Source organism: Polyodon spathula, chromosome 13 (genome assembly GCF_017654505.1).
Source record: "Polyodon spathula isolate WHYD16114869_AA chromosome 13, ASM1765450v1, whole genome shotgun sequence".
Taxonomy (NCBI): domain Eukaryota; kingdom Metazoa; phylum Chordata; class Actinopteri; order Acipenseriformes; family Polyodontidae; genus Polyodon; species Polyodon spathula.
The window spans coordinates 27,172,257-27,244,345 of NC_054546.1; the positions used below are offsets into that span (position 1 = coordinate 27,172,257).

General features: G+C 40.5%; 3 protein-coding genes across 4 annotated transcripts in view; all 3 read right to left on the reverse strand.

The window, feature by feature from the left end:
* Positions 1-5,203, reverse strand: part of LOC121325290 (acrosin-binding protein-like) — a 15,475-nt gene extending 10,272 nt beyond the window's left edge. Inside the window, exons 1-6 of the mRNA XM_041267726.1 lie at positions 4,791-5,203; positions 3,400-3,494; positions 2,692-2,797; positions 2,346-2,573; positions 2,078-2,240; positions 392-530 (exon numbers count right to left, since the gene is read on the reverse strand). Of these exons, the coding sequence (XP_041123660.1) occupies positions 392-530; positions 2,078-2,240; positions 2,346-2,573; positions 2,692-2,797; positions 3,400-3,494; positions 4,791-5,088 (1,029 nt within the window). The 5' untranslated portion in view covers positions 5,089-5,203. The remainder of the gene's footprint in view (positions 1-391; positions 531-2,077; positions 2,241-2,345; positions 2,574-2,691; positions 2,798-3,399; positions 3,495-4,790) is intronic.
* A 7,537-nt stretch (positions 5,204-12,740) lies between these two features.
* LOC121325679 (tumor necrosis factor receptor superfamily member 1A-like) lies at positions 12,741-29,675 on the reverse strand. Its single transcript, XM_041268532.1, has 10 exons — positions 29,210-29,675; positions 21,083-21,188; positions 20,553-20,681; positions 19,602-19,751; positions 18,363-18,444; positions 18,131-18,183; positions 17,779-17,901; positions 17,507-17,541; positions 16,956-17,073; positions 12,741-13,484 (listed from the first exon to the last, which is right to left on the reverse strand). Exons 1-10 carry the CDS (start codon positions 29,273-29,275, stop codon positions 13,219-13,221), a joined length of 1,128 nt encoding a protein of 375 aa, XP_041124466.1. The 5' UTR covers positions 29,276-29,675; the 3' UTR covers positions 12,741-13,218.
* A 1,029-nt stretch (positions 29,676-30,704) lies between these two features.
* LOC121326069 (prothymosin alpha-like) lies at positions 30,705-40,338 on the reverse strand. Of its 2 annotated transcripts, none has more exons than XM_041269220.1 (5): positions 39,858-40,338; positions 33,931-34,002; positions 32,800-32,887; positions 32,319-32,431; positions 30,705-31,785 (listed from the first exon to the last, which is right to left on the reverse strand). In XM_041269220.1, exons 1-5 carry the CDS (start codon positions 39,900-39,902, stop codon positions 31,738-31,740), a joined length of 366 nt encoding a protein of 121 aa, XP_041125154.1. In that variant the 5' UTR covers positions 39,903-40,338; the 3' UTR covers positions 30,705-31,737. The 2 variants fall into 2 exon arrangements, with proteins under 2 accessions (XP_041125154.1, XP_041125153.1); XM_041269219.1 differs by lacking the exon at positions 39,858-40,338 and adding an exon at positions 38,743-39,301.
* Between the last annotated feature and the right edge of the window lie 31,751 nt (positions 40,339-72,089).

Below are 72,089 nucleotides of genomic sequence, written 5' to 3' on the forward strand. Positions count from 1 at the left end.
TTAATGACTGACATTCTTTTTATCGGTAAGATGTTTTGACCCCTAATGACCTAGGAAGTGCAAGTGTGACATATTGTCCCGGAAATCAAGGCAAGCAAACTAAGAACTTTCTTTGACCTAGTGTGGTACTAAAATACATGTTCAGGGTTGGTAATAAGACTCCTATTGCACAGCAGTTTCACCCATTCTGTGTTTTACTATGAGCTTAATTAGCCAGTGTGTACAGGTAACAAGCTCAGGTGTGTCTTATTAAACTTATCGTAGAAATGAGGAATGGATCAAACTGCTATCGCGGATGTTTCTTTGTAAACTGCACATTTGAGATGGCGAACTGAAGTGCAGGTCAGATAGGATCTGTGTTAGTATGTTAGCTTTGAGCACTCTGCAGTACCAGCTCTCCGAAGCTCTGCTTGTGGTCCTCGTGCTCCATCCACACCCGTGCCATGGTGGACTGCAGGCAGCTCCCGAACAGCAGCTCTGCACACAGGATGTGCAGCATCTCGGCAGCGCTCATCCCCCACAGCCTGCCCCTGAGGAGTTTCAACAGCAGCTCAAATAATAACGCTTCATATCCGAGATGCTTTTAGACTGACTCATTGCTGACTGACATCTGTGCATGCCAAGTTGCTGCTGAGTTTTATGCTTTCTGATTATGTGTTTTTTTACTGCTTATTTCTTGTGTTTTATGTTGTTTGATGCGGTGCTGTGAGCCTCTTGCCAGGTTGTCATTGCAGATCAGGATTTGTTCTCAATTGACACATCTGGATAAAAAAAGGTTTTGATTGTTGACTGATTGATTAATTGATTGATTGAAAAACAAAGGGACACAAAACGATTGCTTCCTGCCTTGCAGATTGGATTTCTCATACTTCTCTTAATTTTGCTCTCTTGATTATCTGCTTTTCTGCTTTTATACAGCAAGTGTTGTGACATCTAGCATCGGATAACTATTTTTGATGGTCCAAAGTATAAAAAACATTTTCCCAGATATAATGTTAGAATATCGCCCTGTGCAAGGGTGTGGGTATTCACTAACATGAGCACTGGAAAGCTGGCATTGGAAAACACTGCACAGGTGCCCAGTTTTATTTGTTTATTTTTAAAATTTATTTTAGCCCACAGAGGGCGCTGTGTTGGTCAGCACCACAGGGTTACCAACACAGGTATACTCAGGTGCGTTCTCAGCCAGCGTCTCTGGGTATTCCCAATCACGGCCACCTGAATGCATAACTAAGCGCAGTACTTATAGACTGAGCAATCCCCCAAGGCCCGCCTCTCAGCCACTCAGAGAGAGGGAAAACCCATACACCTTTTTCCCCACCTCTCTGTGTCATCGCCATGACTGACAGGCGGTTCTTACGAGGCTGCTGCCCTCTTCTGGAAGAACCATGCATGCGCTAAACAGTCCGCACAGATCTCCCGTTACACGCCCTCAACCTAATCCGATGACAGAATAAGCGGGCGAACCACGCTGTTGCAAATCACACTGCTTTCACAAAGATGTGGAACTGCAAACTTAGTTGTTTAATTTTAGATTTAAACATACATTATTTTCCATAAATATCCTTGTTATAGAAACAGAATACTCTGTGAATGTTCAGAGTGCTGTGGTTATTTAGTCAACCCTGATGGGGCTCGTCGTATACTATGAGTGTGGGAGCTCCAAAATATATTTATCTAGTTTTAATGTTTCAATAAGACATCACACTAGCCACTTCGCCATGGTTTCAATTCAGAGCTTCCCACAGCAATGTTTTGACCGTAAAACAAAACAGGCTTGCCCTATAGGGTATAACTGCCTATAGAAAAGCATCTGATCACACATTCAGAGCAAAAAGATAAATATATACCTGATTAAACAGCACACTCCGCTGAGAGTTTCGAACCCTGATTACCTGAAGTGAGGTTTCATTTTAGAACAAAAAATGATAATACAATATGTGTTTTTGGGCAAGCCCCTATACATGTATTGTGAATTTGAATATACAGGCTGAGAGGTTTGGTTTAAATCTGACAGCCTAGACTTGCTCTGGCGGCTTTGGTTTCCAGTGTTTTTAATTATTATTGTGTTACTTACTTTAGAGTGTCTTCTTTTCCGTCCGGAAGCATTGAACCCTCCTGAAGAAAGTATCGAGGAGGCGGTGGGGGGTAGTGGGGCGATGCTGGTAAAGGGGTGATTTCTGTGGGTCCAGGATCTTGATCTTTGAGGTCCTCTGAAGGGTGTTGCGCATGATGCTCCTCTGAGAAGGAGGTGGGAGAGCGATTTAGATGAAGCATTGCCTTTTTTTTGTTTGTTTTTTTCGCATGGCCTGGGAACCAGGGCCCGAGTGAAAGGGGGCGCTGACTTCCTTCGGGAGGCCTCGTCATCTGGGGCTCCAGCCGTTTCTGAGAGACTCCTGAAGGGGGGTTCGGGGGAGGGGCAAGATTTGGGTACTGGGGCTCCCATGAACGGGGGTTCTGAGGTTCTGCTAAAAGGGGGGTTTGGGGAGGTCCAGAGTATTGGGGTTCCAGTGAGCGGATGTTCTGAGGGGGTTCAGGATAGACAGGTCCAGACTCTGGATAGATGGGCCTGTCTAAAAAAAAGGAGACAAAAGCAGTTCGAGTAGATTGAAAGAAAGAAAGAAAGAAAGAAAGAAAGAAAGAAAGAAAGAAAGAAAGAAAGAAAGAAAGAAAGAAAGAAGAATTTGAAACCTTGTACTCTGGGGTTCATGTTGCTCTCCACCTGCTTCACTGTGTCCTGCATGACAGACTCCGCGGGATAGTAGGGTGGCTGGGTATCACTGTAGCAGTCCACTCTCTTCAGCACAGAGACACAGAGAGGGAGGACAGGGGTTACTTTAAAAACTTTATTAGGTGAAATGTACTTATTCAAATGTATTTATTTTTTTATTTTAGAATGCCCTATTATTTTACCCCTGATTTTCTCCACAATTTATAATGGCCAATAATTTTTTTCCCCCCTCACCGCCAGGCATTGCTGGGGATTCCAGAGGGAGCGTTGCATTGGCTCTGGCGCTCCTGCAGGTTAGGAAGCCAAAATTGGCATCACGCTACAACGGACCCTACTGGCCAGGCGCCCAATGAGCTCTGAGTGGACATCTACAGGACTGGCCATTGTACTCCAGAGGTCAGTAGCTCGTTCTTGAGTTCCTGGGTGTAGAAGAGGAAGCTGGCTCAAGTTGTGGGATCAGAGGACGCCCACTGAATCTTCACTTTTCCTGAGCAGCTGTATGGGAAATACAGACATACTTGGCTATTCCAAATTGGGTAGAAAATCAGGGGTAAAATAATTATGCACTCTAAATTTAAAAAAAAAAAAACAACAATACATAAATGACTCAAATGAATGGAGCTCTAGAGCAGCCTGTGCTGTGGATGAGAGGAGCAGTCGGTCCTCACCATGGCGTAGTAGAGGTGGTTCGAGCAGCGGAACTGGGCAAACTGGCAGAAGCTGCTGAATCTGGGAGACCCTGGAAGGTCAGTGCAGATCGGCCCTGGAACGAAAAACACAACATAGGTGCAAGACTAGCAGACTTTACTAACAGTCCAGTGTGTGCCAGGGCTCAGGTCAATCCCAATTCCAATTCCTTTTAAAATCCATTCCCAATTCCAGTTCCCATTCCCTTGTAATTGTAATTCCAACACATCATTGATCAAAATTGCAAATAACAGTATTCTGGGTCACGCTTTATTTTAAGGGCCGTTTTTTAGTTTATTAGCCATTAACAAACATTATTAATTTTAAGTTAAGGGTTAGGGTTAGGGTTAATAAAAACCTGATTTAATTTGCTTAACATTAATACAGTAACAATTTGAACCGATTTCAGGCACATGATCGACTAGGTAATCCACAGGGATCTGGTGTTTGATTGATCATCCACAGGGCTCTGGTCTTTGCAGTTTTAGCTGGCTTATAATATATTATTAATGAACAGTTAACAGAAAATAAATAATATACATTAACAGTTAATAAACAAAAAGAAACAGCCCTTAAAATAAAGCGTCACCGTATTCTGTTAATTTTAGCTTCTCACAGTGGCAACAAATTACTGACATTTTAAGTCATTGTTATTCAATTAGATTGGCTTCAAATGAAAGCAGCTGAACAGTTACAACAATTAATATTAATGTCTCTAAAATATGAATTTCCAATTCCAATTCCTTCAAAGGATTTTAAAAAGGAATTGGAATTGAAAATCAGGAATTAACCCTGACCACAGGGAATGCTGCCCTGCTAGAATGCCTGTTTATTCAGGGCTGAAAGTAAGGGTGCATATTCCATATTCCACATGTGAGTATAATATTATAGCAAACACATGAAGCACCTTAAGCATAAAGAAAGAGTACAAGTGATAATATTGCTAATAACAAGGATAGAAAATCAATAGTGCTTGGACAAATATCTGAACAATCAAATATTAATAGTGCTAGGACAAATATATGAATATACAATCAAATAGTAATAGTACTCTGACAAATATCTAAATATACAATCAAATATGAATAGTGCTGGGCCAGATATCCAAAGATGCAGACAAATATTAATAGTACTCGGACAGATACACAAACACATTTTATTTTTTTACATGTACTCAAAGAAAGACTGTTGACAGAAATCAGAAATAAGTCTCCAAATGTGTTTAGCACCTTGCCAGAATGTGTGCAATTAGCAAGAGGATAATAGCTCAGTCTGTGTGGGATTGCAATACATATAACAAACAGAAGAAACCCTGTATCAGCAGGGTTGAGAAGCTGCAGCCTGTAGGAAAGGAAGCCCCTCCCTGCAGTACCTTTGGGCAGGACGCCGTGGTTCTCAAACTGGTCCAGCCGCAGAAGCTGGGGGTCATTGCAGCCGTGGGACCTCCTGATCTGGCAGGTCACACTGGCTTTCCAGGAGGGGCGTAGGGCTGAGAAGAAGGTGCTGTACTCGCTGGAGGACAGCACGGTCCCAGGCCGGCGGTTCTCAAAGTCCTGTCCTTCCACACTCCTCCACATTACCAGTGCTGCTGGGAACACAAACACAAGCAAGGCACACAGCCGGATAGTACAGAGCCCCCTGCATATTATACCATTCCACAACTCACTCATTTGGCTAATAATGTTGTTACTGACAGTAAATTGTGCAAGTCCTGTATTTTCGTGTAAAAAGCAGGGGTGGAAATAACTCCCAATGCATAGCAGTTTGATCCATTCCAGGTTTTGCTACGAGTTTAATAATACACATCTGAGCTTGTTACCTAGACACTGGGGCTAATGAAGCTTGTATTAAAATGTGTAATGGATGAAACTGCTATGCCCCAAATACTGCTTTAGAAATGTAACATACTAACAGTATACACCAAACACAGCTGTTTTAAAATAAAAGTAATACATTTGGAAGAAGTGTGACTAAATATAAGGTTAACTAAATATTTAACCAAAACTTGAAAATGATCAAAGAAAATCTTACAGCAATGTATTTCGAATTGCATCAAAATGATGCCAACATGTTTTTTTTTTTTTTTTTTTTTTACTTAGATATATCTAAAAAAATAAAATAAAAAAAAAATAAAAAAAATCCGTTAAATTCAAGTGCTAATTATTGTATTGCTGCTACTAGCCAATCTATATAAACTATAAATCAGATTAAAAGGAAAGCACTCCTAAATGCTCTCCAGATTGCTACAGAAACAATTCACGTTATGGAATCGTTTATTAATCTGTGCGATGTCGTTAAATATCTACGATACAAAAGGTAGGGGCTAACTCATACAAGCACAATCAGGCTTAGTGAATAAGCTTGTTTCCAGATTCACACTATCACAAATACAAACCACATGAATGATGCTCAATATCAAATACGGAAAAATAAATTACCCTGTAAAATAAGGAGTGAAGTTCGCTTTTTATTTTCCATACCACTCAGCATCTGCATAAACCTTCCGTGGATTTCCACTTTTATGTTACTTTATTATTATTATTATTATTATTATTATTATTATTATTATTATTATTATTATTACTACTACTACTACTATTATTACTATTATTATTATTATTATTATTTAGCACAAACGGTTTTGGTAATGTCGAACTCTAGGTTTATTTTAAATAAAACGAAGGATGGCGTCATACAAAATGTGGTAACTAGGGCGCGACGTATGAAAATAAACTTCAGGTAGTTGAAATTTACTTTGAATCTATTAATTTGAATGGCAAAGGATAATATTCATAAATCAAAATTCTGAAGAAAAAAATATCCGAAATGTTTTTGTTTTATGGAGGAATGTCACATTTATATATGGAATCCCAAGTTATTTATTATGTTGTTCACTAAATAACCACAGTATAGTTAGTATTGTGTGTTCTGTATTTTTGTTGTCGTGTTAACTGTATTTGAATTATTTTTGTTAATTGTAATTTGTTAATTTTGCCATTGCCTGATTTGATTGTATTATTACTGAGTTGTTCAATGAATAACAATAACACTAAACAACTTTCTCTCGGTTGCCAAGGAAACCAGAAGCTAGAACCCAAATATTTTGTGTGTACACGATAGCGCTGCTTTCGTGAAATTGACAAAAAGGTGTTAAAAACAGGACAACGTATACGTGACGTGTCAATTTTGCTGTCCGATGATAATTATGTTAATGAAATAAATGAATATAAAAATCTACTATATATAAAATAAATGTAAAATATTTTATTTATAAAGCAACTAGTATATTTATCTTGAGTTATTATCATACCTATGGTTTTTGAGCTTTCAAAGTGTAAAAGTGCCCTTCCATGTTACTGTCCGAAAGCTTATGAATTTTCAAAAACTTTAAAAAAACAAAAAAAAAAAAAAAAAAAACGATAAAACTCAGAATAAAACGATTAATGAAATACACCGGGATGATTATTTGAGGGGCTTTTGTTATAAGTAGATAGCTGCCTGATTATTTAAATTTACAAATAGCTTTTTACGAGAAATACTTTTGCCCGGTGTACCCACCATTGAAAAGCCATTTTAGACCATACTGCCTGAAGATACCACGAGACCTATGACCTCAGTATACGAGGAAGTCAGAAAGGGATCCAGCACATGTAGGGCAAGGTCAGTTTGTCTCTCATAAATGTTAAAAAAAAGCATATTCATGGCTCCTTATAGGATGTGGAAATAATCACATGTCCTTCAGTGCAACTCATAGAATAAGGTGATAACAAAGAAATATTTTAAAATCAACATCTCTCTAGATATTTCATTGTTATAGAATTTCTTCAATGTCATTGCTTTACATAGGTGGCCTAATAATTGCCTGTTACATTAGCATTAGATGGAACATGTCCTCTGGTATAACCAGAATTAGGGTACACCAGAATTAGGTTACACCAAAATGTCCTGCTGGTTACACCGTATGACTTTAGGCATGATCTCTCAATTTAACAATTTTACTGATTACTTATTATGACGAGCCAATAAACTTTTAAATTTTTTTTTAATTAATAGCCAAGTTTAAAATGACACACTTATACACATTTTTTCTAATTTTTCTTCATTTTCAGATGCCCTTGTCAAGCAGGGAAAAGGTGGCTCAATATAGTGTTAATGAAGACCCTATAGCAAGAGCAACCTACCTTTCCAAAAGGTGATGAAGGTGCTTTTTCATGTTTTTCACTTCATAATACAGAATCTGATATGATACAGAATCTAACGACATTATAGTCCAGATAATAAGCACAACAAATAGGCAAGACTGCACATTTTTCAAATGTGAAACTTTGCAAGTGTAGCGTGCACAGGGGAAGGCAGAAGTAGGGCTGGTAGGTGACGTAATCACATACAAAGACATAAGCCCGATATACGCTCCTTGCAAAGGAGCCCGCTCTTTTGTACAGCATTATCGGTGCTATGCTTTAGTGCGAGAGGTCCAGGGTTCCCTCCCGTCCTCAGCCGGTGCGTGGATTGCCTCACCCTGTGTAATGCGCCTGCCTGTAGGAATCAGGATCGCTACACATGCAACTTGAGGCTCTGAACACTTTCTGCTATCATGGCAATTGATCAATGCCCCCTAGACCCCACCTGTAGTTGCCATCTTGTGGACAGCATAAGAAAGCAATTTACCAGCTGAAGGTTTTTGACCAAAGATTAATAGAAGGTCAGTTAAAGCTCAGAATGTTTAGATGAATGGAAGGATTATCATACAGCAATCTGTAAAGCAGCTCTTGAATTGACAAGGGAAGCAGTCACAAAAATGCATAACTGCTTTCTGCATTTTCAATGTTAGTGCACTAGCTTTCTGTATTGTACTCTACAATTGCATTGATACATGGTATAAAATTATAAAGTATATACATTTTGACAAAAACATTACCCCAACCCCTTTCTTAGGAACGTCAAAAAAAATGACATTTCCCTGCAGCTCAAAAGTCCCTGTCCTTGATAAGATACTAGCAGGCAAGTTTGTTTGTTTGTGATGTACGATTAATTACCATACGTTAGGCAAGTTGTTAAGGAGGTAGAAAGAGAAGTTGAAGTAAACTGCACGAGTCGTTTAAAAGATAAGAATTCAGTTATCTGGCCTAGAGTTTCTGATGTAATTTTTTATTACAAGTCAGATATTGTTGCAATAATTATTGAGCCAGAGCCCTCCACTTCCAGATGTTCCAAACTGTGCAGCGCCGACTGGATGAAATTTACAAAAGCCTGGTAGCTGTTGACTTTCCAGTATCAGCAGTATGATACTTTCAAAGTGCCTAATGCAAAATGTTATTGTTGTTTTTGTCATGTTATGTTAAATTTCTGTTTTATTCCTGTGTTCACCAATGTTGATTAGTAGTAATTACAAAAAAAAAAAAAAAAAATGCAAATGACCAATAAAGTTAAACAATTATTCACTACTAATATGTTTGTTTTCCTTTAAGATTATAAATACATAATTTAGGTCTGTATTTAATTAAATAGGCCTTGGTTTGAGTATAACGGGGTAATCTGCTTTGGTCCCATGGTGTAATCGATATGTTAATTGTGTTAAAGTGCAGATATTTGTGTGAAACGTGTTGTACAGTGCCTTGCAAAAGTATTGACCCCCCTTGGCGTTTTTCCTATTTTGTTGCTTTACAACCTGGAATTCAAATAGATTTTTTGGGGGTTTGTATCATTTGATTTACACAACATGCCTACCACTTTGAAGATGCAAAATATTTTTTATTGTGAAACAAACAAGAAATAAGACAAAAAAAAAAAAAACAGAAAACTTGAGCGTGCATAACTATCCCCCCCCCCCCCCCCCCCCCCCCCCAGTTCAATACTCTGTAGAGACACCTTTTGCAGCAATTACAGCTGCAAGTCTCTTAGGGTAAGTATCTATAAGCTTGGCACATCTAGCCACTGGGATTTTTGCCCATTCTTCAATGCAAAGTATGCTTGGGGTCATTGTCCTGCTGGAAGGTGAACCTCCGTCCCAGTCTCAAATCTCTGGAAGACTGAAACAGGTTTCCCTCAAGAATTTCCCTGTATTTAGCACCATCCATCATTCCTTCAATTCTGACCAGTTTCCCAGTCCCTGCCGATGAAAAACATCCCCACAGCATGATGCTGCCACCACCATGCTTCACTGTGGGGATGGTGTTCTCGGGGTGATGAGAGGTGTTGGGTTTGCGCCAGACATAGCGTTTTCCTTGATGACCAAAAAGCTCAATTTTAGTCTCATCTGACCAGAGTACTTTGTTCCATATGTTTGGGGAGTCTCCCACATGCCTTTTGGCAAACACCAAATGTGTTTGCTAATTTTTTTCTTTAAGCAATGGCTTTTTTCTGGCCACTCTTCCGTAAAGCCCAGCTCTGTGGAGTGTACGGCTTAAAGTGGCCCTCCCTGACCTGTTTGGAGAGCTCCTTGGTCTTCATGGTGCCCCTTGCTTAGTGGTGTTGCAGACTCTGGGGACTTTCAGAACAGGTGTATATATACTGAGATCATGTGACAGATCATGTGACACTTATATTGCACACAGGTGGACTTTATTTAACTAATTATGTGACTTCTGAAGGTAATTGGTTGCACCAGATCTTATTTAGAGGCTTAATATCAAAGGGGGTGAATACATATGCACGTACCACTTTTCCGTTAATTTTTAGAATTTTTTTAAACAAGTAATTTTTTTCATTTCACTTCACCAATTTGGACTATTTTGTGTATGTCCATTACATGAAAAACAAATAAAAATCCATTTAAATTCCAGGTTGTAAGGCAACAAAATAGGAAAAACGCCAAGGGGGGGGTCAATACTTTTGCAAGGCACTGTACCTATACAAACACATAGAATATATCAATTAAATGTGGTAAAAAGATTATTTATCTTTTCTAGCCTTTTTTATTATTATTTATAGGTATTATTGTGAGCTCATACTAAAAATAGAATTGGCAGAAAGAAAATGCAGAAAAAAGCAGAAAATAAATTATGGTGTGACACTATATATATACATTTTTCATTTGAACGCTTTCCATTGGCTCAGATTAAACAATCCTCCTTTCCTCCAGTCGGACTTCGAGTATTTGTCGTTTCAAAGTTTGATTGGCGTTTGGAATTAGAGCTCACGTTTTCCTCAGATAGGTTCAAAGTGAGTTTTCTTCAGTTTCAGAGTTGCCAGGTGAGCGGTTTTCCCACGGAATCGGGCTACTTCAAAAACACAGCCGCGGGAAACATTAAGGAGTGGCGGGTTGAGAATGTAATTAGATCAGTGGTATAACTTTAAAAGATAGAACTGTTTATGTTTGCAATATTATTTGGGATACAGTACCAACATTAGTATTTCAATAAAGGGATCACAATTCCGTTGCTGGTCTGGTACGAATGCTGATTTGTTGAATGTTGATAGGGAGAATATATAGTGCGTTCTTATTTGTTCTTGTACCGCCAACCCCTTTCCATGTCTCTTATACAAGATTATTGTCTGTCTCCTCATCAATAAAGTAATAGAAGTGAATCTGTCCAGTCGATCCTCACGCCAATTAATGAAATACAAATGCAACGTTGTTGTTTTTTTTAATGTTTTTATTTAAAAAGTGAATGTGTTAGGGTAACAAACAGTAGCCTACGATAATACCATGAAGTTAAAATCAAGTGAAATAACACTTGACAAGTCTCTCTCTCTCTCTCTCTCTCTCAAAGACAGGTTTGTGAATTTAACCTGTCTGTGCTACTTAGCATCCTATAAAAAAAGCAGGTTTTAAATAACGTTTGAATTTACCAAGACCTCTTTTTGATTCCAACTTCCTTATTTACTTTTCTGTGTTCAGGGACTTGTAAAATCAAAAAGAAAACTAAAAACTAAAATAAAAACATGATTACAAAAATATCTATTATTTACACAACAGGCTGCTTTCATGAAACCATTTATCTTTTTTTAAATTTAAAATCTATGTATTAGCTACAGATACCATCCATATATATATATTTGATTACCTGTAATGAATTTTCTCTTAAGCTCAATCTAACCAACATTAACTATGTGCCCTTCAGAAAAACTGCCAACACCCTGAAGGGGCTCGGGAATACCTTCATGCAAACATTCCTCACGATACTCGCTGCAGCCGGCACCTGAAACTTGGCTTAACATGTAACCCCTGGGGGGTGGGGGGTGGGGGGGGCACGACAGCCTGGTTTAAACATTGGGGTCCAGGAGGGGAAACGGCCTGGCTTTAACATTGGGGTCTAAGGAGGAAACAGCCTGGCACTGAGCCAAGATTTAAAGATGTCCTTCTGTATGAATCACACTAATACATTATTTAATGTTAGAACAGGACAAATTCAAATTTTAAAAAGTACTGACGCTCATCCTCAAGTGAAGCTGAGAGTATTAAACACATGTGCCCCATTGCAAACACAAGCTTAATGCCCACTGGGCAAAACAGACAAGACCATCATTGTGTCAAATGCCTCCGAGCATCACACTGCCAAGGAGCGCATCAGCCGAAATGTTTGTCTGCTACTTGAAGATTAGTAAAGTCAATGAGAAATGTTTCAACTGGAAGACTCTGAGAAAGACTTGACTTTATCAAGCTTCTGTTAGTATTGAGCTCTATTGAGTGTTTAACTCCCTGTACAACATTGCAAGATCCGCTCGGCAAACACGAGCAGAAACAGATGCTTACCGTCACATTCAGAAAGAGCACTAGAGTGCTAGTGCTCACTCAAGTGTGGCAAGCTACTGGGGGTTCTACATTCAGAAAGCACACTTAGGAGTGCGATTCTTCTTAAATCCGTTATGCTGACACTGGCATTTATCACAAATTTGACAAATATTTGAACTTATTTTTTCACCTCACAAGTTAAGTGTTAAGCAATAGCTAGAACTGTAGTGATTTAAAAAACAAAAAAGCACCTTATGAAAAGTAGAAGATTAATTGGGGTTCTGTTGATATGCTTGTGTTATTAGGATTGCGATGGCTAACTCCCTGTACTCGGATGCCAAGTGGTAATTTGCAGTTCTGTCTCTTCCTGTAAATGTCCTGATGAATAAAATGATCATTGTGAAGTCCTGGATGGAATGTTAATGGATCAAACAGATGCGCAACACAATAGGATAGAAAAAAGACAAACAAGGTGAAGAGCCAGGTCTGAACTCAAATCCCACTTTGATTGTCTGGCTCCCAGTCCCACCATATTAACCATTAGGCTTTAATGCTGTTAAATATCAAGGAAACTTGACTTATAAAGTTGAAATTAATAAGCACCTTTTTATCAAAAAACTGTTCTTTTGAGTTTTCTTTTTTTTTCAATGAGAAAAGATAATAACAATAATAATAACAATGTGATCAAAGCAAAGGTATTCTTACTGCTACTGTGAATCAGGGTGTATTTGTTTTATAGCACAACATTCTCCCATGCTATGATATCTGCTACTAGTTTAGGTTAAAGAAATGTCTCAGTTTCCATGCCTTACTCTCAGGAAATCTGTTGGAGCAGCACTTACTGGGTCACTTCACCTCAGCAGTGTCTTCGGGCTCAAAGCAGGTTACTGGTGGAAAGCATGTCAATCAACAGGGGAAGCAGCTGCTAGTTTAGTTTAGTTTAGTGAATGTCTGGAAGCATGGGTTGCAAACAGATATTTCTTTAACCTGGTGTAGTACCAGCTAGCAAATTTAAAGAAAAAGTAAAAATGTCTGGAATTATTTGGTCAGCTACAACCCTGTAAAGTGTGATGAAGCTTAGCGGTGGTCTCTCTGTGGTGCATGTGCTCTGTGTCTTGCTCTGGCTCTAAGCCTGCCACTTGAGTTCAGCACTAAGCTCCTCAGCACAGCCCTCCAGCCCCATGCCCCTCAGCACCCCCATGATCACACTCTGCTGAGGGGCCCTCTTCTTATTCCTCCACAGCTTCATCATCTCGTACTGGGCCTCCTGGAAGCAGCGCTGGTCTCGCTCCACGCACTCCATCTCCCGGTCGCTGAGGCCGAGTCTGCGCACAAACTCCTTCCAGCGGTTCACCGGCACGGCACTGACCACCGCGTACAGGAACTCCGGGCCTGCGGGGAGCAGAGCAGGGCAGGGTTAAGCTCAGCTAGACCGGAACCCACATCCGGAACCTTCTGTCTGACAGGCCGGATTTAAACAGTTTGCAATGATGAACCGTGTAACTTTTTAAAATATTTGTTGCCAATCTATAGAACACATACAATAAAAAAAATGCTTTTCTGTTCCAGGAACTGAATGACAAAAGTGAACTGTAATAATATATTTTATATACAGTAAGAAAATTACTAGTTTTATTAAACCCCAAAATGGTAAAAAGCAAAAAAAATAAAAAAAATAAAAATTGCGCTGTTAACAACAGCGTTGTTGAAAGTGAAAATTAAGTTAAGAGAAAAGTTAAGTGAAAATTATGTTAAGACACGGCTGGGAAAAGGTTGGCACGCAGCTACCGACACCAACAATAAGGCACAAATCCTGATCCACAAGCAAATGAGAACTTGAAGCATAAATAGGAGCTGCTGTAAATCTAGTTCAGTTCATTAGATCTAGAAACAAAGGGGCAGGTCCCCTTTTCAAACTGAGATTTCTGTATAGTGACGTGTTGAGACAGCAATTATCCTGTTTTGCTGTGGAATTGGAAATATAGAAAAGTACTAGGCTCTGCATAGATGACAATAGTGCTCACAATAAAATCTGATTTTTTTGATTTAAAAATAGATTTTTGGGATTTTTTTCAAATTATGAAAAAGTGAACAGTACCGTAGTTATAGTTCTACCTCCAGATACTATAAATGTAACGTTCTTAGGATGTTGCAAATGGTGGTTTGTGAATAGTCACATACCAAACCAAATTAGTAATAACACCAATCAATCAAGATATATTTTATATTGCACCTTTCATAGTGGAACACCATCACAAAGCGCTTTACAAGATGCAATGAACACAAGAAAATCCATAATAACATCTTAAATGAATACATAATAAAGCAAATTATTTAATCATTGTGGCATCCTAAATGTGAACTACAATATGTTTTGCCTTCTAAAAAGACTCTGGAGTTTCATCACAGCCATTATTATTACATCATTATTGCATCACGCATTGTCACGTTAACAACATTTTAATGTGCGTAAGAGTGAAAATCCCCTGTCACACTTAACTAGGGTTACTGCATCAGCACAGCCTTGTCTTTACAATCCCAATGATGCAATGATACATCCTTTATGTTTATACTTGTTTTTCCTTTAATGGAGATTTCTGTAAACAATTCAAAGACAGACAAGTTCTGCAAGTTTCACAAGAATACTGGTTGCAGTTTTTTTTTTTTTTTTTTGCTCCGTTTACCAAGGAAGTGCTTGACTGCTTGTAAACCACCATTTCTTTGAATAGTTTTTCCTTTAACAACTTTTATAGATGTGCGCTTAAGAACTAAAATGTGGCCTTTTTATAGAATGGATTGAAAATAAACTTTTTCAAGAGTATAGAGGAAATACACCTCTCACATATCTTTAAATTGATCACATATTCAGCATATGAATTAACACTAATGAAGAATTAAATGGTTTCATTCATTTTATTTTATACATGGAACATGTCTAAAAAATATAATTTTTAGACATCACCATCACTACTAATTCTATCAAACACCACTATTTTCTACAAAGAAACTGACTCTTAATCATACCTGAGATACGACTCTTCACATCGTAAAGCTTGGCATGACTCCATTCCACACTCCCAGTTATTAAGACTGAGACGCATTTGTAGTGATGGTAGGGATTTTTCAAACAACTCTAATGAAATTAGTGCTTTTTTCAGAAACTGGTTTTCCAGACACAACCATTAGAGTTGCTCAGTTACGTGTATCTACAGTACCAGTCAAAGAAGTTTGAGTACACATGCTTGAAACCAGGTATTCCATGATTATCTATGCTTTTAACTATATAAACTTGTCTATAAACACTTAATATTTCATTATATGATACGTGTACTTATATAAGCTGATAATCATAAGTAAATTGCATTCAAAATTTTAATTTTTAAATGAAAATGTAAATCTTGTCAATTTCAATGAAATGGTCACCCAAAGCAAGGGGATTTCAGTCTGAAGCCCAAGTCAGTTAAAAGTCTGAAATGTGTATAACACGGTGTTAGAACACTGGCCTAAGTATAAAAGTGTATTTGTTAGATGTTCTCTGAGTTAAGTAGCATGTAACCTAATAAAACTTTTGTCACCAATTATTGTTAACAGGTGAGGGTCCATGATTACTATAAATATAGGTAGCATAGGCACAAGTTTGTCATTCCTGAATGTAAGGGAGCAGAAAATGGCAAAATACACTCAGTTCAACAAAGAAAAAAGTAATTACTTTAAAAAATGAAGGTCAATCCTTATGACAAATCGCCAGAACTTCTGTAATGTAATGTCTGTAACTGCTGTGGCCAAGACCATCAAACGATGTGAAGAAACTGGCACTCATGAGGACCGAACAAGGTCAGGCAGGCCAAGGGTGACCTCAGAATCAGAGAACAAGTTAATTCGAGTCACAAGTCTGTGAAACCGACAATTAACTACCCCTGAAATACAAGCTCAGCTAAATGCTACTAGAAGTACAGATGTTTCAACATCAACTGTTCAGAGAAGATTGCGTGAAGCTGGCCTAACTAGAAGAATTGTTGCAAAGAAACAATTGTTAAGAGTGCAGAATAAGAGGAAGAGACTTGCCTGGGCCAAAAAACACAGAAACTGGACGTTTGAGGAGTGGAAGTCGGTCTTATGGACCGATGAGTCAAAATTTGAAAATTCTAAAATAACATTTTAGACTGTCAGATATCACTTAAAAACGGGGAGACACAGATTCAAAACTTGTAATTACAAAATGAGATTCCCTGCTTTTACATTGTATTTAAGCCCTTTTTAGAAACATCTCTTCAGACAGGTACAACCAATTTCAGACATAATAATAATAATAATATAATAATAATAATAATAATAATAATAATAATAGACAGCATGTTCTTAATGTATGCAAAGCTACCTGGATATCTCGGGTCATATTGGCCTGAGGCATCATGTTTGTTTACAAAATAATTTCTAAAACAACTAAACATGAAAGAGTTTATTTCAAGTTTATAAGCAAATGGGTTCCAGAAAGATTCTTAGCAGACTGGGGTAATATACAGAACTGGAAAATATGAATTCACAATTACTTGATAACAGAACTACAAGAATTACAATTTAGATCATAGACAGGAAAAGTTTAAGATATTTGTGTGTTAGTAAAAGTGTTTTAAAACATACTTTTCATGTATGTTCCTTGACAAACTATATAAAACAGTTAGTGAAAGAAAAATAATCAAGTGATTTAAATCCTGACTTAAAATCGACTTAAATCACCCAACCCTGACTCAAACACCTTCCCCCCTATCAACCACAGGCATGAACCGAGACACCTCCATCAACCACAGGCAAGCACCGAGACACCTCCATCAACCACAGGCAATCACTGAAACAACCACTCACTGTTTGTTATCTGTGGGACACAATCTGGCAGCTGTGCTGGCGCACTGTCTGGCATGGAGAGGCAGGTTCGTTCATGCACAGGGGAGGGTAGATCAGTTTGTTGCACGCTGGGAACTAACTGCATGAAAAAGAAAAAGGCAGAAATACAGTCAGCTCTTAAGAGATCCTCTCCCAAACAAAACTAGCACAGCGTACATAACTACATCCTTTTAGATTACACCGTGTAACAATTTTTTTTTTTTTTTTTTTTGGTTCCTGGGTAGTAAGTGTTATTTCCTAATTGCTTATGCCTCAAAAGTATAGAAAATGGCTATTATTCCCCACAAACTTTGCTTTTGTGACCAGGACAGTGATATTTCAAAATATCACTATTTCCAATGGGAAAACGGGCAAGCATGTGTCTTTTTGTTCACAGTCAGAAAAAAACAACATATGAATCCAAATTAACATGTATTTATACTAAAGTAATACAAAAATGACTACAAAAGATTTAGAAGTGAGTAGTTTTTCGAGATTTACGATTATACTGTAAATTTACAGTGTATTTTTACCTCAGAAGTTGAGAATATGTTCTGCTCCATATTTACTGCAGGATACAAAAAAAGAAACACATTTAAAATACACAGATACAGTTCAGTAGGAATGTACCCCAGCTGGGCTGTAAGGTATTCTATGGGTCTCTGAAATTAGATATAACTCTAACGAGTGAGTTCGATGCTACAGATCTCAATGCTTGTCATGTAATATCACATTCAACCCCAGCAGTCACTATATACACCCTTCAATATTATTGTATAGCCCCACAGAAAACCCTTGCTCATACCACTGGCATATGGTTTTTTACACCGTTGTAAGATTTTCTTGCTGTTTTTTGCAGCTTCATAAACAAAGCAACCAGCTAACAGGCAGCTCATCACAACAGCGATGATCATCCAGGGTTTGTGGTCTGAAAATGAAATACAGAACAAGGTTAATGTACAGTTTGCAGTGTAATTCTAGTGCAGTCTAGAACAACGATCTCAAACTGCAGTTCCAATATAATTCTAGTGCAGTCTAATTTAGTGGTCTCAAACTGCAGTTCCAATGCAATTCTAGTGCAGTCTAGTGGTCTCAAACTGCAGTTAAAATGCAATTCATACAGAAGACAAACAGGTGTTGTTTTTATTTTTTTTTACCAGGCTGGTTTGGTTTGGGACAATGCACAGTGCAGTTAAACCCCCCGTCACACCTGCAAAAACAAGAGAAAATGTGGTTTATACTAGTGGACAGATTAGATTAGTTTATATTAGTGAGGAGACAGACAGTAGTCTTGTATAAGAGACAGGGAAAGGGGGTCGACGGGACAGGTTCACTTCTATTTGTTTATATAAAATTAGAAGACAGTGAAAGGTGATATTCTGAACTCACTCTGAACACGGGTGACAGTCTCCCTTTCCATCTCTGAAGTAGGTTTCTGAACACTTACAAACAGTGTTACTGTATTCTAAACCTGGAAAACATAACACATAAATAAATCTATCAATTCTATCTGCATAGGAAACTGGGCTTGAAGATTACTGGACAGACTGGTCTCTGCATACAGCTTCACCTGAATACTAACCAGGCAGGTCCCGTCATTGATATTGTGAAGGTGTTAATGAACGGGGGATGTAAAAACATCAAAGAATTCTGGGGGATGTAGTCCTGCAGCAAAACCCCTGTGGTCAATTGCAGCGTATCAGTGACTTACTCCACAAGAAGTAGACTAAAATGCAGTCTAGCAAATCCTACAGGTCTGTACTAAATTAGTCCTGATTGCAGCGTACCAAACAGCTAATCCTGACAGTGTGTGCACTCACTGGGTGTGTGTGACAGTGTGTGCACTCACTGGGTGTGTGTGACAGTGTGTGCACTCACTGGGTGTGTGTGACAGTGTGTGCACTCACTGGGTGTGTGTGACAGTGTGTGCACTCACTGGGTGTGTGTGACAGTGTGTGCACTCACTGGGTGTGTGACAGTGTGTGCACTCACTGGGTGTGTGTGACAGTGTGTGCACTCACTGGGTGTGTGTGACAGTGTGTGCACTCACTGGGTGTGTGACAGTGTGTGCACTCACTGGGTGTGTGTGACAGTGTGTGCACTCACTGGGTGTGTGTGACAGTGTGTGCACTCACTGGGTGTGTGTGACAGTGTGTGCACTCACTGGGTGTGTGTGACAGTGTGACAGTGTGTGCACTCACTGGGTGTGTGTGACAGTGTGACAGTGTGTGCACTCACTGGGTGTGTGTGACAGTGTGACAGTGTGTGCACTCACTGGGTGTGTGACAGTGTGTGCACTCACTGGGTGTGTGTGACAGTGTGTGCACTCACTGGGTGTGTGTGACAGTGTGTGCACTCACTGGGTGTGTGTGACAGTGTGTGCACTCACTGGGTGTGTGTGACAGTGTGTGCACTCACTGGGTGTGTGTGACAGTGTGACAGTGTGTGCACTCACAGGGTGTGTGTGACAGTGTGACAGTGTGTGCACTCACAGGGTGTGTGTGACAGTGTGACAGTGTGTGCACTCACAGGGTGTGTGTGACAGTGTGACAGTGTGTACTCACAGGGTGTGTGTGACAGTGTGACTGTTTGTGTAATTACAGGGTGTGTGACAGTGTGTGTACTCACATGGCTTTGCGATGACCGATCCTCTGCTACAGGTCTGGCACCTCACACAATTAAATGAATCCCTCTGTCGCACTTTGTAATGCCAGTCAGGGCAGCCGCACACACGGTCCATGTCACCCTTGCAGGGAGCCACCTCCACCTGATTCAGCACTGCAGGGAGCACAACACAACAGAGCAAAATTACACACAATCACATAGCACAGCACCAATACACACACTCGCAAAACACAGCATTACACAAAATCACACAGCAGTATTACATACAATCACACAACACAATGCCATTACACACAATCACAATGCACTACAATGACAATGCATTGGGTTTGTAATATTCTGAGGGGCAATACATAGAGCAATGGGATGAGGATGCCATTGGAAGAATAGGATCAAAGTGTGCTAACTATACCCTTCCCAAATGAACTTCAGTGGCTCTGTAATATACCGAGTGGCAATGGTAGCACAAGTCAGTTACAATGGGATGAGGCTGGTAGAATGGGATCACAGTTTACTAACTATACCCTAAATGAGCTTTAATGGCAGACACACAGACAGTGACACCACAACAGTAGTGTATACTACTGAGGTCAGTGGTAGCAGCTGCAATGGGGTGAGGCTGCTATTGGTAGAATGGAAGCACAGTGAGAGGGTTTCCATTTTGTGACGCCCATTGGGATCCATACTCACTGGTAACACAGAGAGATTTTGAAATCTCTCAGTGCGATCCCATTCCAGTCCCACTGTGTTACCCATTAGAAGCATATCCCAGTGTGATCCCATTCCAGTCCCACCCACTGTGCCACCCATTAGAAACACATCCCAGTGTAATCCCATTCCAATCCCACTGTGCCACCCATTAGAAAACCAAGTGATTAGCAGACCACAGCAACACAAGCAATGGCAACTTTACAAGTTGTGTGTCTGTTGTGTTTGTTTCTGGGGGGCTCTTACGTTTGTCGCACTTCCTGCAGCGGAAGCAGTTTCTGTTGTAGTTGCTGATAGCGAGGAAGGTTTTTTCAGCGCATGGCATGCAGGTCGTGGTCATATTGGGACCGGGACAGGGGCTGGACATCTTGTATCCTGAACAAAATATAAAATCAGAGAACACAATGAAACACAGCAAACACACACTTACACAGTCTCACACACACACACACACACACACACAAACACAAACACTCAAACACCCATACAGGACAGAGGCACATGTCTAGACACACATACGTACACTCACACACAAACAAACAGACAGACAGACACACACACACAGACAGCTTGATCGACAGACACACAAACAGACACTGACACACGCACATAGCTCTCTCAGTGAGTGTAGAGGAGTCTCTGAAGCACACAGGGAGGGGGTGCACAGCTCTCTCAGTGAGTGTAGAGGAGTCTCTGAAGCACACAGGGAGGGGGTGCACAGCTCTCTCAGTGAGTGTAGAGGAGTCTCTGCAGCACAGGGAGGGGTAATCACTCACCAGGGAGGCACCTGTTGCAGCAGTATCCCTCATGCTCATACTCGTGAGACTTACAGTCTGCAGACTGGGGAGCGGACTCTGACACAACCACGCCTGAACACAGCAGCTGAGAGAGGGGGGGAGAGAGAGAGTTACACTGAATATCTGAGCAAAGTGGTGGTATACAATTATATCCCAATAATATTATACATTCCTGTTTTTAATACAGTGAAAGTCACACAAGTGCCAGTGTCCTCCCAGTCAAAATTAAAATGGACAGTGTGCAGTGGAAATAAAAAACAGGAAGTTTCCACATCCTCCACTTCCTATGATTGTTTCACTGCAGATACTCACACAGTCCAAGAAGAGAAGGAGAAAGGAGAAGTACTGACCAGGCCTGGCCTTGTAACTGAGAACTGATTAGCTCACAGATTCCAAGACGCAGAAAAACAAGAAGAAGATTAGATCTTTCTGAGGAAGGCTTGCCAACATCCATCAAGCAGAATAAATGGCCACTGGCCACTGCCCCTTGTGCCAACTATAGGTAATTATTTCTAAAAAGTTTAGAAAGCCATTTTACACTAACAACACCATCTGTGTGTGAGTGTGTGTAGTATGTTCATGTTTTTCTTCACTGTGTGTGTAGGGAGGGGAGATAGATAGATAGAGAGAGATAGAAATGCTGATGATCGGTAGCTGTTGTCTCGCGTAGGTTTAACTGGGCAGGTACACATACTCCTGTAAGCTATATATAGACAGCACAATAAGAACTATACACATCCCAGTACCAGCACTGTGCTTCACTGTCGCAACAAATCGCACATTAAATCTTTTCACCGGAAACTGTCAAGGCAGTAAAGAAAGCACTCCACTGTGAGAGGAAGCAGCACTGAGCACTTACAATTACAGCAGAATGCTTTGCTGAAATTACAATTACTATGCAATTCAATTACAATTAAGCTGCAGTAATTGTGAACACAATTACACTAAAAGTAACAAACAACTACACATAATGACATGTTTACTTTATTCTAAATAACCGAGCAATAATAACACAGGTACCACTAACACACCCCCCCCCCCCCCCCCCCCCCCCCGCCAACTTTGACTATGGGGGGTTTAAAGTATATATTTTGCCCCTCCACTTTTTGTCAGTTATCATATACATGTAGAGCTTCAAGTTTTTGGTTTTAACCAATAATAACCAAATAACCAAAAACTAAAAAAACACAACACCCCGAAGATCTATTTACATGATTTGGTTTTTATTTCTTTAAACCGATAAACATGGGTTTTAGCAGTATATTTTAAATAATGTCAATCATTCTCTAGCACTACTTTGTTTTCTCATGTAACGGAAATCATGAAGATCTGGATACATCCAGTGACTGCTGTGAATAGTGTAGCTAGCAACAAGGGAAAGACCTCGTGATAGCATGGAGAGACAGCTGACAGAAGGAAAGAGACCCCATTGGGGCTGGCAAGGGTTAGCTACCCTTGTCGGCAGTATCCAGCTCAATGTTTTCAAAGTTAAACAGGATGCTGGAGACACCCACCCAAGGCTTCTAAGACATTAAAGAGAAAAATACCCCTAGAGTCTGTGAGAGTGGGGAGGAATATCACTAAACGCTGGATAACAGAGTTAATGACTAAGGAACGAAAATGGATATGAGAATGGAGAGTACTTGTGACAGAAATATGAGTTCTGGTGATAAATCTTCCTCCCGACCTGCGAGGGCGCTAAAGAACAAGAGGAGAAGTATCTGGAAGGGCTGGCCTGACAGTTCGTTTCGGGACCGAGAAGTGGGTCAGCCTTGGAAAGAAGCGAGACTCTGTTGTAAGACCGTATTGATTTGAAAAGTAAACGAGACACAGCTGCAAGTAATAAGGCAGCTGCAACCATTTACCTAGATATCATGCAGGATTACATATAGGGGCCAGCGTAACGCTGATCTTCCCCTTCGTTTGGGTTAAACGATCAGAGAGAGAGAGAAGGATTGATAGAGGAGCTCTCAGTGTGTGTAAAATAATTTGTGTTGTGTGTTATTGTGCTTGTCCTGTTAATTGTCTGTTCTTCACTTCTAGATAGTTAAAGCACACCTCCGGAGCTGTCAGCTAGGGTCAGCACTGTCCGGAGCACCACCGCACTATCGTCACGAAGTACCGTTGTTTTCACTCAGCACCAGCACGACTGCACTCACCCAGGACTGGTGACCGTGTGTTTGTTTTTGTTCAGGACTGTGCCCTGTTATTGCTATCCCCGCGCTTTACACATTGTTGTGTATAGCCGGGGATTTATTATTTTACGATCACCAGACCTGGATTCCAAATAAAAGCACTTTTTCACTGGATATCGTTGTCTGCCTGTCACTCCTGCATTGCATCACTGCTACACCGGTCCCCCTTCACCAGCCACTTTGCCACAGTACTTCACAAAAGACTACTTCAAGATCTGCAGTTAGTAAAGACATGGAACCCCAGGTTTGTGTCTGTGGCTGGAGCAAGGTGACAACGGTCAGGGGTTTGAAGATTCATCAAGGGAGAATGAAATGCTTGAAGAAAGGACAAGGGCCTCGCATTGATCAGTACTTCTTACAAAGTCAGTCAAGTCAGTCTAATGAAATCCAGCGACAGGAAGCAAACCACAGTTCGCAGGATATCAGCACCCCTGTTATAGACGTGAGGAGGACTTGCATGGATACAACTAGCGATGAACCTAATGATCCTTACGAAACTGGTCAGACAAACCAGCATAAGAGAAAAAAGCCTGGCGTTAACTCGCCAAGAACTTGCGAGAAAACTGTGTGGGACACAGTAAACACGTATCTCTGTTTTACTTTGGAAAGGTAAGTGGAACAGTTGAAAAGAAGCTGGATAAATTTGGTGACATCATCTACGCATATAGAAGCAAGAGGTTTGGAGTTTAAAAAAAGGAAGGAAAAAGTACAAACTATTCCTGGAAAGTCTAGACGGCAGCAGAAGATTGAATGCTTAGTTACAGAAAGGAGGCAGCTGAGGAAGCAATGGAGAAGAGCAGAACAAAGTCAGAAGAAGGGACTCAATCGGACACAAAAGGTCATAAAAGATAAGCTTGTAACACTGTGCAGAGCTGAGCGCCTAAGAAAACGCAACAAAAAGGAGCATGCGAGAACTAACTTTTATAAAGATCCATTCAAATTTGTAAAGAAGATATTCACCAGTGAGAAAAATGGCATACTAAAAGCATTGAGCTGGAGAGATATTTGGAGGAAACACATACAGATTAAAAAAGGCAGGAGCCTATGTCAATTCCTTCAGACATCCCACCTATCATGTGCCTAGAAGTTGGAATAATGGCAGGATGTACCATTTCTCCACTGGCTTTTACCATGGCAATGTAAGTAATTATTAGGGCATCAAAATAGGTACTGGGAGGAGAACGCTTGGCTTCTGGAATGCGACAACCACCAATTTGAGCATACATGGATGACATGACAACAATGACTACAACAGTAACCTGCATTAATCGGTTATTAGGCAAATTAACCAATAACCTCGAATGGGCACAAATGCAATTTTAGCCCTCTAATTAAAAGGTAAAGAAGTAGATAAAAGGTTCTACATTAATGGTGAGGCAATACCAAAAGTGTCTGAGAAGCTAGTGAAAAGTCTAGGGAGATGGTACAACGGGGATCTAAAGGACACAGTCCATGTGGGAGAAGTTAGACAACAAGCAGTGGAAAGGTTGAAGAGCATAGACAGCAGTGCTTTACTGGCCAAACTGAAACACTGGTGTTTTCAGTTTGGTCTACTGCCAAGACTGCTGTGTCCACTGACTCTGTACGAGGTTTCCTTAACAACAATTGAGAAGATGCAAGCTTTAATCAGTTCATATGTCAGGAAATGGTTGGGAGCCCCATGCTGCCTCAGTAGAGTGGGAATTTATGGTAAAGGAATACTGCAGCTACCAGTCTGCTCTAACCAAGGAGTTTAAGTGCTCCAAAGTCTGACTGGAAATGACATTAGTAGATTCACGCAACAAATGCGTAAGGGAGGCAACACCTGTGTTAAAAACTGAAAGAAAATGGGCAGCAAAGGAAGCTAAGGAATATGCTAAGGCTGCCCTTCAAATCACTGATATTATGGGGCAAGTTCAGCATAGAAGAGGGGGTCTTGGTCTCAGTTCAGCTCCTCCTACATGGCGAGAGTCGAGAGTCTGAGTTTACCCAGTGGAGGTGGGTTGTCGAGGATTTGTGGCACACTCTACAATCCGGTGTCTCCGAGATGTCAGGTTCAGTGGCCAAGAGTTGCGTCGCACAGTGAAGAACTTATCTGATGCAGCAAAAAGGAAGAGCAACTAGCTGTTATTGAGACGGAAAGATTCTGGATGGGGATCTCAAGCATAATAGAAAGAAAGCAATGCTGATGTACAGGTAAGTAAGCTAGGCTGAGTTGAGTGGGGGACAGAAGGGGGTGATGCTGGGATGCCAGAGTCACTGTTGAGCCCTCTTGAGGTGTTGTGGGCTAGTCAACGAAACACAGAGGAAAGAAGGTGCCCCAATTGATGACCCCAGAGATGCACCCCTCGTTGTTCAATCCAGAAGGTTGTCCTGCTGATTCGCTGGGGAGACCACACTGTGGTTGATCCCCGGAGCAAGCATCACAGCTGTTGTGTGTGCTGATGTGCTGGAGACAAAATAAGCTGATCCCTGGAGCCAGCATTTCACTTCAGCCATCAACACCAGGCAGAAAGATATCTATATCAACAGATGGAAAGAAACGCAAATGGATGCAGATGGATCACATTAGTTTACTGTAAAGCTACGTCTTAGTTGGTGCTTATCTTGGCAAGAGCCGAGTTCAAATCAGCATGACGTTTTTAACATTTACTCTCATATAATGGAAATCTGCATAAAGTAAACTGCTTTCATAAGGCGGGCAGTATGCAAAGACACTGCACTGACCAATCATCAACTTTGTGTATCACGTAATAAGCATCATTTGCGTCAAGGCGTCATTTGTTTAGCAATGGGCTTAACGAGCACGAACCCAACCAAACCAGCAACATGGCATCAGCAGTTATTTTTTATGCCGTTACGGTTTTATTCAGTAATTAACTGAAACATGTATTCTAAATATAAAACTGCTGTCCAGTTATACAACTAATGCATATTGAAGTAGTTTTTTCTTGAGTGCGACTGCCTAATTATTATCAGGCTTCCAAACCAAAGGCTGGGAAGCTTGTTGTTATTGTTAAAGTTTTTTTTTGTTTTTGTTTCTTTTCTTCCCAAAACTTTAAACTGTTGCTTTTTCGAAGCTGTGTGACTGATCAGGTTCTGACTTGGCAGGTAACCAGCTGCATACATTGCCTGTCAGATACTGAAAAAATGTTGCCACTGCGTCCCTGTAATTGGCGCAGTGACGCATTTTTCGATAAAACCTTTAGAAATCTTCTTGGGAATCGGTGAAACGATTGATCTGAAATTTGGCATAAATCATCAACATCCAAACCCGCATCAAATTTGCAGCAGAAGTTGCAGTGATAAATTTTAATGTCAAAATGGCTGCCTCAAATCTTATCGAAACGCGCCCCTAACAACAAACTGCTGCTTTTTGAACACTGTTTAACCAACAAACTCCAAACTTGGTAGTTATTGTCCCAGTAACAATGGAATACAAATATGTCAAAATGGTTGTTTTATAAAACAAGATGGCCGCCAGGTGTATGTTTAGGTCTGAAATTTAAAACTGCCTCAGTTGACAAATGATTTACTTGACTAACTCGAAACTTCACAAGCATCATCCTTGACACTGTAGCAATACAATTTAAGAAACTCGCGTTAAACAAGATGGCTGCCTGGCTCAGTTTTGAAAAAAAAAAAAAAAAAAAAAAACTTTCAAAATCTTCTTCTGTGGAACAGTTGAAGTTGCTGATTTTAAATTGGCACATTGAGACGGGTACTAGGGCTTGGGAGCCCTAAAACTGCCTGGCAGTTCTAATTATTATTATTATTATTATTATTATTATTATTATTATTATTATTTATTATTATTGCTACATAAATATCAAACCTTAATCATAGTACCATGACGAATGCTTAATCCTACGAAAAATGTGAATAACTTATTGTATGCTGAGATGAAGTACTATAGTATACTATAGGGGTGGGCAGAAAAAAAAAAAAAAATGGACGGTGACAATGGGCTTAAAATTAAATGTGTTACTTCTCACAATTCTCGGATCTAAAATGTATCCAGAGTTCTACATTACCGGACTCGTAGTGTGGACATCCTCACTTCAACACAGTAAGTTAACCTTTGTATAGACTGTATCTGTATTATAGAAACGGAACATTTATGTGTTTGAGAGGTATTTATTTTTAATAACCGAAAATAACCGATTTTTGTCAAATAATAATAAAGGTAGGTCTATATTGTGTCCCTAAATGGCTGTAAACAAAATCTAGAAATAAATGCCGAATGAAAAAAAGCGCGACTCCGTCTTCAATATGTACTAATGGAGACGATGATATCCTGAAATATCTTTTGGAGGAATTGCAGAGCACCTGCCAAATACCATTGGATTTGGTCTGGGGCGTGTACAAGTCACACACTATCCCGCCCCAGTGGCGCATTTAGTGTTTCAACCAGTAAACATTAAGCATTACCCTGCTATAGAAAGCGTTTACTTCCCGAAAGCCAGCTGAGGACGGGTGCTTATTATTTCAACCCACGAGCACTAAGCAATATCCTGCTATAGTTTACTTCCCGAAAGTCAGTTGGTCTCGCAGTAATAACTGAACTCAATAATGAGGACAAAACGTGAAAAACATTCTCTAACATCCAGCACTACATTTAAAACAAAACAGCAAGGAATATTTAACTGTTAGCATACATGTGTCAATATATCTATCAATAAACAAGCCATATTATAACATTTTGTAGATTGTGTATTGTTTGTTTCGCACTCCCCTTTAATAAACTGCATGTTGGAATTATAGGTGCCGTACATCATTGTGGAGATGTGGCACTGGAACTGGTTCTGCCATTTAATGCTACTTGTGTTTCTACTTGATAAATGCTCAGTTAGTAAATATTCTACATACTATGGTGAAACACCTGCCTAATATTGCGGGTTTACTATTGCAAAAACAGTAACTTGTAAACACAGTAACTTGAACAGTAAACACAGACACACACGTACGTTTGCGTTTCTATATTTGTGAGGACTTCTCATTGACTCTTCTATTAACTCCAGTCAGACAAAACTCCACAAAGGGTGAAAGTCGACAACAAAATATTTTGCCACTTTTTTTGAAGCTATATTTGGGTCTTTTTTTTTAAAAAAAAAAAGTGTTTTACAAGGTTGGGACGTCCTCCACAGACATACACTTAAGCAAAGTTAGACCATGTCAGAGATTATAAAAAATAGTGCATGGGTAGTGTGTGACAAATGAGAACACTACCTCGTGCATTATTCTATGTAATCGATCAATTATAATGTCAGAATTACAATTACGCAGGTGTGCCAAGGCTCAGCTACAATGGCATCGTAATTATAATTAATTGCGAATTGCACAGTTCCAATTGGAATTGCCCCTTGTGTGTACCTGCCTGACTCGGAGAAGACGCGGTTCTGTGAAGAGCTCATTACGGTAGCGAGTTGCACAATAAAGAACGGCTTCAATTCTTAGATTAATTTTTCACAAGCTTTACTGGAACAAAAGCGCACGCCCCCACCGCCACTGCTGTCAATCACAACCAGAGCAAACTTTGCGATTAAAAAAATTGACGGCTGTGACGTGTACCAACAGAATGCGCGGAACAGTGTAGAATAAGAAATAACTATGCATAGTTTGGATAAGTGGTATTTAGGACGTTACTAGGTAAAATTGCTGATTTACAGTACGTGGAATAACATGGTGTTCTCAGGTAGAAATGTAAGATTGACATACAAACAGACTGACACCCCCCGATATCGTCTGAATTTAGAGTTTACCTAAACTTTGTTAAAACTCCAATTGCAAGTTTACAGAATGTGAAACGGGCGGTTATACTCGTAATTTGTTTTGTGTAGCTGCTGCGAGCAGCCAAATTAGCCGCTTTAGTGCCGGTAATAATGCACACGTTTTATACATACAGTGAACCCCGAGCCCTGCTCCCACTTACCCCCACTGTCACCAGGATCCAAAACGCTCCGGAATGGCGAGCGTGCGTCGACCCGAAACAGACCATTGTTTAAATACCCTTGGAGACGACTGTCCCGAGATGGCAGCGGAGCATTTCAGCGGCAGTCGAGTCTTGGTAATAAAATTACAACTTTGAAAAGCAGCGAGCCAGCATATTGTGAATCTAAAAAATAAAAAAATTAACTGGCTACAACATCAGGAGGAAGGAACTAGGGTGTTCCATAATCCAAATCCAGTCAGACTGTAGCTTCCTGCTGTGATGCAAAATGCCAATGCTCGGACATACATGCAAGCAAGAGCGAAAGATAAACACAAAACAAAACAAAAAAACGAAAAGAAAAGATTTTGATAAAGATTGCCAAACTTAGTTACAAAACGCTTTGAAAGATTATTAATCGTTATTCGATTAGAGATCGTTGCCCTCAGTGTTTGGTTAATTGACGTCACAAAAATGTAGTTACATATCAGGAAGTGCAATTGAGATTGAGCGAACTTTTTTCTTTTTACGCATCACTGTGTGGGTTGCGCGGACACATTTTCGATTCAAAGGTTTAAACCACGCCGGTCTTGGGTTGTGCGGGTGATACAATGTGCCAACAGATCGTTTACATTGTCAGGGGCGTAGCTAGGAATAGATTACACCGTGTAACAATTATTATTTATTTATTTTTGTTCCTGGGTAGTAAGTGTTATTTCCTAATTGCTTATGCCTCAAAAGTATAGAAAATGGCTATTATTCCCCACAAACTTTGCTTTTGTGACCAGGACAGTGATATTTTAAAATATCACTATTACCAATGGGAAAACGGGCAAATGTGTGTCTTTTCGTTCACATAAAGTCAGAAAAAAACGACATATGAATCCAAATTAACATGTATTTATACTAAAGTAACACAAAAATGACTACAAAAGATTTAGAAGTGAGTAGTTTTCGAGATTTACGATTATACTGTATTTACAGTATTTACAAAAGCAAAGTTTGTGGGGAATAATAGCCATTTTCTATACTTTTGAGGCATAAGCAATTAGGAAATAACACTTACTACCAAGGAACAAAAATTGTGTTACATAGTGTTATTACAGAGCCAAAAATCACATTTTTATCTATAAACCGCCCCCTGCATATCATGTCAAATTTATATATGCAGCCCAAGATCACAATAATGTTACTAAGAAATGGCAAATAAAAAATAACAGTATGACATGCCGATTACATTCCAGTCTTAAAAATGTAAGTGGGCACACACACACACACACACACACACACACACATATATATGATTTTTGCCGACGTTACCGCCCCCACCCCAGTGTACATATTACTAAGGCGAATGTGTCGATACTGTCAACTGCTAACATGTTAAATGTAGCACTGTTGCATATTCAGTTTTGACCATGTCATGTGATTTCTCTTGAGTAGGCTGTAAACCATCAAGATTTTTTTTTTTTTTAAGCAAAAAACTGAAACTTTAAAATGTATACAAATTTATTTAATGGAATGTACATAGTGCTTCGTCGATTTTACACAACACACACAAACAAATTAAATTAACAGTAAATTTAAACAAAACGACACCCACACTATCATTTTAAAAGGGGAAAAAAATACTGTTACCAAACTCCAAATCAAAACAAGCTGCAGTTACAGTATTCAGCCACAAGTACTGGTGGCACTGTGCACTATGCAAAATCACAACAGTAAAGTAAACCTGAATAAAATCATTGTTAAAGATAACAAACCTTGTATCCACTATTAGGTATATGTATTGTATAGAAGCTGTGTGCATCATCACGCGTCCACTGTAAACTAGGTTTGGAGAAAATAAATCATTATGCCCGCCCCCCCACCACACACACCAAGATGAATCCCTCACAGTTTCAAGCTCTATTTCAAACTAAGCAGACATTATTCTGATTCCCAACCTCATTTGTTTGAAAAAATTAGTTACACAGTAGGTGTCTGTATTTGTACCTGTGATTACTGCTTGCAAGAAAAAAATAAATAAATAAATAGAGTATGTGTGGAGCTGTTTATGTTACTGTAGTGTAATTACAATTGCAATTACTGTAGCATATCTGTAACTAATTGTAACTGTAATTGTAACTATAATTGAATTGTAATTCTAACTAACTGAAACTGTAATTTAATTATAACTGTAATTGAATTGTAACTGTAATTGAAAGTGTAATTGTAGCTAACTGTAACTAATTGAATTGTAAATGTAATTGAATTGTAACTGTAACTGTAATTGTAGCTAATTAAAACTGTAACTGTAACAGAATTATACTTGGCCCCCAGCCTGATGTACCTCCCAGTTCAGTGTTCACTCAGCTCTCTATGACATCACCCACCAGTATTTGTTTAGTTTCCGTTCTTAATTAATTAGTTATTTATTCATTCATTTATTTTTAAATGACAGTACAACACACTCTCTCTATGTTAAGGGTAAGGAGGCTGTTGGATTCCTATGTTGGTTTATTTGATTTCTGTGTTTTGAGTCAGGCATCCTACGAGACACCGCTGGCTGTCTTCTGCCGTTTCTTTCCAACAGTCTCCTAAGTAAGAGGGAAAGACAGACAGATTGCAGGGTTCACATGTCACAAAGCCAGCTACTCAAAATATCCTACAGCAGGATGTTTAGTTCAGACAGAGCTTGAATCTATAGCATTGTCAGTCTCAGGCACTGAATTCATTAGACAGAGAGACACAGCAGACATGCAGACAGACAGAAATACATCCACCGTACACACAGACGCTCCAGAACTCGGGTCAATTAACTCTCCACTGGGGGAAAGCATTTCAGGAAAATATGCATTTGTGTTTTAAATGTGGAGTGATTTTTTAACACAACATCAACGTCGAAGCGAAAAACTAAATTGACCCAAAATGTGCCGTTTATGACACAGAGACAGCTATGTACAGACAAAACACATGCATTCACCCTCTCACACACACTCTCAGGACAGACAAGACAAGCACACAACACACACACACAAGACAGGTACACATGCATACAGAGATAAAAAAATTCAGACAGATACACTCACAGACACAGAACAAACAGGTATACACACACAGTCAGTCAGACCTGCTCATTGCCTCGTCTCTTCGCAGGGTGTGCTGCTGCTGGTAGCGGCTGCTCTTCTTCGTCTTCATCATCATCATCTTCATCTTCCTCGACCTCTTCAACCTCGTCCTCGTCTGAGAGGGACACACAGACAGAGGGACAGTCAGTTCAGCACATTCTACGAGGGTTGTTATAAACAACAGCGGAAAAGACCGGGGAGGGGGGAACAGTAGATTTATTATGTGTCCAAAACACATCAGTTATTTTCAATATTTCATGCATGAAAGGGTTGAAATGTTTTGACTGTGCCCTGCACACTTCTGTTACCAGTTCCTTCCTCAGCCTGCGTCTGGTGTCTTGTTACCACCGTTTCATTTTTTTATTTTAACTGCAATCCCCTACTTGTCCACCAGATGTCAGTTATGCTCCACTGAAAGACAATCCCCTTCCCCCTGTGAGCAGGTTGGTTTACTCAGTTTCATTTCTCCACTCAGTCTCTCACCTTCCTTCTCTCCATCAAGACCCTCGTCACCTTCCTCTTCTTCCCCATCCTTCACCTCCCTGGGGTATTCTTCATCACTCCCTCCATTCTAAACACAAAACAGCACAATTACAAGTACAAATATAGTCAAAAGTAACAAACAACTCCATATTAACATGCTTAATTTATTTATTATAAATAACCCAAAAGTAATTCCTATATAATTGATTTTTTCAAACAACTGGGGGTCACCAAAAGTGTTTGCAAATATAATGATCAAATGACAAATCAATGCGTAATTGAACTGTCATCGGTCAATTCTGTGGTATAATTACACTTACACAGGTGTGCTGAGATTGAACTGCAGTCACCACTACATTGTACAGATTGCACCTGGTCTGCTGCTGGCTTTGTCATGTTCAAATATGTTTTCAAACGTTAAACACATATTCAAATGTTATTACATGTTGAATTAGCTGCAAAACAAAAAGTATAACTAGGGAGTAAAGTAACCCTGAGGCTCCCCTATTGAAACATTAAAGAACGGTGAGAAACGCTCTCCTCTACAGTGGGTATTTATTTCAGACCTCGCTGATGCAGTGGTTTCTTTTGCATGATATCTTTTTGATGCAGTCCTTTATGAATAAATAGGTATTTCGAGCAGTGTTTGTTTGAATATTTCTCCCAGTTTTATTACTACTGCCTCTCTTCACAGGCAAATCCACTAGCCTTTCTCTGGAAGCCTGGGTCACCATAGGTGAAGACACATTCACACAGACAGGTAGCAGACTTGTTCACTAGCCTCTCATTCACACACACACACACACACACACACAGATACACATATAGACACACAGACAGGTAGTAGACTCGTTAACTAGCCTCTCACTCTCACTCTCACACACACACACACACAGACAGACAGGTAGCAGACTCTTTCACTAGCCTCTCATTCACACACACACACAAACAGAGACAGACAGTGGACTTGTTCATTCGCTTCTCATACACACACACACACACACACACACAGAGGTTGCAGACTCGTTCACTTGCCTCTCATTCACACACACACACACAACAGGCAGCGGACTCGTTCACTAGCCTCTCATTCATGTCTTTCACTCTGTCAGAAGACATAAAATGACTAACTTCTCCATTTTCATCTGCAAGCTTTTTTCCATTTTCTTTGTCGTCTTTTGTCTCTTTTTTGTCTTTTAAGTCCTGAAAAACAAATAACATCAACATTGGCAACGCATTTCATGCTAAACCCTGTGTCCTCCAGCTAGTATTGAGACAGAGCAGTGCATGCACAATGAGTGTCCCCTCTACTCTGACCTCTAGTATATATATATATGCAGTGCCGTGAAAAAGTATTAGCCCAGTCTGATTTTCTGCATTTTTGCACATTTTTCACATTGAATTTGGTCAGATCTTTTTGTGAGTTGTAGTAGTATATAGAGGGAGTCTGAGAAAAAAAAATGAAAAAAATTAAAGTTTGGTGCTTCTTTCATTTGTTTCGTGTGCAAGGTAATCAAACATACAATCTTCAGGTGCGAAAAAGTTATTGCCCCCCCCCCCCCTAGTTAACTTAACCCAATTAAAGGGATAATTAGGGACAGCTGTTTGAATACTTTGGTTAACAATCAGGCCTGATTTGGGCCAGCCCTGCCCAATATAAATCTGACTAATTTTGGCCCTTACCATCAGAGTGAAGTTGTCAGCACACAGGTTCTAGAGCAGGGCTTCTCAAACTCGGTCCTGGGGACCCCCTGTGGCTGCTCGTTTTCGTTCCAACCGAGCTCTCAATTACTTAACTATACCCTTAATTGAATTGATAATTTGCTTAATTAGACATTTTTACTTGTTTTCAGCTCTTGGACAATTGCAAATTTCAAGTTAGCTATAACATTTGATAAGTAACTTGAACTTTGCAACTGTTTAAGAGCTGAAAACAAGTAAAAATGTCTAATTAAGCAAATTATCAGTTCAATTAAGGGTCTAGTTAAGTAATTGAGAGCTCGGCTGGAACGAAAACCAGCAGCCACAGGGGGTCCCCAGGACCGAGTTTGAGAAGCCCTGTTCTAGAGGCACATCATGCCACGATCAAAAGAAATTCCTGAAGACCTCTGAAAAAAAGTTGTTGATGCCTATCAGTATAGAAAGGGTTACAAAGCCATTTCTAAGGCTCTGGGGCTCCACCAGACCACAGTCAGAGCAATATTGTCCAAATGGAGAAACTTTGGCACCTTAGTGAATCTTCCCAGGAGTGGCCGTCCTGCCAAAATCTCTCCGAAAGCAAAGCGTAAAATCGTCCAGGAAGTCATAAAGAACCCTAGAACAACATCCAGGGATCTGCAGGTCTCTCTCGCCTCGGCTAAGGTCAGTGTTCATGACTCCACCATCAGAAAGACACTGGGAAAAAATGGGATTCATGGCAGAGTAGCAAGGCGGAAACCACTGCTCACTAAGAAGGACATGAATGCTCATCTCAAGTTTGCCAAAAAGCACCTGGATGATCCTCAAGAGTTCTGGAACAATGTTCTATAGACAGATGAGTCAAAAGTGGAACTTTTTGGCCAACGTGGGCTCCATTATGTCTGGCGAAAACCAAACACTGCATTCCATAGTAAGAACCTCATACCAACAGTCAAGCATGGTGGGGGTAGTGTCATGATTTGGGGATGCTTTGCTGCATCAGGACTTGGATGACTTTCCATTATTGAAGGAACCATGAATTCTGCTCTGTATCAGAGAATTCTACAGGAGAATGTCAGGCCATCCGTCTGTGAGCTGAAGCTGAAGCGCAGCTGGGTCATGCAGCAAGACAATGATCCGTAACACACAAGCAAGTCTACATCAGAATGGTTGAGGAACAAGAAATTTAAAGTTTTGGAATGGCCTAGTCAAAGGTCAGACCTAAACCCCATTGAGATGTTGTGGCACGACCTAAAACGAGCAGTTTATGCTCAAACCCACAAATGTCACTGAGTTGAAGCAGTTCTGCATGAAAGAGCGTGCCAAAATTCGTCCACGGCGCTGTAAAAGACTGATCAGTAACTACAGGAAGCGTTTGGTTGCAGTTGTTGCTGCTAAAGGTGGTGTAACCAGTTATTGGGTCTAAGGGGGCGATTACTTTTTCACACGTAGGCATTGGGTGTTGCATAACTTTCTTAAATAAATAAGTTTCAAAATTTGGTGTTATTTGTTCACTCAGGGTCCCTTTTATCAATATTAGATTTTGGTTGAAGATCCAATAACATTCCATGTCAGAAATATGCAAGAATGCAGAAAATCAGACTGGGGGCAAATGCTTTTTCACATCACTGTAGAATACTGTGTGATACAAGGTAATTTGCACCCACTCATGGTCAGAGCGGCAAGTAACCCCTTCGTGGCAATGCCCCTCTAGTGCATATTAGCTTGCATTGTACAGCCCCTGAATGACAGAGATAGCTAATTATATAGATGGGCAAAGACAGATAGTTATATAGATGGACAGAGATAGTTATAAGGATGGACTGAAGGAGGAGGCTTTGCCTTTAAGCTGGCTAGTCTGATCTGCAGTAAAGCACTGTCTTGAAATAGCCTTCAGACTGGCTTGTTCATAACGGATTAGCAGGATCAGCGGCAGACAGGGAGTACAGGGTGACCTCTGTATGATAGTGGGAGGAGTGAGAGGTGGTGGAGAGTGATACAGGGAGGGGACAGGTAGAAAGACTTAACTGATAAATCCGATTTTGTTAGGGAAATATTTTAATGCGAAGTGAGAACATAAATGGGACAGCATACTTGATAATTTTTTTTTTTTTTTTTTTTTTTAATTAAAAAATCAGCTAGAACTAAACTGAACTCCGAAGTTCCTAACTATTATTAAAGGATTTGCCTTTAAGTGATTTGATCTACGACGAGACACAAAACAACGGGCGCCATGTTGTTTGTTTTGGTTTGTAACTGTGTGTCGGTGCATAAAGCAGTGATGTGCAGACTGTGCATGCGATAAAATTACTGTACCAAGTGAAATGGGTGGCAAACTGCCTGTCAATATGAACTCCGTTATCATTGACTTAAATCTCACGTGGTTGTATTTTAATAAGGACGGCGGCACCGGACTATAAAACAACATTCTTTGTATCTCTCTCTGCGTACTGTTAGTGTTAGTGCAGAAACCTTCTGCTCGCTGCCGAGATTGAGCATTTCAGTGATGTCTGCAATTCTTTGAAGACTCGTGAGACTGTTGTAAGGGACCTCCCGCTGGCGTTTACCATTTGTACTATGGAGGCACCAGAGAGGCGGGCGCCTACAATCCCCCCTTTGTCAAACCTCAGAAGATCCTTGCCACTCCCCATGTTTATTTATTTAATTACAGGCTATACCCTCCAGTACTTTCCTAACAACCACCAGCTCCTAGGACTGTACACATCGTCACTGAACTCGGAGGAGGGTGCTGGGATTCCTATGACCACACCCCATGCTGTTATAATCCCAAGTAAAATATACCCAGCAATATATTAGATGTACAAGTGCATCTTAACGTATAATAATAATAATAATAATAATACATTCGGAATCGATTTATATATATATATATATATATATATATATATATATATATATATATATATATAATATATATATATATATATATATATATATATATATATATATATATATATATATATATATATATATATATATATATATATGTGTCAGACATGATGAGGACTCTTTCTATCAACAGCTTAATAACACTATGTAACACAATTTTTGTTCCTGGGTAGTAAGTGTTATTTCCTCATTGCTTATGCCTCAAAAGTATAGAAAATGGCTATTATTCCCCACAAACTTTGCTAGAAAAGATTTAGAAGTGAGTAGTTTTTCGAGATTTACGATTACGCTGTAAATACTGTATAATCGTAAATCTCGAAAAACTACTTACTTCTAAATCTTTTGTAGTCATTTTTGTATTACTTTAGTATTAATACATGTTAATTTGGATTTATATGTTATTTTTTTCTTACTTTATGTGAACGAAAAGACACACATTTGCCCGTTTTCCCATTGGAAATAGTGATATTTTGAAATATCACTGTCCTGGTCACAAAAGCAAAGTCTGTGGGGAATAATAGCCATTTTCTATATTTTTGAGGCATAAGCAATTAGGAAATAACACTTACTACCCCAGGAACAAAAAAAAATGTTACAAGGTGTAATAGGCAAGCAAATAAACAAAAGCCAAATATACAAGCTAGTCATTATTAGCGTGCAGAATACGCATGCAAGAAGCAGCACATTTAAAATTGATTAATGTGGGTAACTTATATGGTCCAATTTAGCCTTTGGTGCACTCTAAGTTCTTGACTGTCCAGTTCGTTTATATTTCAGTGCACTGTTTATCAGGTCAGTTTGTTATTTATTTTACACTGAAACACAATTCCTTGTTATCGACTCCCTGCACCGTGCCCGAGTTCAGCATCCGGTCCACTGTTAAGAAGAGACAGGCCTTGTTTGCTGTCCACTTCGTTATTATTTACATTCTTCACTTGGCAACGTTCTTTATGCGCCTGTGCACTCACTCGATTTTACAATCAAGAAATAATGAAAAAAATGAAAGCGAGAAAACCAGAGAAGAAATCGGGTTGACAGCACAGAGAAGACACAGCACCAGTGATTGACGTAAGCGCCATTTTGTTTGTTTTCTTTGAACTTAGCACAAGTGTTTTCTTCTTCCGAAAGCAGAATTCAGCGCTAATGCAAGTCTAGTCTCAAACGCCGGCCCGTTACCTGTGCGCATGCAATACCGGTATGTACACAAACAAGAGACCAATCGTACACATACTAGCAGCCAAGAGGCATATAATAGGTGATTGTTGAAATACCTAAGAAAAATATCGGGTAGTATTGAGTTTTTCCACAGTGCGAGTTATGATGTATCATTCCAAATGCTGTAGTCACATTACTCACAAGTGAATTGTGTTTCTGTAATTGGACACGGCAGTAAAATCCCATCCGACGCAACTCCCGGCGCACAGTCCTGGCCGACACTGTCTCATCGCTGCCAGCGTTCAGAGTTTGGGTAATGGCTGCTATCGTCATAGTCCGCTCAGAGGTCACGATTTTCTCCAGCCATTGTCTGACACTGTCGGTCACCAGCCGCTTGCGCCCACACCTCGACCGGTCCGTTGTTGTCTTTTGCGATTTCCGCCACTCGGTGAAGACGCGTGAGACTGTAGTCTTGGACTTGCCGGACAGTACTGAGGTCTGCGATACGGGTGCACCCAGGAGACGGGCGCCCACTATCATGCCCCTTTCAAATTTGGATAAATCCTTGCGCCTACCCATACTGAGTGGAGTTAGTAGTGGCTACTTTTTCTTTTTCTTCTTTAGACAGCGAACTGTTGTTTTTCGCAGTCGCCTGTAAGCTTTTTCATTGCAATACTGACGAAGGGGTGTTCCTAATAAAATGGCCACGCCCTAATAAAATGGCCACACATAGAACCCAGTCGTACCTGACATCGGTACCTTTTAAATTTGTAAGACAGATATATATAATAGCAGATATCGTGCGATTTATGTAGACGGTGCATTCCCATGTACAGTGCTGGGTTAGTGTAAAGGCGACATAGCGTGCGATGTGACTGTTTATGCGAGTAAAAGTTACCAAAGGCATACATGAACTTCAAATAATTAATGCACTACAAGGACATTGCCGCCGCATTACGTGTATTTACAATCCATTGCAAACAAGATAACGGTACTATCCCGATACAAGCAATGAACATTATCAAATTACATGCATACCGATGTACAGAAATGCTATAGAAAAAATCAAATAAAACTATATTTGAGTTTAGTAGACAAACGTTTTGGCTTTACTTGTCTACTGACTCACATGCAATAAATAACTATTATTATTATTATTATTATTATTATTATTATTATTATTATTATTATTATTAATACAAATAGTAATAACTATGCTAATAGTTAAACTGATAACACTTATTAATAACAAATTAATGACACATTTTTTTTAATTTTTGTTTTTAGGCATCCGTTTAAAAATACAATAAACTTACCTTGATGCTTAGATCCGTGCTTGTATCCAGCGCTGTATCGGCCATGTTATTATGTAATACAGTAAAAGATCACAGGTATATCAATAAAGGCAATGTTGACATATACTATTAGCAAGCCTGCAGTATTCGTTCAGTCACGTGTATACAGTATACATGAATATGTCACTTAGTCGACTGAAAAACAATTTTTACCGTGCATGAGTAATATTTCTAGATATAACACTGACTGCCCTGTGTAAAGACAACTTCAATGCTGAACCCCTCCCCCCAGAAACAGTTGTAGATATTCAAAAGTCTGACAGATGGTGATTAATTTGTCGTTTTCTGCAGAAAGCGCGATATTGCTCTATTTTTATTTTTTATTACAATAAACGGCTCGAACTGTATTTATATGGGTGCTTTTGCTAGGGGAGGAGCAGTGGTCGGTCTGAGCCGTTGCTGTCAGTCAAACCCACGTTGTAAAACACTGATTAGCTACCCGGATCACGTCTCTTCGGACTCCGTTTGTAACCACGCCCCGAATGTCGCTCTAGTCCTGAACAAAAAAGACAGCTCAAACAAACGCCCCAGAATGCATCACACGTGTTCTGATTGGTTTAACAGAGTTTAACACTGATTGGGTGTTTCGCTTGTCAGTTTTAAAATCAAAGTCTCAGGCGTTGGTTTGTGTTGGCTATATATAAAAACAGACCCCTGTACTATCAATAGAATGTAGGATCATCATGCCAAAGGCTGGGAAGCCTATTGTTATTGTTAAGATTTGTTTTTATTTATTTTTTTAAATTATTTTATTTATTCCCAAACTTTAAATGGCTGCTGCTTCGAAGCCGTGTGACTGATCAGGTTCTGACTTGGCAGTTAACAAGCTCGATACATTGGCTGTCAGATGATGAAAATAAAACCTTTCGAAATCTTCTTGGGAACCGGTGAAGCGATTGATCTGAAACTTGGCATAGATCATCAGCATCCAAACCCGCATCAAGTTTGCAAAGCAGAAGTTGCTTTGATACATTTTAATGTCAAAATGGCTCCTACAAATCTTATCGAAACTCACCGCTAACAACAAACTGCTGCTGTTTGAAAACCGTTTGTCCAACAAACTCCAAACATGGTATTATTATTATTATTATTATTATTATTATTATTATTATTATTATTATATTATTATTATTATTATTATTATCATTATTATTATAACCCTAAGTATCACTTTCATCGCTGTCACTTAGTATTAGCAGTTCATTATGCTCAAGCTCTTCCTCATATTCCTCATCTTCAATGGCAATGACAGACCCGGCATTTAATAGAGACCGAGGATTTGTTTACAATATTTGCCAGCAGAACCTTCACATATTTCAGACAGGCGATTATTTGAGACCTGGAAATTTTTTAAGTTTTACGGTATATAGCTGTCAAATGTGCAGTTCGGAAAGGAACACATGTTATAACACATGTGATATCTTCTGCTACTTTAGACTGAAGAAAGTTCTCAGTTTCTACATCTTATTCTCAGGAACTCAGCAGTATAAAGCCAATAAAAATCCAGATCAGTGTCAGACCACTAGATGGCACTGACTCTTCTGCAAAGTAAGAGCCAGTTGATTGATCCAGTAGAACATTCAACTAATGCACAAAGATTATCAGATCACGATGAAGCTCTCATCACATTCATTTTAATATACATACATACATAAACACATAGAGGTACACACATATTCACACAGTAGCTGTTCCTGCATATATCTAGATGTATATAGTGTTACATATCATTATATATGGGTTACAATTCACAATATCACCTTGTAATCATGGGGGTGTGGGTACCACTGACAAACAGAAGTGAGAATGGAAGTGCAGTTGGAAATGCCACTTACATAAAGGGAGGTCCCGCTCCAGGAACCTTCTCCTAAAACACCCTTGTATACTTCTGTGGGATTCAAATCCCCTACATGATATCCATGCGAATATCCCAGTCCACACGCTGTGATTATCCCAGTAAAGACACTGCGATTATGCAAGTCCACACGCTGCAATTATCCCAGTCCACACATTGCGGTTATCCCAGTCCAGATGCTGCGATTATCCCAGTCTACATGCTGTGATTATCCCAGTCCACACACTGTGATTATCCCAGTCCATAAGCTGCAATTATCCCAGTCCACACATTGTTATTATCCCAGTCCACACGCTGTGATTATCCCAGTCCACACGCTGTGATTATCCCAGTCCAGACGCTGCGATTATCCCAGTACACACGCTGCGATTATCCCAGTAAACACCCTGTGATTATCCCAGTCCACACGCTGTGATTATCCCAGTAAACACCCTGCAATTATCCCAGTCCACACACTGTGATTATCCCAGTCCAGACGCTGCGGTTATCCCAATCCACACTCTGCGATTATCCAAGTCCACACGCTGCGGTTATTCGAGTCCACGCGCTGCGATTATCCAAGTTTAGATACATAGACCAGCCTATTGAAAGAGAGAGAGAGAGCACCAGGGTTAGATACATAGACCAGCCTGATGAGAGACAGCATTTAAACTACCCTGATGAGAGAGAGCACCAGGGTTAGATACATAGACCAGCCTGATGAGAGACAGCACTTAAACCACCCTGATGAGACAGAGCACCAGGGTTAGATACATAGACCAGCCTGATGAGAGAGAGAGCACCAGGTACTGGCTTCCCAGCTACTTTTATAGCATCTGGCCACATGCCACAGATGACTCATCAGGGAGAGGATTTCAGCACCAGCTCTGCCATATCTAACACAAACTTATTTTTCAATAAACTTAATTGATACAATTCAAAAGAACCATCAAAAACGGACTATTTTCATGTGCAAATGATCAAAAAGACTGAAACGTTTTGAAGATGAACTACCTGTGCAGCTTCACAAGATCAGCTCAACAAACATGAGAAGAAACAGATACTTACTGTTCAACTCATTACACTGATGAGGCACTGGAGCCTCTGTCTGCCTGCCTGCCTGCTTGTCTGTCTGTCTGTCTGTCTGCCTGTCAAGCAAGTCAGTCACTAGAGGAAGCAGCTGGTTGGTTAAAGACAGGTAAGAAGACATTGGGAGTGGAAATTATTTAATTTCCTGGTTGACCAGGCAGTGCAAGTGTATTTCTTTAACCCAGTAATATGGTCCCAGGAATCATTTTTGTTACAATTAAAATCTGTTTTGTTTCCTACAACGTGATGCGTCTTTCAAATCTGCACATGCAAAGGGACCCTTTATATTACACAGGTCTGCACGCCACCCGCTCCTGTTGAGAAAATGAGAGCGGGAAAGAGAAGAAACTGGCACGTAGTTGGTACTCTCTCTCTCTCCCCCCCCCCACCCTCTTTGCTCCCCATTCATGATTTCCATCACGCACACCACCCATGCCCCAATAAGCACCTCATTGGTCCATTCCTGTCTTCCCCTTCCATTTTATTGACAAAACCACACTATGTCACTTGCTATTGGCTTAGAATGTACTCAGCCAACTACCAGCAAGAAGAGCAAAGACCTTGAAGGTTTCTATAGCAACCAGGCCTGAAGGAGGGGGAGAGGGGCAACGCACAACCATATAAGGAACCACGTCCGTGCCTCCTGCTCTGATTGGCTTAGGAAAGTAGGCTAAACTTAGAAGCTCCCAGCAACAGTAATCTGATTGGGTAGTGTCATCCGCAGAGGGGAAATAAGGAGAATGATATAGTTTAGGCGGTTGCAGCCAGTGAAGAGGTATATTAATAGATGTGTTGCTATGGCAGTGGACTAGATTTGACCTAGCTTTAACAAATTGTAATGATTTCTTCACTCCCTCCTCAAGTGACATTGTTTAATAAATGACTGTGATTTCTTTACAAATTCAGAGCCTGTAAAAAGAAAGGTGAAAGCTGCAGACAGACAGGCAGGTAGACGGCTGGTTCACTGACTTCTCACTCCTGCCTTTCAGCTTCCTCTGGAGGCCTGCGTTGCAATCTGCAAACCTCTTCTCGTACCTTTCATCAGCACTGACTTTACAAATCTTTACAGAGGAAGCGCTGCCCCTCCCCTCCGCTCAGATCCCACACAAGGAATGCATTTTGCCTCCTGACCATTTGTTTGTTTAAACACAGTCAGTAGATTCAGTTTCATTTTACTGGGGCACAGTTCACAAGACTGTTATGCACTGTTCCAGTGTCTAGTTTTAGAGAAGATGTTTCCAGTATATATATATACAGTGGCTTTCAAAAGTATTCACCCCTTTGGGCTTTTCCCCATTTTATTGTGTTACAACATGGATTCAAAATGGATTTAATTAGTTTTTGCCACTGATCAACACAAAAAAGTCCATAATGTCAAAGTGAAAATAAAATCTACAAATTGTTCTAAATTAATTACAAATACAAAACAGAAAATAATTGATTGCATAAGTATTCACCCCCTTGAGTCAATATTTGGCAGCAATTACAGCCATGAGCTTTGCACATCATTTTTGTACATTCTTTGCAGAATTGCTCAAGCTCCGTCAAGTTGGACGGGGGGACCTTTGGTGAACAGCAATTTTCAACTCTTTCCACATATTCTCAGTTGAATTGAGGTCCAGGCTTTGACTGGGCCACTCCAGGACATTGACCTTTTTGTTTTTAAGCCACTCCAGTGTGGCTTTGGCTGTAGCCGGGAGACCTAGTCTGAGACAGTTTTGCTTTATCACCCAAATCTCCCCGGGTATGCCATGCAGTGGCTTGAGCCACAAAGCAGCTTTGTGTTCCCAGGCTTACGTCCTTGTACTCTCCTGCACACATTATTGTAGCAGTAGAAGCTGTACAAACCACAAATGTAATAACTGCCCACAAATGTACTATCGCCCACAAATGTAATAACCACCTGCCCACAAATATAATAATCTCTCCCAAAAATGTTATACCCATCTACCAACTTTCAGTTATTATTTATTACAAAAAAACACATTTTTTATAATTAATTAGAAGAGTATATACTTTAATCATTGGGCAGACATTATTAGGGGTATGCCAATGGCTTTTCTTTTAATCTTTATATCCAAAACCGGCACTAATGAATATTATTAATTATAAGCTTAACTTATTTAAATATATAAATAAATATGTAGTAATTCACTGGCATTATCATGGATGCAACATTTCTGGGAGACATTATATATGTGAACAGGTGGTTATTACATGTGTGGTTTGTACAAAGCTACTTGAGAGCTGAGAGAGGCACTCCAAATTGCATTCCTGTTTTTATCTTTGAGATCGTTGATGGTGCTAAGAAAATATGTAAGCAACATTTCTTTTTCTCTCCTTTGTCGGATAGAGCAGTTATTTCGATGTTTTTTTTTTAGAGTGGATGATCACAAGGCTGTTGAGTACGATGTAGGCACAATGTGTCAGAATACAAGAGAGTGACGCAGGCATTCTGAAACTGATATTCAGTGGGGTGGAATCAATTGTATGACTGTTACATTTCCTTGATATTTAGCAGTGTGACATTGACCACAGTGATATTATCAGGAGTTTGTTTCCATTGACTCCCGTGATATTGTGGTCGCAAAGTTTCAGCTGGATGATAATAAGTGGGGTGTGATTTTAACCAGAGTGATAATATATGAATTGAATTTATAACTGTAAAAAAAGCACAACTGAATAAGGGAATGGGGGTTGAGTGGACAGAGTCACTTCTATTTGTTTATATTAGTGAGGAGACAGACAGTAGTATAAGAGACAGGGAAAGGGGATCGTCTGGACAGATTCAAGTTTATATTTCAGATTCAGGTCTATTAGTTTATATTTCAGATTAACTTCTATTACAAATTACTTTATATTCGTGAGAAGACAGTCGTTTACTTCAATGGTATATATTACAGAGAAGACAGAAAGACGGTTGTATTGTACCATTTACGCTATGTGGCTGTAGGGGTCGCTAAAGTACCGTATTCTGTAAAATTTAATAAATTAATATAATCCCTTTTTTTTAACAGTAGGTGGCAGCATAGGGCACAGGAACTGCTTTCATAGTCAACATAAGGGATATTGCCTGCCTGTCATGATTATAGTGTTTTTGTGCTAAGTGTTACAAGATCCAGTTTGCTTTACTGGTGCTTTTGAATTCCTAATCATGAAAACTCAGGTGCATGTTTCCATTGAGTGACTCTGACTGCACTGTAATCACACAGCAAGGAGCACACGATGCTACACAGTAATACATTGTAAATGCACACCGAGGTCACACAGGCTCGAGTCAGTGTGATTGCACTGGAGCTACTGTGTTATCACAGTGTAAACAGAGTTCATTAATAGAAATAATTTGTCTTTGCTGATTTGTCAGATAAAAACAAAGAACCTATTACCCAACCGTCTCGGATAAAAATAAAAAATAAAAAAAAAATTGTTAAACTGTTACAAAAAAAACCTAAAACATATCTTCTGTTTTTATGCTTCCATACATTTACGTTTGGTGGATATATGTTTTTTGGTTAGACGTTATTTGAATGAAGATTTCAGATTTCCCCATGAAGCATATTTTCTTTAATGAAGGGCGTTAACTGTTATGATTGAGTAAAACTAGAAGAAAAACTAAACAGATAAGTGTTTGTGCTAGTGCCTTCATGAGTGATATTGAAACTAGAAGAAACTTAATCAAGAAGACAAACATTTGGGCTCTAGTGCCTGCGTCAGTGTAAAAAAAGAGTCAGGCTCGTCTAATTTGTTTGGGGCTTTTAGGACAGAACTTTCAAAAAACAGTGTTATTGTATCAAACTCTTTGTATAGTAACGAGAACTTCAGTAGCAAATGAAATGTGTTCATCAATTCAATCCGTTCCAATTCAATCAGTTAATACTTTGAAATTATTAATATTTAAAGTATTTCTTGTTAAAAAGCTTAATTGTCATAGGTCACATACATCACTTCTTATCTAAACGACTAGATAAGAACATAAGAACATAAGAACATAAGAAAGTTTACAAACGAGAGGAGGCCATTCGGCCCATCTTGCTCGTGTGGTTGTTAGTAGCTTATTGATCCCAAAATCTCATCAAGCAGCTTCTTGAAGGATCCCAGGGTGTCAGCTTCAACAACATTACTGGGGAGTTGATTCCAGACCCTCACAATTCTCTGTGTAAAAAAGTGTCTCCTATTTTCTGTTCTGAATGCCCCTTTTTCTAAACTCCATTTGTGACCCCTGGTCCTTGTTTCTTTTTTCAGGCTGAAAAAGTCCCTTGGGTCGACACTGTCAATACCTTTTAGAATTTTGAATGCTTGAATTAGGTCGCCACGTAGTCTTCTTTGTTCAAGACTGAACAGATTCAATTCTTTTAGCCTGTCTGCATATGACATGCCTTTTAAGCCCGGAATAATTCTGTCGCTCTTCTTTGCACTCTTTCTAGAGCAGCAATATCTTTTTTATAGCGAGGTGACCAGAACTGAACACAATATTCAAGATGAGGTCTTACTAGTGCATTGTACAGTTTTAACATTACTTCCCTTGATTTAAATTCAACACTTTTCACAATGTATCCGAGCATCTTGTTAGCCTTTTTTATAGCTTCCCCACATTGTCTAGATGAAGACATTTCTGAGTCAACAAAAACTCCTAGGTCTTTTTCATAGATTCCTTCTCCAATTTCAATATCTCCCATATGATATTTATAATGTACATTTTTATTTCCTGCATGCAGTACCTTACACTTTTCTCTATTAAATGTCATTTGCCATGTGTCTGCCCAGTTCTGAATCTTGTCTAGATCATTTTGAATGACCTTTGCTGCTGCAACAGTGTTTGCCACTCCTCCTACTTTTGTGTCGTCTGCAAATTTAACAAGTTTGCTTACTATACCAGAATCTAAATCATTAATGTAGATTAGGAATAGCAGAGGACCTAATACTGATCCCTGTGGTACACCGCTGGTTACCACACTCCATTCTGAGGTTTTTCCTCTAATCAGTACTTTCTGTTTTCTACATGTTAACCACTCCCTAATCCATGTACATGTGTTTCCTTGAATCCCAACTGCGTTCAGTTTGAGAATTAATCTTTTGTGCGGGACTTTGTCAAAAGCTTTCTGGAAATCTAAATAAACCATGTCATATGCTTTGCAATTATCCATTATGGATGTTGCATCCTCAAAAAAATCAAGCAAGTTAGTTAGGCACGATCTCCCTTTCCTAAAACCATGTTGACTGTCTCCCAGTACCCTGTTACCATATAGGTAATTTTCCATTTTGGATCTTATTATAGTTTCCATAAGTTTGCATATAATAGAAGTCAGGCTTACTGGTCTGTAGTTACCTGGTTCAGTTTTGTTTCCCTTTTTGTGGATCGGTATTACGTTTGCAATTTTCCAGTCTGTCGGTACCACCCCTGTGTCAAGAGACTGCTGCATGATCTTGGTTAGCGGTTTGTAAATTACTTCTTTCATTTCTTTGAGTACTACTGGGAGGATCTCATCCGGCCCAGGGGATTTGTTTATTTTAAGAGCTCCTAGTCCCTTTAACACTTCTGCCTCAGTTATGCTAAAGTTATTTAAAACTGGATAGGAACTGGATGACATGTGGGGCATGTTGTCAGTATCTTCCTTTGTAAAAACTTGTGAAAAGTAATCATTTAACATATTTGCTATTTTTTTTTCTTCATCTACGATTTTGCCATTTGTATCTCTTAAACATTTAATCTCCTCTTTGAATGTTCTCTTGCTGTTGTAATATTGGAAAAACATTTTGGAATTGGTTTTAGCTCCCTTAGCAATGTTTATTTCTATTTCTCTCTTGGCCTTTCTAACTTCCTTTTTGACTTGCATTTGCAGTTCTGTGTACTCTTTCTGCGTACTTTCTTTTTGGTCCTTTTTTAATGCTCTGTAAAGTGCCTTTTTTTGCTGAATATTTTTTTTTATTGATCTATTAAACCATTTTGGCAATTTAGTTTTACATTTAGATTTGTATACTTTAGGGATATAATTGTTTTGTGCCTCTAGTACTACATTTTTGAAGAACAACCATCCTTCTTCTGTGGGTGTTTTCTCTATTTTACTCCAATCTACTTCTGTTAGTCTCTGTTTCATACCTTCATAGTTTGCTTTTCTAAAATTGTAAACCTTAGCTTTAGTCATTTCTTTTGGGGATTTAAAAAACACTTCAAATGAGACCATGTTGTGGTCTGAGTTTGTCAGTGGTTCTCTGACCTCTGTTTTAGTTATTCTATCTTCGTTATTTGAAAAGACTAAATCAAGGCATGCCTCCCCTCTAGTGGGTGCCTTGACAAATTGTGTTAGGAAGCAGTCATTTGTCATTTCCACCATTTCTATTTCATCCTTCGCGCTACCCACCGGGTTTTCCCATTTTATTTGGGGGAAGTTGAAATCCCCCATTAGTATGGCTTCTCCTTTGCTACACACATTTCTAATGTCATTGTATAACAGATTATTGTGCTCACCGTCTGAATCTGGCGGTCTATAGCATGCTCCTATTATTATGCCTTTTGAATTTTTGTCCGTTATTCTGACCCATATTGATTCGGTTTTATTTTCTTTGTCCAGGTTTAACACCTGGGCTTCAAGACTGTTTCTTATGTATAGCGCTACCCCTCCTCCTCTTCTGTCCTGCCTGTCTTTCCTATACAGTGTATACCCACAAATATTAAATTCGTCCCCATCACTCTCAGACAACCACGTTTCTGTAACACCTATCACATCATAGTTACCTGTTAGTGCAGTAGCTTCAATAAGGGGAACTCGTTAAACAAAATGCATGTTAACGAGATCAAGAAAGATGAACGGATGCATAATACACTGTTATGGAAACTTCTAGCATACAGGGAGGTGGCTCTCTCACCAGCGAGCAGCAGCCAAATGCAAATAAAAAAAATAATGGGAATATGTATTTTATGTATAATTGATCAACTTCATTTAAAATTGTACATTTTGTCATGCAGAATGTACCTTTATTTAGACAACTTCACTACAATGCTGATTTATGCTTATCTGGCGTGTGGGTAAAAAATTGGATGCACAGATTAAAAAAATATATATTATTGTTTGGATGGGACGGGGTAGGTTAAGCCATCTATATATATTGGTTGGGATTTATTTTCTTATGTTGACATCTACTTTTGTCTTTATTTTAGTATGTACATTGTAGGCTTGAAGTGTCATTTGTGTTTGTACTTGTTAGTTCCCTTTCAATCAAAGATGATGGCAAATTTGCATATTTTCGAGATATGTCTGCTTGTCAGGTATTCGCTGAGCATTTTATATCAAAGCTGCCGATAGGCCCCTCTGCAGAGTGACGTCCTCAGTCCTGCCTCATCCAAGTAATAAATACTCACTGACAGGAGCTCTCAGACTCTTTTGCCTTTCACAAACAGGTAGGTAAAGTGATGAGTATTACTCTAACCCTTTTTACCCAGTTGTGATTGATTCTTTAGCGCTCCTTTGAGTTTTTGTAAGTTCCCTTGCAATTATTTGCTAAAAGTACGCTTGCCACTTCCCAGGAATCAGAAGCTCGGCAACTGAAGGCTGAGCTCATGCATACACAACTGCGTTTCATTTAAAAAAAATGTAAAAAAAATCTTCATCAGCCTACATCGCTCAGCGATTGTAGCCTGCTTCTAATCTCTGCAGCTTGCTGCACGGTCTTATTATAATTTCCTCTGCTTCATGCGGAAAAAATAATTAAAAAAAAAAAAGAGCGAAGGGAGAACACAACCTTTGAGCGAGTCCAGCCTCGCTCTGCAGCTGCTGTTGACGCGAGGGTTCTGGGCGACCTCAGTATACCCACTCAGTGTGTGTGACCTAGCGCCCCTACAGGCCACCGATTGCTATTGTTTTTACTGTTACAGTAAAAAAAAAAAAAAAAGACAACACTCCAGCTTGCTGTGGAGTGTCTGTCTTCTACTTCATTGCGCTTTAAAAATAAAAATATAAACCACACGCTCCTTGATTAGGCCTTGGCCTTAATGTTGAGCAGACCATGCGCATCACCACTCATCCATAAACAGGTGTGTTAGTGTGTAAAAAAAAAAAAACATATGCGCTGTTCCTGGTTGTGTGATTGCAACCTTGGTGCTTCAGCTCCCCCGTGTCAAGGCCTTGGGTCCTCAGTGCTTCAGAGCCTCTGTAACCTCAGTGCCATGGTACTTCTGCATCCTCGGTGTCTCGAGAGCTACATGCCTCGGCGTTTCGATGCCTCTGAGCCTTTCGAACCCTGTGCCCCGACGCTCCACAATCTTGGTGCCGCAGTGCTTCAGCTTCCTTAGTACCTCAAGAGCTAGCGCCTCGCCGTCTCGACTCCTCAAAGTTTTTCAAGCCTGTGCAGCAGTGCCTTCGGTGGCTTGCTGCCCCAAAGCCTGTACCTCGGTGCTTCGACGCCCTTGGTGGCTCGAGGACTCAACACCTTGGCACTTCACCGCCCTTGAGGTTTCTTGAGCTCTGCTCTCGGTGGCCTCATTGCCCCTGTGCTCCATAGCCTCGGTGCTTCGACACCCCTGGCACCTCAAGGACTGTACGCCTCAATGCTTCGACGCTTTGAGGTCTTTTTTGGCCTTTTGCCCACTACCCTCGAGACCATCGGGCCCCTGGTGCTCCATAGCCTCGGTACCTCGGTGTTTCGACACCCTCGGTGCCTTGACGACTCATTGCCTCGCTGCTTTGACACCTGTGGTGCTTCACCCAGCAATCCCCTCTAGGTTTTTCGGTGCCTCTGTGCTTTGGCTGTGTCGACGCCCCAGAGCTAACCACCCCCGACTGTGATGTCAGCTTTCCACCAATGCATGTCGTGTAAGCAGAAATTGTCTCCTCAGGACAAACACCCTGTGTGTAGGGTGCCTGGGCATCGAGCTTGCCTCTGCTGCCTTGGAAGACAGGTTGTCCTGCTTGTTTTGTGCTGGGAGAGCACACTTCAAAAAAGAATGGTGCTGTTCTCAAGTGAGAACCCTGCAGCCAGCCTAGGGGAGCCATTGTCAGTCTGTGAATCCCAGGCCTCCCCTCCCCACCCTCCGAGTCCTGCGCAAAGTAATCTTGTGCGCAGGTTCCACAGCGCTCCTGCGGTCGGTCTAAATTTCCCACAAGGGGCAGGAAGAGATCTAGAAATGTGGACCAGGCAAGTTAAAGGGTCAAATGGCCCAAATACTCAAGCACTTGAGCAGACAGCAGGTCCCCCTGCACCTGCCCCAACTCCACCAGAGCCTGTCCCACAGCATACCTTGGCTTCACCAGTGGTTGCTTCAAAGGCTGACCAACAGGACATGGTGATTAGTGAGGAGGAACAAGGTGTGCTCTCCCTAGCAGTTTCCTGGGATGAGGAGTCCTTCTTGCGGACGAAGACTCAGGACCCAGACCTGACTCGGGTAACGCCCCCTCTCCAAGCTGGCCTTGGAGCCTGAGATTCCAGCGTCCTAAACCTCGGTTTGGGCACTGATGGAAAGGGCAGCCAACTTCCTCCAGGTACCCTGGAAGTCAAGTTCTGAAGAACAGGTTTGTTTTCAGACCAGTGCAGACTTTGACTCCCAAGACTTTTCCAGCATTCTCAGATTTCCTGGAGGTCAAATCCTCTTGGCAACGCCTCAGTACCCAGCATGTCCAAGAGTGCAGCTGTGCTTGCCTCCATGGAGAGAGTGGAGGGGTTAGGGCTCGTGCAGTTCCCTCTGGTGGACTTCACCATAGCTGCCCTAATGCGAGCTCCCCTTGTGGGACACCTGTCCAAAGATCCTGTATGCCCTAATGTCCAATGCAGGATTGTGGAAGCTCACCTGAAAAAGGCATCCGCCGCAGAAGCACAGGTCATGCACCTGGCTAACACAGGAGGCCTTTTGACACGCTACCTGGACAGCATGCTACACTTGGTTACCCTTCCTGAACCGCTAGCTTTGGAGCTACACGCAGTTTTGAGCACCTTGCTACAGATTTCTCATAGAAAGCGAAAGGCATTCCAGAAGGTAGCTGAGATTCTCCCCTCCCATGCCTCAGCACGGGGAAGTTTGAGGCATTGGCGTCTGCCAATTACCACAGTAACCTGGACTATCTTGGTCCCTACGGCACCACGGAGTGACCTGAGGCACCACCTCCAGGTCTAAGTGTCAAGGAGCCAGCAGCAAGGATGGGGGAATGCTGGACATGGGGCCCCAGTACACCAGCGCCCATGGAGACAGTTCCAGTGGAACCGCTCCAGGAAGCCTCCACCCCAGCAGGGGCCCTGAAGGCTTGCAACCCGAGACCCACCCGTTCACACTACTGGAGTATTTGCACCTCAGACTCCTGGGTGCTCGCCCCCGTACACATCGGCTACTCACTGCAATTCACTGCAATTCCAAGGGACCGCCTCCCTTTCGAGGGATCAAGGTTATATCCGTGAATGCTCCCCCTAATATGGTCACCTTCTGGTTTCCGCTTACTGTCAAAGCTGTCCATCTAGGAGAAAGCTTACCACCAACCTTACACAACACCCTTTTGGTTGGGAGGGAGATTTCCAGTTTGGATCCTTTCTTTCTGTCACACTCTGCCTTTCAGGGGAGCGTATTCGAATTCTCTGTGTTGCCATTCGGCCTCTCCTTAACCCCCTGCACATTTTCAAAATGGATGCCATCCTAGTGCCCTTGCGGCTGAAAGGGATCAGGGTGATGAATTACCTGGACGACTGGCTGATTTGTTCCCGTCCCAGGAAGGAGCAGTGGCCCACACAGAGGTTGTGACGGAGCATCTGTCGAGTCTGGGTCTCACCCTCAACGATGCAAAAAGCCAATTAACACCGGTGCAGAGTATGGTCTATTTGGGTCTCCGGCTGGATTCCCTTGCAATGCAAGCCTAACTGTTGGACGACAGCGTAGCTGCTATTAGCAACTTCCTGGCTCTGTTTCAACCAGTGTTCACTGTGCAATTAGTGTTGTTCTCCGCTATCCAACTGGGGTTACTTCACATGTGCCCACTTCAAGCGTGATTCAGTGCCTTTCGGCTACACCCCAAGCGCGACAGACAACGACGGCTGACAGTGTCTCATCTGCACTGGACAGCACTACACTGGTGGAGGCAAGCCCCTCACCTGAGCAAAGGCGTAAGGATGGGAGTCATTTACAAGTCAAGTGGTGATGACAGACGCATCCAACTCCGGTTGGGGGGGGGTGGTCTGGGCAGAGTCTTTGGATCCTGGTCGTCCCTGCACGAGCTGAGAGCAATCCATCTCACTCTGTAATATTTCGACGACGCCTTTATTCTTTTCTGAATATACCGCCGCTCCTTGCGTTCCTCGAGAAGGTCAGGAGAGAGGAAGCTACAGTTCTCCTGGTGGCCCCCAGATGGCCTAAGAGAATCTGGTTTTTGAGATAGATGTCCCTTAGATGCTGTTTGCTCATTCTCCCTCCCAAAAGTATTCAATTTGGCAGTCATATTCGAATTGAAAGGGAATGATAGGTTACGAGTGTCACTCCAGTTCCCTGAAAAAGAAGATGACTGCCAACCTTATGAGGTCGCATCACTCACATTCGCGGGTTCAAAGCAAAAGAGGCTGAGATCTCCATGCAGTGTCTATTTATTACCTCAGTGAGGCGGGACTGAGGACGTCACTCTGCGGAGGGGCCTACCGGCATCTTTGATATAAAATGCTCTGCGACAAGCAGGCATATCCAGAAAGTATGCAAATTAGCGGTCATCTTCTCTTTCAGGGAACCGGGCTTACATCCATAACCTTCTATACATGTATATAATGTACATCGGCACCTAACCCATATGGGCATAGGGGGCATGTGCCCGCCCACTTTGAATATGGGATGGAGGGTCAATCTATATATTTTGCCCAAGTTTCAAATAAAATCTAAAAATTAAAAAGGTGTTTAGAGGAGGGGCCAAATTTATAAACACTCACAATCAATTCTCCCTAAGCTAACATATTGGTTTGATCTGTGATCTGTGCACCATCAGCTAACAATTATAAATTAAAAAAAAAAAAAAAACATCCAGAAAGATGAAGATGTTTTATTACTACCAAAAACTCTAAGGAAGAGAGAGTATCAGACAGTTATTAAAAATGAAATAAGAAGTTAGCAGGTTAATATTGCCAGAGGGCCTTGAACGAATTCAAGTTCAATTCCCACCAAAATTTTTATTTTTTAACTTGGATTAAGTAATAGTAAATATAGCAAGTAGCATTTCAAAATCACATAAGGCTGACTTCAGTGATAAAGTTCAGCTTTCATATCAAACTTGTGTACGATAATTTATGTTTGTATTTATGAAAAATTGTTTGTTTCAATGAAACAATTGTGGATTACTTTGAAGAACATGCACTGTGCTACATTTTAGTTTATACAGGCAACATCTTGCTGAATACATATGCTGACATTGAGTGAAAGTGGCCTATCAATATCCATTCTTACAATGGCAAACTTGCTGTAACAAATCAGTATTCTGCAGTCTGAATTTTCTTGCTGACTTGCTTCAACCGTTCCAGAGCCTGACCACCTTTTTTTGTGAAAAAATTAAACAAAATAAAAACAAGCTTCTCCCTTCAATTCAGAATTTGTTAAGCATCCACTCATTGCCCCTGGTTTTGCTCTCTGTGACGTCTGAAAATAGTTCTTTGATGTAACTTTCTTTTCTGATTTGTAACTTTTACCCTTAAACATCTTAAATACCTCCAAGCAGTGTATGTTACGAAAAATCAACACAGTTAATCACTCTTATTTTGTACAGAAGCATCCATCTCTTTAAAGTTTAGGACTTGATCTGTAAACAAAAAACAAAAAAAATAATGGTCTCTGGACCAACAGTTAATGAAATATTAAAAAAAGGTAAGCAATACTGCGATGAAGCCACTCCCTAAATAAATAAATACTTAGTAGATTTCCAATGTTGTCAATCAAATCAATATAATAATAATCAACATAGTAGGTAAGGGTTCAACAGTGTGTGTGTGTGTATATATATATATATATAGTGTAAAAGGACCAGTAGCCACGCTCCTCCAACAGGCACTGACGCAACAAGTTTGCAGGCAAGTACGTTTATTTACAATATTTACAACAAATTAAACAGTTTCTGTTAAAGTTCACACCCTGTCCAGGCCACTGACTAACTTACTTCTTCAACCCTCTCTAAGCTACTTCGTAGCGTGAAGATAGATGCGTAGTCCCAGGATCCCTTGAGTGAAGTGAGTCAGTCTTAGGAAAGGATTGGGTCAGCTCTCTTCCCTGAAGCTGTCCTGAGTCACAGGTAAGTATAGGATGGGCTCCCTCTCCTGGAGTGTTCCGGTGACTCGGGTAAGCACACGACAGTCTCCCTCTGCAGGAGTTGTCCTAAAATACAGGTAGATACCAGACCAGCTCCCTCTGCTGGAGCTATCTTGGAACACAGGTAAGTATGAGACAAGCTCCCTCTGCTGGAGTAGACCTGAAACACAGGTAAATACGAAACATGCTCCCTCTGCTGGAGTTGTCCTGCAACACAGGTGAACATAAAACAGACTCCCTCTCCTGGAGTTATCTTGAAACACAGGTAAGTATGACACAAGCTTCTTCTGCTGAAATTGTCCTGGAACACAACATATACGAACCCAGACGTCCACGGAAGAGAACGAAGATGGAATTAGTTATATTCAGGCTGTGGAGACGGAACTCCGGCAGCCAACTCCCGGTCGTCCACGGAAGTAAATTGTATTCCTTTTAAAAGCCAGCGTTCATTGTCCCTGTGTTTACCATATGTCCAATGTATTGTGCCTGTTTTAAAAATAAATCACGTTTACACATCCAGCCTCACGAGTCTGTTCTTTCTGGTTATTTTTCTTTCCGTCTCTGCTCTATGTAAATGGTTAAACCCCTCCAGGTTATAAAGCGAATAAAGTCACACACTCTTGTTGTGGCGGCGCACAACCATACAGCGCCAAACACCGCAAGTTTCTTTTTTTTTTGTTAAGAAATCCTACTTCAGATAACACCCGACAAAAGAAAGTGTTTTTTTATATATCGGCCAAATGCAGGACTATCCCTTTAAGACACCGAGTTAAAAGAGAGTGCATCAGAACAGTTTCAGCAGAGCGCGAATATCTCTGGATGGAGAAAGAGCTGTGTTGAAGCACTGTTTGCACAGATTTTCTGGGAAACCTGAAAAGAAAAAGAGCAGGGGTGTATACTTTCACGTAATAAAGGTATGATTTCGCTATTGTTGATTTAGTCAAATGTGTGTATAGAACATGTTAAATTTGACTGTTTGACAAGAGATGATGTAACACGTGGGGAGATGGCAGGCCCTGAATGAAAATGTGTATCTGTTTCTTACAGAGGCCGCCACCACCCTCTTGCTCTGTATAAGATTGTTCACCTATCTTTAAAACAAAACCCTATTTCTATCTTCACCTGCTCTATTCATTTGTACCCTTCCCTTGTGTTACCTCTCTCTCAAATCCTTCTTACTAATTTTGCTGAATAAACTGAGACCCTGAAAAGAACCCCAGACCCTGTGTGTGTGTTCAAAGAAAGAGAACAAAACACGATGACCCTGGTAAGGGGGGGGGGTGTTTACAAAAATAAATAAAATACAACCAAAACAAAGACTACCTCGACAAGAGAAAAATCGCACTCGGTTTTAAATTCAACACCAGCTATATATTTTAACACACAAGAAAACTTTACCTTACGATGTCTTTCAGTACATCGAAGTTAAACGCCATCTCCTTCTAGAACATCAGGACCGTGTTCCCCGCCTCCCCATGTCTCTGTCCTGCTTCTTTTTAAACCCAGAAACCACACCCAATTAATTGGCATTCGGATTTCTGGGTTGTGTCGTTTCTTCCTTAGCACCGCCATTTCTTAAAGGCGCCGCTATGCTTTCCTCACAATATATATACACAGTGCCTTGCCAAAGTATTCAGACCCCTGACCAATTCTCTCATATTACTGAATTACAAATGGTACATTGAAATTTCGTTCTGTTTGATATTTTATTTTAAAACTCCTAAACTCAAAATCTGTTATTGTAAGGTGAAATTGGTTTTGTGTTGGGAAATATTTTTAAGAAAAATAAAAAACTGAAATATCTTGCTTGCCTATGTATTCAACCCCCACACATTAATATTTGATAGAGCCACCTTTCGCTGCAATAACAGCTTTAAGTCATTTCCACCATTTCTATTTATAATTATTTACCCAGCGACAGCGAGTGGAAGCGACAGCGAGTGGGAAAAGTACAGCCATGGAAAAGTACAGAGCAGTTTAGAAGCAGAAAGGAGAAATTGCATCTTGAATTGCTTTAATCAGAAAACAGAGGACATTGGGGAAACACAGCAGCAGCTCAAAGTCAAACAGCCGTGTGTGTTTTTCTGAAAACAAACAAGCTGAAACTCGGAGCAGCTGATTCAAATTCAGCGCCGTTCTGAGACACGGGCTGGGGGAGGAGCCAACAGCACAGCAGAACAACGCAGTTAAACGAGGCAGTCTTCCCAGCGACAGCGAGTGGGAGAAGTACAGCCGTCGAAAAGTACAGAGCAGTTTAGAAGCAGTTTGAAAGCAGGCTGACAGCTGCAGAAGAAACTAAACTTAAAAAAAACCCTCAACATGGTCTTCAAGCCAGTAATCTGTGACACCTGCTTGATGTGGGAAATCCGAGAAAACCCAGCGGAGCTAAACCAAGTGTGCGTAAAGTGCCGCGCGATCCAGGATTTGCATAAACTAGTAAGTATGCTAGAAATTGAGCTGGAAGAAGTGAGACAGCAACAGGATCTTGAGGAACTGGCACACCCACAATTCATGGAAGTCTGCATCACCCCTAACAGACTGAAAGCCACCAGGGAGATAGAAGGTCAGAACATCTGGGTTTAGGTAGGCAGAAGCAGGGAAAAAAAGAAACTTCGTCAAACACAACCACCAGAAATCGAAACAGCCAACAGATTTTAGTCACTTCAGAATTTTGATGAGCAGAACCAACAGCAAGAGAATGAAAGGAACAACATCCAGGATCCCATTGACAGTGGCGACCAGACAGCAAAAAGAAGGGAGGCCATGATTGTTGGGGACTCCATATTGAGAAACACAGCAAGTTCAATTCACAGTTTGGACCCCCTTACTACAGCAGTGTGCTGCCTTCCGGGAGCCTCGGTCAAGCACATCACTGAGAACGTGGACAGGCTCCTAGAACGAACAGGAGACGACCCGGTAGTAGTCGTCCACATCGGTACAAACAACATTGGAAGAGACAGACCAAAATCCCTGCAAAACAAATTCAGAGAGCTAGGAAGGAAATGAAAAGAGAAAACCAAATCTGTGGTATTTTCTGGTATACTACCGGCACCTTGCAAAGGACCATACGGACAGCTGGAAATAATTAATCAAAACGCATGGCTGAAGACGTGATGCACATGGGAAGGCTTCACCTATCTTGATCATTGGACCACATTCTACAACGAGGACTATCTGTATAGACGGGATGGACTGCATTTAAATAACGAGGGAACCAGTCTACTCGGAGAAAAGATCCTCGAGCAGGTTCAAAAGCATTTAAACTAGAAAGGAAGGGGGGAGAAATCAACAAAAAAACAGAAGGGAGACCGCATCAAAACAAGAACAACAACTCAGGTAAGACAACCATTAAATGTATTTATCTAAATGCTAGAAGTATCAGAAACAAAATTCTAGAACTTGAAGCTACTGCACTAACAGGTAACTATGGTGTGATAGGTGTTACATAAACGTGGTTGTCTGAGAGTGATGGGGACGAATATAATATTTATGGGTATACACTGTATAGGAAAGACAGGCAGGGCAGAAGAGGAGGAGGGGTAGCGCTATACATAAGAAACAGTCTTGAAGCCCAGGTGTTAAACCTGGACAAAGAAAATAAAACCGAATCAATATGGGTCAGAATAACGGACAAAAATTCAAAGGGCATAATAATAGGAGCATGCTATAGACCGCCAGATTCAGACGGTGAGCACAATAATCTGTTATACAATGACATTAGAAATGTGTGTAGCAAAGGAGAAGCCATACTAATGGGGGATTTCAACTTCCCCCAAATAAAATGGGAAAACCCGGTGGGTAGCGCGAAGGATGAAATTGAAATGGTGGAAATGACAAATGACTGCTTCCTAACACAATTTGTCAAGGCACCGACTAGAGGGGAGGCATGCCTTGATTTAAATAACGAAGAGGGGAGGCATGCCTTGATTCAAATAACGAAGACAGAATAACTAAAACAGAGGTCAGAGAACCACTGGCAAACTCAGACCACAACATGGTCTCATTTGAAGTGTTTTTTAAAACCCCAAAAGTAATGACTAAAGCTAAGGTTTACAATTTTAGAAAAACAAACTATGAAGGTATGAAACAGAGACTAACAGAAGTAGATTGGAGTAAAATAGAGAAAACACCCACAGAAGAAGGATGGTTGTTCTTCAAAAATGTAGTACTAGAGGCGCAAAACAATTACATCCCTAAAGTAGACAAATCTAAATGTAAAACTAAATTGCCAAAATGGTTTAATAGATCAATTAAAAAAAATATTCAGCGAAAAAAGGCACTTTATAGAGCTTAAAAAAGGACCAAAAAGAAAGTACGCAGAAAGAGTACACAGAACTGCAAATGCAAGTCAAAAAGGAAGTTAGAAAGGCCAAGAGAGAAATAGAAATGAACATTGCTAAGGGAGCTAAAACCAATTCCAAAATGTTTTTCCAATATTACAACAGCAAGAGAACATTCAAAGAGGAGATTAAATGTTTAAGAGATACAAATGGCAAAATCGTAGATGAAGAAAAAAAAATAGCAAATATATTAAATGATTACTTTTCACAAGTTTTACAAAGGAAGATACTGACAACATGCCCCACATGTCATCCAGTTCCTATCCAGTTTTAAATAACTTCAGCATAACTGAGGCAGAAGTGTTAAAGGGACTAGGAGCTCTTAAAATAAACAAATCCCCTGGGCCGGATGAGATCCTCCCAGTAGTACTCAAAGAAATGAAAGAAGTAATTTACAAACCGCTAACCAAGATCATGCAGCAGTCTCTTGACACAGGGGTTGTACCGACAGACTGGAAAATTGCAAACGTAATACCGATCCACAAAAAGGGAAACAAAACTGAACCAGGTAACTACAGACCAGTAAGCCTGACTTCTATTATATGCAAACTTATGGAAACTATAATAAGATCCAAAATGGAAAATTACCTATATGGTAACAGGGTCCTGGGAGACAGTGAATATGGTTTTAGAAAAGGGAGATCATGTCTAACTAACTTGCTTGATTTTTTTGAGGATGCAACATCGATAATGGATAATTGCAAAGCATATGACATGGTTTATTTAGATTTCCAGAAAGCTTTTGACAAAGTCCCGCACAAAAGATTAATTCTCAAACTGAACGCAGTTGGGATTCAAGGAAACACATGTACATGGATTAGGGAGTGGTTAACATGTAGAAAACAGAAAGTACTGATTAGAGGAAAAACCTCAGAATGGAGTGTGGTAACCAGCGGTGTACCACAGGGATCAGTATTAGGTCCTCTGCTATTCCTAATCTACATTAATGATTTAGATGCTGGTATAGTAAGCAAACTTGTTAAATTTGCAGAAGACACAAAAGTAGGAGGAATGGCAAACACTGTTGCAGTAGCAAAGGTCATTCAAAATGATCTAGACAAGATTCAGAACTGGGCAAACACATGGCAAATGACATTTAATAGAGAAAAGTGTAAGGTACTGCACGCAGGAAATAAAAATGTACATTATAAATATCATATCATATATCATATGGGAGATACTGAAATTGGAGAAGGAATCTATGAAAAAGACCTAGGAGGTTTTGTTGACTCAGAAATGTCTTCATCTAGACAATGTGGGGAAGCTATAAAAAAGGCTAACAAGATGCTCGGATACATTGTGAAAAGTGTTGAATTTAAATCAAGGGAAGTAATGTTAAAACTGTACAATGCACTAGTAAGACCTCATCTTGAATATTGTGTGCAGTTCTGGTCACCTCACTATAAAAAAGATATTGCTGCTCTAGAAAGAGTGCAAAGAAGAGCGACCAGAATTATTCCGGGCTTAAAAGGCATGTCATATGCAGACAGGCTAAAATAATTGAATCTGTTCAGTCTTGAGCAAAGAAGACTACGCGGTGACCTAATTCAAGCATTCAAAATTCTAAAAGGTATTGACAATGTTGACCCAAGGGACTTTTTCAGCCTGAAAAAAGAAACAAGGACCAGGGGTCACAAATGGAGATTAGACAAAGGGGCATTCAGAACAGAAAATGGGAGGCACTTTTTTACACAGAGAATTGTGAGGGTCTGGAATCAACTCCCCAGTAATGTTGTTGAAGCTGACACCCTGGGATCCTTCAAGAAGCTGCTTGATGAGATTTTGGGATCAATAAGCTACTAACAACCAAACGAGCAAGATGGGCCGAATGGCCTCCTCTCGTTTGTAAACTTTCTTATGTTCTTATGTTCTAAGTCTTTTGGGGTAAGTATGTACCAGCTTTGCACAGTGACGGAGGGATTTTGGCCCATTCTTCTTGGCAGATTTGCTCCAGGTTGTTCAGGTTGGTTGGACGACGCTTGTGAACCGCAATTTTCAAATAGTGACACAGATTCTCAATGGCTTTGAGATCAGGACTTTGACTGGGCCATTGTAGGACATTCACCTTTTTGTTCTTGAGCCACTCCACTGTTGCTTTGGCCTTGTGCTTGGGATCGTTGTCCTGCTGAAAGGTAAATTTCCTCCCAAGCTTCAGTTTTTTAGCAGACTGAAACAGATTCTCTTGCAGTATTTTCCTGTATTTTGCTCCATCCATTCTTCCTTCAGTTGTAACAAGATGCCCAGTCCCTGCTGATGAGAAGCATCCCCACAGCATGATGCTGCCACCACCATCCTTCACTGTAGGGATGGTGTGTCTTGAGGCATGGGCAGTGTTAGGTTTGCGCCACACATAGCGCTTTGAGTTTTGGCCAAAAAGCTCTATCTTAGTCTCATCTGACCACAAAACCTTTTCCCACATCGCAGCTCGGTCACTCTCATGCTTTCTGGCAAACGCCAGACGTGCTTTCAGATGGTACTTTTTGAGTAACGGCTTCTTTCTTGCCACCCTCCCATCCAGGCCAGTGCTATGCACAGCTCTTGATATGGTTGACTGGTGCACCATTACTCCACTCCCAGCCATTGAACTCTGTAGCTCCTTCAAAGTGATTGTCGGCCTCTCTGTGGCTTCTCTCACAAGTCTCCTTCTTGTTTAAGCACTGAGTTTTGAGGGATGGCTTTTCTTGGCAGTGCCTAGGTGATGTGATGCAGCTTCCACTTCCTGATTATTGATCCAACTGTGCTCACTGGGATATCCAAACACTTCGATGTTATTTTGTACCCTTTCCCTAATCTATGCATTTGTATTACTTCATTTCTAACTTCTGTAGAATGCTCTTTGGTCTTCATTTTCCTTCAGATTCACAGCCTTGCCTGATCCTTCAACAGTGGGGTTTGGGTAGCAGCTATTCAGTATTCTTTGTATAATCTCTGTTTCAGAAATGCCTGGCTTCCATCTGAGACACAGGGCGTGGTAGTCATAGACAAAATCTCTTATGCTCTCCCATGGTGCTTGCACTCAATCCCGTAATTTATCTTTCACCGTAGTTAGGAAATCCCCTGGGAGAAAAGCCTTTAAGAAAGCACTTTTAAAATCCAGCCAAGTATAAATTCCTTGCCGCTCCGCCATCCACCAGCTCTTAGCAGAACCCTTTAAAACTGATGATAATGTGGCCACTATTTCATTATCAGCCAGTGGTTGCAATGCTAAAAACTCCTCACAGAGATCTATGTATCCCACAGCATCCATGTTCTTCTCCCCTCCAAACTCTGGGAAGTACATTTTTATAGGAAATTTGGACTTAGAGTGAACACTTGATTTTTGAGGGACATCCAAATTTTCCAGTACCAATCTAGAGGGCTCAGAGCTGTACCGTTGAGAACAAGGTGTTGTTAGAGTAACTCTGGAGGTGTTTATCTTCTTCTCTAGTTTCTCTAGTGTATTGGCCCACTGTTTGTCTCACCTATGAAGGCAGTCAACCAGTGCCTTGTCCAGCTTAAGGACAACACTATCTGCATAATTTTCAATTCTATGAAACTGAGTATCAATATACTGCCTCCGTGACTCCTCTCTATTAATGCTGCTATCTTGTGCCATTTTAAACTCTTCCCCCAAGCTCCTAGTTTGTTCTGTTATCTTCTCCACAGTGTTAGTCCATTCCTCAGATACTTTCCGATCAACAGCCAAAACTGGCTCTTCAATGTCAACGCCTTCAGGCTCCTCTGGCTCGCTAACATAAAATTCACTCAATAAAGTAGTTAATTCCCCCACTGCTCTTGGTTTTCACCTAGTCACATGTTCAATAGATGATATGTCAAATAGTTCACCACCAGGCCCTAGCTCTCTAGCAGGAGTAGACAGGGTAAGAGACATGTTTAAAACCTATGCCCATTAACACAAGTGAATATGAATAAGATAAAAGTGACCTATCCTTCAACAAACTCTTAGATAAACCCCTCTTTGAGGTTCCCCTTACGGGCCACCAATTCTGTTACAAAGTTGACTAATAATAGCAGTCAATTGCCACAGCGAAAATAACTATGAAAAGGGGGCCAAACAGAGGCCACAAAAAATACATTTATTGCTGCTGCGGAAATTGACTGCTATTATTAGTTAACTTTGTTACAGAATTGGTGGCCCGTACGGGGAACATCAAAGAGGGGTTTATCTAAGAGTTTGTTGAAGGATTTATAGCAACTGCATTGCAAATTCACAGAACCAATGCCGGATCAACAGCAGCCAGGGTGAGATCTTTTTCAATTGTTTATCTATTGGATTACAGTTGTTTTCTGAATGGCCATTCATGTGATTTATTTTTGGGATGTTTGCATAGGATTTTTGTGGGACATTGTTTTTTTTTTGGTGATTTTATATATTGCCTTTATTGTTTTGTTTGTTCGGGGCTGTTACTGTGCTTTCTTTATTTTTTATTACTGGTGATATTTATTGCCTTCCAAAACTGTGCTATTGGATGTTATTCAGACAACTTGTGTCCATTTCCTCAGCAGCAATAAATGTATTTTTTGTGGCCTCTGTTTGGCCCCCTTTTCATAATTATTTTCGCTGTGGCAATTGACTGCTATTATTAGTCAACTTTGTTACAAGTGCTAGTAATGACAAATATTGTAATAATAAAGAATCAAAAAAATAAAACAGTACTAATATTATTACTAATTTAGCTAATGCCTTTATCCAAGGTGGCTTCCTTAACTACTCCAGCAGCTTATATTGTTCGTTTTGGATTGTCCTTTTACTATAGTGAGCAAAATGCTTTAGACCCAAACAAGGTTGCTATAGCGAGGGTGTACTGTATTTAGTATTTTACTTATATGCTTAAAGATGACACTTGCACATTTTAATATATAATGTGTGCACATTTTTATTTCATTTTTGTTATTTTTCACCTCCCATAGTGTTCAACATTTAAGAGGGTATAAAGAAGTTTGAATCAGAATCCAGTATTATCCCTTACAAAAAGGTAACATACAGCAGGTGTACTTGTGCCAGAATTGTCTGGTTTTAGTATACTATTGGGACCATTATTCTATCCTATTTTGGCACAAGTATACTTGTGGTATACAACTTTGTATATTCTTTTTGTAAATAATGCAACATAGTTCTCAAATGTTGGACATTTCTTAGATTGTGTCTTCTCTTCTGCATACCTGCATTGCCTCTTTCTATTCGCCTCCAGATTATGACAAATACCTTTAGAAAACCAGGAGCAACTTCTGCTCTGGATCAAAAAGCTATAATGCTCTGCGGCTGCCCGTCTATGTGGATAACTGTCAAAAAACTAGTAGAAACTAACAAAAACACAAGTCTGGGGGAAAAACAAATGGAAGTCTGGAAAAAGTATGGAATTTTGATGTTGAAAAAGTGTGTGAACCCTGAGATACTGTACCTATATTAATTACAGTGTACTTTGTACAAATCACACTCCATAGGTCAATTATGGGCAACTTGTCATTTTTTTTGGACAACCAAATGTCGACAATGGACAGACCGTAGGGCAAGTACCATTACCAAAATTTTGCAAGCCCTAGAACATCTGTTGTGAAAGTAATTTGAAACTAGAATTAAAAAAAAATACTAAAATTTTGTTATTGCTTTTTTGTCACAGTGATTGCAAAAATATTTTACAACTGTTGACATTTGGATAGCTGTAGCATACTTTGCCAGCTTACTGAAATATGTTACTATCTCTATTACGTTTAAAACCTCTATTGCATTGTGATAGTTTAACTAACAACAATTAAGTGTCTTCTCTGAGCATTTTCCTGGACTAATTGAATTGTTTAATGGCTGCTACTTTTATCCAGCTGTGTGCTTCTAATAAGAAATTAATTATGATCGTCCTTATCATCGTCACAATTTTGATCCATACCTCGACCCATACCGTTTGAGTAAAAAAACCTCTACAGATTATCAACAATTTAAAGGACACTGACTGTCGTGGATTGTTAGGAAAAAAAATCCTTTTTGTAAATAAAGGAAAAAGCAGGAAATTATAACAATTAACAGCCTTTCCGCTTTCTGATTCGAACACTGTTTTATTTCAATAAAACAATTAAAAATCTATCTATACAGTAGTTCATAGCTTACAAAACCAAACAGACCGTGCAGAATCACAATCAGAGGTTTACAATTACAGATCAAGCAATAGTTTGAATAAAATGTGAGATTGTTGTTTTATTATTATTATTATTATTATTATTATTATTGCAGAGGGCCTTTCCCATGTATGTTACACTTAGGAGGTAGTATATTATTTAGAAAGAAAAAAAAAAAAAAAACACCTATATAACAGGATTTATAGCTAATGGGATTTTTTATGAACATTAATTTATATTTTTAATTTGTACAAGTTACAAATTCTCTCATTGTATGGCACATCGATATAAAACGTATATCACCAATATATTAGTTAAAAATACACACTTTTAAATACAAACATGACTTACAGATTAATCTCAGTTGCATAAGTATTCAACCCCTTTGCTACAGTAGCCCTAAATCAGCAAATGATTTGTTTGAAAGGTCCCAAAATTAGCGTATTGGTTTCAGCCTATGTGTAATCTGGTATATTAAGACTTTCAAGCTGCAACTCACATAGTGATCCAACAAAACAACCATGAAGACTGAGGAGCTTTCAAAACAAGTTGGTGATAAAGTGGTAGAGAGGCACAGAGCGGGAGAAGGGTACAAGAAAATTTCAAAGGCGCTGATTATCCCTCTCAGAACAGTGAAGTCCATCATTAAGAAATGGAAGATGCATCATATCACCCAGACACCACACAGATAAGGTCGCTGTCCCAAACTGAGCAGCCGGGCAAGCAGGAAATTGGTTCAGGATGTCATTCTGAAGCCAACAATGAACTTGAGAGATCTGCAAAGGATGGAGAAATGAAGAACAATGACTGCATAGGTCTGATATATATATATATATATATATATATATATATATATATATATATATATACACACACACACACACATACAGTGGCTTGCAAAAGTATTCAGACCCCTGACCAATTCTCTCATATTAACGAATTACAAATGGTACAATGAAATTTCGTTCTGTTTGATATTTTATTTTTAAACACTGAAACTCAGAATCAATTATTGTAAGGTGACATTGGTTTTATGTTGGGAAATATTTAAGAAAAATAAAAAACTGAAATATCTTGCTTGCATAAGTATTCAACCCCTGTTCTGTGGAAGCTCCCAGTTTGCACCGATGAAAGAAATTGCCCTAACAAGGACACAATTACCTTACCATTGGCCTCCACCTGTGAACCATTAAAGTTGCTTTCACATTTTCTTGATAAAAACCCCACTGTTGAAGGATCATTGGTAAGGCTGTGAATCTGAAGGAAAATGAAGACCAAAGAGCATTCTACAGAAGTTAGAGATAAAGTAATACAAATGCATAGATTAGGGAAAGGGTACAGAATAATATCCTAGTGGAAGCTGCATCACAACACCCAGGCACTGCCAAGAAAAGGCCATCCCTCAAAACTCAGCGCTCAAACAAGAAGGAGACTTGTGAGAGAAGCCACAGAGAGGCCAACAATCACTTTGAAGGAGCTACAGAATTCAATGTCTGGGAGTGGAGTAATGGTGCACCAGTCAACCATATCAAGAGCTGTGCATAGCACTGGCCTGTATGGGAGGGTGGCAAGAAAGAAGCCGTTACTCAAAAAGTACCATCTAAAAGCACATCTGGAGTTTGCCAGAAAGCATGAGAGTGACCCAGCTGCAATGTGGGAAAAGGTTTTGTGGTCAGATGAGACCAAGATAGAGCTTTTTGGCCAAAACTCAAAGCGCTATGTGTGGCGCAAACCTAACACTGCCCATGCCTCAAGACACACCATCCCTACAGTGAAGTATGGTGGTGGCAGCATCATGCTGTGGGGATGCTTCTCATCAGCAGGGACTGGGCATCTTGTTACAATTGAAGGAAGAATGGATGGAGCAAAATACAGGAAAATACTGCAGGAGAATCTGCTTCAGTCCGCTAAAAAACTGAAGCTTGGGAGGAAATTAACCTTTCAGCAGGACAATGATCCCAAGCACAAGGCCAAAGCAACATTGGAGTGGCTCAAGAACAAAAAGGTGAATGTCCTACAATGGCCCAGTCAAAGTCTTGATCTCAATCCCATTGAGAATCTGTGGAACTATTTGAAAATTGCTGTCCACAAGCGTTGTCCAACCAACCTGAACAACCTGGAGCAAATCTGCCAAGAAGAATGGGCCAAAATCACTCCGACACTGTGTGCAAAGCTGGTACATACTTACCCCAAAAGACTTAGAACTGTTATTGCATAGGAAGGTGGCTCTACCAAATATTAATGTGTGGGGGTTGAATACTTAGGCAAGCAAGATATTTCAGTTTTTTATTTTTCTTAAAAATATTTCCCAACATAAAACCAATGTCACCTTACAATAATTGATTTTGAGTTTAAGTGTTTTAAAAAAAAATATCAAACAGAACGAAATTTCAATGTACCATTTGTAATTCAGTAATATGAGAGAATTGGTCAGGGGTCTGAATACTTTTGCAAGGCACTGTGTGTGTGTATATATATATATATATATATATATATATATATATATATATATATTATAGACACAGCAGCATTACACTTCAACACCAAGCAGAAGGATATCTTTGTCATCAGCTGGAAGGAAACACAGATGAATCACATTAGTTTACAGTAAAGCTATGTCTTAGTTGGTGTTTATTTTGGCAAGAGCCGAGTCCAATATCAGCATGACGTTTTAACACCTACACTCATGTAATGGAAATTATTGCTCTCTATATAAATGCCAGAACTATGAAACAAAACCATAGGCACTGGGTTTGTATAATTTTTGGTGGTGCCTAGTATGGGTCAGTGTCCTGCCCCCTGTACTTGCAGTCTAATAATAATATGTGGATGGATTGAAAACAGTAAAACATTTAAGTTTCTCTATATTGCATAAAACCACCACCGTAAGAAAAACATATTGTGGTTGTACTTAGACTATTTTATTTTATACAGTATATTATTGCAGCTGGAGTACATTGACCTATAAAATGGTTTTATAGGATAAACGACAAAGATCAGCTGAATACAGTAACAACCAAGTGCTGATGGATCCATAACCCAAAAAAGCAAATACTTCCTAAAATTAAATACAAAAAGTAGCTCACTACCGTGCCGAGAAAGTTTGTGAACCCCGATGATAATTATGGAAATTCCATAGTTTTACCATGATTGCCTTTCTGAATCAATCTTTTCTTAAACATCCAATAGGGTTTATATTAACCAAGTCCATGTCTTCTGAAACAAAATGATGTAAAATGAGTAATTAATTCAGGGTATATGAAAAAGTAAGTGAACCCCTGGTTTTATCGGCTCAATTAAGGGGATAATTAGAATCAGGTGTTTAAATAATTAGGTAGATCTTCAGGGGTGAGTTTGGGAGGCTCCACCCTATATAAAGATCAGAAACTTTGTAAGTTTGATCTTCACCATACAAATGTGTGGAAACACGTCATGCCACGATTAAAAGAAATCTCTGAGGACCTCAGAAAAACAGTTATTGATGCTCATCAGTATAGAAAGGGTTACAAGCCATTTCTAAGGCTTTGGGGCTCCACCAATCCACTGTCAGACAGAAATGTCTACAAACGGAGAAAGTTCAAGACAACAGTCTACAAATGGTGGATGTTCAAGACCACAGTTACTCTACCCAGGAGCAGTCGTCCTACCAAAATCTCTCCAAGAACAAACCGGAATATCATCAAGTAAGTCACAAAGAACCCCAGAGTAACATCGAAGGATCTGCACGTCACTCTTGCCTTGGCTAATGTGAGTGTTCATGACTCAACTATCAGAAAAAGACTGAAGAAGAATGGTGTTTATGGAAGTTTAGACAGGAGGAAACCACTGTTCTCTATTGCTGCCCGTCTGAAGTTCGCCAAAGAGCACATAGATGATCCACAAGACTTCTGAAACAATGCTCTCAGGATAGACGAGTCAGAACTTTTGGCCTCAATGAGAAATGTTATGTTTGGCGAAAAACCAAACTGCCTTCGAAGAGAAGAACCTCATCCCAACTGTCAAGCATGGTGGTGGGAGTGTGATGGTTTGGGGCTGCTTTTCTGCCTCAGGATGAATTCTGCATTGTATCAGAAGATTCTAGAGGAGAATGTCAGGCTATCCATCCGTGAGCTGAAGCTGAACTGGAAGTGGGTCATGGAGCAAAGCAATTATCCTAAACATACAAGCAGATCTACAAAAGAATGGCTGCTGAAGAAGCTGGGTGCTGATTGATCGTTAATTACTCTAATCAACCCCAGCCACCTGAACACAATAAACTCAGGCAGGTAGGGAAATTAAAATAACTGCCAATTTATAATTGGCAGAGCTCTGCTCTGCCACACACCTCCCCCTATGTACAAAGTACACAGGCCACAATCGGCTAATTGTGTCCCTAGGGTGGGCTGTTTTGATGGACAGTGTTGGGCGGGGTTGATGTCGTAGCCCCCAAGCCTTCTTTGGTTGAGGGGACCCTGGATCTCCAAGGAATGGCGATTCTGTCATGGGACCTGGACCCTCCAGCAGATGCAGCGTTGGCGGGCAGGCAGCACCCCTGGACAGTGTGGGCGTGGCCTCCTGAGATGGTGTGGGTCCCCCTAGCAGTGTCAGACCCTCCGGTGGCGCTGGACCCTTCAGGGACGGCGGCTGGGCTCTCTCTGGTGGCGGGGACGGGGACGGCGGCCCGTCTCCCTCTGGTGGTGGAGGCGGGGACGGTGGCAGTGGACCTTCAGGAGGCGACGGCAGCAGCGGACCCTCAGCAACCGTAGGAGACAAAAAGGAGACACCATCAGCCCCAGGCGATGAGGAGCAGCAGGCAACCCCAGGAGATCCAAATATGGCATCCCTGAGCAGTGCAAGGCAGGCATCCTTGGTCCATGGCTCCTCTCCTCTGGGCTCTGGGAGTGGCAGTTCCTTCTCCTCTGGGCTCTGGGAGTGGCGGCTCCTCCCCTCTGGGCACGGCTGCTCCTCCCTCTCCGGCTCTCGGGACGGCAGCTCCCCCCGCTCCGGCTCTCGGGACGGCGGCTTCTCCCTCTCTGTTTGAATGACTGGGGCCTCTCCCATGTCTACCGCTAGGTAATTAACGACCATGAGGGCAACCTCTGCGAAGGACGCCGGGTGATGTTGTTCCTCCCACTTTTCCCACCTCTCCCGATCTCAACACCACAGCGTCTTGATAACTATGGGGAGGTCGTGGAAGAGGTCTGCCTCAGGGTGTATCAGCCAGTCCCAGATCTCCTGGGACGGTGGTAAAGGTGGTGGCGCTGGAGGTAGTGGGGTGGCTCCTGATGCCCGGGGTGAAAACTACTCCTCTTCCTGGGCCTAATTGTAGGGGCATCCTGCACACTTGTGGCTGTCCTCCTCACAACGTCCACACCAGTCTGCCGGTGGCACTTCTGGGCAGGACCTCCAGCGGTGGTCCTCCTTCCCGCACCAGGAACACCAGGGGAAGAGGCTGGCCGGGTCCTCCAGCGGTGGCTGTTGTTGCAGCAGCTTGCATTTCTTCAGCTGCTGAATCTCCTTCTGCCTTTGCTGCTGCCTGCTCTTCTTTCCCATTTTTTTTCCAATTTATTTATCTTAAAAAAAATAATAATAAT

Excerpts from the sequence above, each read along its gene's own strand:
- LOC121325679 (XM_041268532.1), bottom strand. The coding sequence starts at position 29,275 with ATGGTCTGTTTCGGGTCGACGCACGCTCGCCATTCCGGAGCGTTTTGG. Across the intron at positions 21,189-29,209 it reads GGATCCTGGTGACAGTGGGG|CTGCTGTGTTCAGGCGTGGT; the intron begins GTAAGTGGGAGC and ends CCCCTCTCTCAG. Across the intron at positions 19,752-20,552 it reads CTGCAGGAAGTGCGACAAAC|TGCTGAATCAGGTGGAGGTG; the intron begins GTAAGAGCCCCC and ends TGCTCCCTGCAG.
- LOC121326069 (XM_041269219.1), bottom strand. The coding sequence starts at position 39,120 with ATGGGTAGGCGCAAGGATTTATCCAAATTTGAAAGGGGCATGATAGTG. Across the intron at positions 34,003-38,742 it reads TACAGAAACACAATTCACTT|GACTTAAAAGACAAAAAAGA; the intron begins GTGAGTAATGTG and ends TTTGTTTTTCAG. Across the intron at positions 31,786-32,318 it reads AGAGACGAGGCAATGAGCAG|GAGACTGTTGGAAAGAAACG; the intron begins GTCTGACTGACT and ends CCTCTTACTTAG.